General features: G+C 26.3%; 8 protein-coding genes across 8 annotated transcripts; 5 read left to right on the plus strand and 3 right to left on the minus strand.

Moving 5' to 3' along the window:
- Positions 1-17,965: 17,965 nt before the first annotated feature.
- On the plus strand, positions 17,966-22,199 carry LOC105365331 (transmembrane protein 115). The gene is made up of 4 exons (XM_011503465.1): positions 17,966-18,796; positions 19,201-19,456; positions 19,671-19,847; positions 21,827-22,199. Exons 1-4 carry the CDS (start codon positions 18,346-18,348, stop codon positions 22,035-22,037), a joined length of 1,095 nt encoding a protein of 364 aa, XP_011501767.1. The 5' UTR covers positions 17,966-18,345; the 3' UTR covers positions 22,038-22,199.
- Positions 22,200-27,074: 4,875 nt separating this feature from the next.
- Hakai (E3 ubiquitin-protein ligase Hakai) lies at positions 27,075-29,973 on the minus strand. The gene is made up of 5 exons (XM_011503466.1): positions 29,803-29,973; positions 29,203-29,583; positions 28,540-28,728; positions 27,819-28,303; positions 27,075-27,458 (listed from the first exon to the last, which is right to left on the minus strand). The coding sequence occupies exons 1-5, from the start codon at positions 29,908-29,910 to the stop codon at positions 27,122-27,124; spliced, it is 1,500 nt and encodes a 499-aa protein (XP_011501768.1). The 5' UTR covers positions 29,911-29,973; the 3' UTR covers positions 27,075-27,121.
- Positions 29,974-32,256: 2,283 nt separating this feature from the next.
- Positions 32,257-37,494, plus strand: Ctl1 (choline transporter-like protein 1). Its single transcript, XM_011503467.1, has 12 exons — positions 32,257-32,556; positions 33,934-34,079; positions 34,293-34,687; positions 34,758-34,847; positions 34,929-35,068; positions 35,337-35,523; positions 35,609-35,728; positions 35,811-35,955; positions 36,060-36,200; positions 36,379-36,538; positions 36,638-36,859; positions 37,221-37,494. The coding sequence occupies exons 1-12, from the start codon at positions 32,440-32,442 to the stop codon at positions 37,371-37,373; spliced, it is 2,016 nt and encodes a 671-aa protein (XP_011501769.1). The 5' UTR covers positions 32,257-32,439; the 3' UTR covers positions 37,374-37,494.
- A 1,650-nt stretch (positions 37,495-39,144) lies between these two features.
- On the minus strand, positions 39,145-40,817 carry LOC105365393 (ribosome biogenesis protein BRX1 homolog; the record flags this gene model as incomplete). Its single annotated transcript, XM_011503535.1, has 4 exons — positions 40,700-40,817; positions 40,060-40,336; positions 39,639-39,994; positions 39,145-39,498 (listed from the first exon to the last, which is right to left on the minus strand). Coding segments are annotated over exons 1-4 (1,101 nt in total), but the record flags the coding sequence as incomplete, so codon positions are not given.
- An 845-nt stretch (positions 40,818-41,662) lies between these two features.
- Positions 41,663-43,217, plus strand: RpL28 (ribosomal protein L28). The gene is made up of 4 exons (XM_011503469.1): positions 41,663-41,760; positions 42,112-42,207; positions 42,358-42,600; positions 43,082-43,217. Exons 2-4 carry the CDS (start codon positions 42,121-42,123, stop codon positions 43,166-43,168), a joined length of 417 nt encoding a protein of 138 aa, XP_011501771.1. The 5' UTR covers positions 41,663-41,760; positions 42,112-42,120; the 3' UTR covers positions 43,169-43,217.
- Positions 43,218-45,683: 2,466 nt separating this feature from the next.
- Positions 45,684-47,559, plus strand: LOC105365394 (uncharacterized). The gene is made up of 3 exons (XM_011503536.1): positions 45,684-45,774; positions 46,167-46,666; positions 47,391-47,559. The coding sequence occupies exons 1-3, from the start codon at positions 45,684-45,686 to the stop codon at positions 47,547-47,549; spliced, it is 750 nt and encodes a 249-aa protein (XP_011501838.1). The 3' UTR covers positions 47,550-47,559.
- A 1,779-nt stretch (positions 47,560-49,338) lies between these two features.
- LOC105365335 (uncharacterized) lies at positions 49,339-55,307 on the minus strand. Its single transcript, XM_011503470.1, has 10 exons — positions 55,224-55,307; positions 53,648-55,133; positions 53,175-53,480; positions 52,538-52,953; positions 52,279-52,441; positions 52,040-52,200; positions 51,758-51,965; positions 51,010-51,341; positions 49,994-50,540; positions 49,339-49,741 (listed from the first exon to the last, which is right to left on the minus strand). The coding sequence occupies exons 1-10, from the start codon at positions 55,305-55,307 to the stop codon at positions 49,365-49,367; spliced, it is 4,080 nt and encodes a 1,359-aa protein (XP_011501772.1). The 3' UTR covers positions 49,339-49,364.
- A 3,784-nt stretch (positions 55,308-59,091) lies between these two features.
- On the plus strand, positions 59,092-60,738 carry LOC105365336 (adenomatous polyposis coli protein-like). The gene is made up of 2 exons (XM_011503471.1): positions 59,092-60,170; positions 60,309-60,738. Exons 1-2 carry the CDS (start codon positions 59,144-59,146, stop codon positions 60,719-60,721), a joined length of 1,440 nt encoding a protein of 479 aa, XP_011501773.1. The 5' UTR covers positions 59,092-59,143; the 3' UTR covers positions 60,722-60,738.
- The last annotated feature ends 3,874 nt before the right edge of the window (positions 60,739-64,612 follow it).

The raw sequence follows: 64,612 nt of genomic DNA on the forward strand, positions 1-64,612 counted from the left end.
ATATCTGTATTAATGCAGTTGTAGGATGCATTTCTACTTTGGTTTTTGCTTAGTTTCTTTAATATGGTATTTTTCAATCGTACACTTGTACTCGCAATTATACCTTTTTTTTTTTTTTTTTTTTTTTTTTTTAAACAGACTTTTTCAAGTAAATCGGTAAATAGTCACCCGTTTACCTAAAATGCAATTTTTTTTCTTCAATACATACTTAGACGTGTCGTCAAATTTTATACTGAATTTGATTATTTATATTTTTGTTTCTATAATATGAAGCGTATATTAGCAATTATAATCTATAATAATACACAAAAGCAACAATAATATTTCGAATTTCTGTGTTTATTTTCAATTTAATTATTATCATCTGAATGAGTTTTAATATTAAAATACATTGTTTAATATTATAATAGTTAATATTATAAATAGAGTACGGCATTTCGTCTGTTACATTCGAAGTACTACAAATTTTTCAATGATAACATAAATTTACAAACTCCATTAGCCTAAAATATTAAATCAATTTTATATTGCAATACGTCTCTATGAGACGTATATAATGTTAAAGATAAATTTTTTCAATCTTCTAAGTGGTAACATTAATAATTTTGTTCAAATTTATTATTTACATTATAAAATTACATTATACATAGTGTACTTACTTTTAACAAAAAACCAAAAATTTTCCATATCCTCGGTTATTAATATAACAAAAAAGAAAAAATTAAAATTATAGTAATTCCGTGATTGTTTCAAAGTCAAATGAACATCAATAATTGGGACAACTCACTTATGATAATAATTCTTTTTCCTGCTAATTGTAATAGCGTACGACGTATAATACATTTATTACGATAAAATAAGTATTGAAAGAGTTACAAAGTATAATGTAAATATTATTTAATTAATCTAATGCGTGCAAAAATTTTATTTTAGTAACATTTTCATAAAAAAAAAAAAAAATAATAAATAAATAAATAAATAAACAAATAAAAAGATAATCATAATTGGAGGGAAATAAAAATCAATCCTAAATTGATATTAAGTTTAATCATTTTTTTTAATAATAAATTCATATTCCATAATATTAAATATATTTATTTTTATGCCCTATGCAAAAATTCAACTAATAAAATACGAAACCAACGAACCAGTTTATAAACCAGCGTGTAAAATTACACAAAATATTGTATTACAAAATATTTCAGCAAAACAACCCTGTCTTTATACTTTATTTTTAGTTAATACAGGTATTAAAGACTTTCTTCATTAATGAGAACTGCTGTACCAAATGGATACGGAATCATAGTCGCTAAGAGAATATATAATTCAGGTGCTAAAGAACGGCAGAGAAAAAGAGAAAAGACTCCCGAAGGAGAACAGAACTTGTATTAGATTTTAATAATATTTTTAAATATAATATTGCACTTATTATTTGCCAAATAAGTTACAAGTAAATAACATAAATTTAATAGTACTATATAATAATAAAAATGTTAACGTGAATTTGAGAAAGTATTAATACATTTATTAATACAATTACAACATCACGAACTATATTGTAATAGAAAAATTTATTAACACAACTATTGTACATTGGTACTCTATAATGAATTAATTATTGCTAAATAACAGTTATATAAATTTGTAAATTAATGTCGTTAACGCGCCCAAAAATCTATATTAAACAATACTATTATTATAATATTGTTTTTTATAGTTATGACACTTAAATTAAATTCACAGTGTACATTTTACATTTTCTGATTATAACTATTATACATAAAATAATTTCATCAATTTAATACAGTGAATTATAAAAATCGAAATTTCTGTCAATAATAATTACATCGATAATAATAATTGTACAATATTTTTAAATGTAAACATAACGATTTAATTGATTTAAGTGATTATAATTTTTCATTTTCAATTTTCACCAGCACGTACATATTAGCTAAACTTTGCTTACAATTTTACTTTCTGTTGAAAAGTGTTAAGCTCACGTTCTTCGTAAAAGATTCGAAAAATCCAACTGAAAGATATAACGTCATGCATTACCTGAGATGTCCTCACTCAACTTTTGAGAAATGCAGGTGTAGGCAGAACGAAGTAATTTGCAAAGTGCCACTTCTTGCAATTTTATTCACATATTTTAGATCTGCTTTTAGTATAAATCTATAATTAAATACATTTATCACTTACAAAAAACATACGGGAATAAATAGAATTTTAATACAAAATTTACAGTTTAAAAAAAAAAAAGGATGTAAACGAATTAAATAAATAATGTTTAAATTTTCATTGAAATTATAATACTGTTGATAAATACAATAAAATTTATTATAATAAATAACAACAATATAGTAAAATTAACAAATAAGGATTTTTAATTTTAATTTAATATATGCAAAATATCACATATTTTGTCATATCTATCTATATTTATTAATTAATTATAGCAATAAAATGTAATCATACTTAACGCTAAACAATGTATATAAAAATAATCATTCTTTAAATTTTATGTAAACTATGACATAATACAAATCAAATTTTTTTTCTTCATCTGTTCGTTATAAAGGATAATGAAACTAAACTTGAATTCATTAATAATTCAATTATTCATGATTATCTAATTGACAATGTAGTAGTCTAATGTAATAAAATTATGACTTAACTTTTCTTCTTGTTTATTCTTCAAATTAGAATATTTAATAAATAAAAACTTGTGTATGGATATCATGATTATAAAAGTAAAAAAAGCTTTTTAATTCATAATAAGAACATGATTTGTATAATCAAATAATAATTTCAATAAAATAGCATATGCTGTATTTTATATAAATATTGACAATTGTAAAACGTGAACGTTAGATGATGTATTTGCTTACAATCGCTTTATTATGAAAAAAGAAAAAGAAAAAAAAAAAACGTTTGTACGAACCATTTGAGACTGTTTCAATGAAATCAAGAGAAATTTTTACTTCGTAACGATCGATAAAAGTTGGGTGCGTTACTACCAACGTGAAAGCAAGGTACAATCAAAACAGTGGATTGCAGTCATAGAATTTGCCTCAAAGAAGGCGAAAACCATTTCATCAGCAGAAAAGGCAATAGTCGTTGTCTTTTGATGTATTCACGTCATATATTCTATTGATTTTCTGAAGAACACTAAAACAGTAGCTGAGTAATGTATATTTACGGAACCATATAAATGAGAATATAAAAATGACCAGATATCATAAAAAGACTTCTTTCACTATAATAATAAACGTTATATATAAATATATTACTCGTATATTAAAAACAAAATTTGTCAATTGCATTTGAAGGTTTTGCGCGCATACTTTGCTTAGAAAATTTATTGCTATTGATCTATTATTCATTTAAGAACACAAAGAGATAAACTTCCAAACAAGAGAATAATATATTTTAAAATTTTATTTTTGAATATTATATGCATAGTAATGTAAAACTTGAGAATAATGAACTTGAGTATAATGAAATGATAAAACTTTTTAATAAATAATAACGATAAATAAGGAACTACCTTTGGATTTTACTGTGAATGAATGTAACTGTGAAATATTGCATTTGTGAATATAATACGAATAGTATAACATCTATATACATTATGTATAATAGTTTTATGTATAACTATTGATTTGAAATCAATTATGGGAATAGATAAATGCACCAGATGGAATATTACATAAGTAATGCACGTTTTTATCAATATGCAGTCTATAACCATAGATTAAAATAATTATCATATTCTCTTGCGAAATTGTTTGTAATCGCTTTCATGTAATATTGTGAGATATTTAATTGATTATTAATTTTCAAACTTAAATAATTATTAATTTTCAAATAATATACTTAATTCTTTTAAATAATTTGATAAATAATCTCAATTAAGAAGAACAAGCGCAAAAGTAAAGTCTAGGCTAATTAAATATTTAATATCTAGCAATTTTAAAAAGTTCAAGTAAAAAACATTTTATATTCCATTATGTTCAAAAGTTACATTGTAAATTAAAAAATTAAATATATAATTACTATAATATGGCTAAAATTTATATATATATATATATATATATATATCATTTCCTTATAAACTTTAAGATTTTGAATTACATAATTTAATCTTAATATTTTATATATTTATTGAAATTTACGTAAATATACATTCAATGTATATAATCATAAATAAACTACTGTATCTTTATAATTTTTCATTTTAAAAATAAATTTTAAAACATTAGATAATTCAATATAAATTCACCTTTAAATTATTTTAAGCTTCATATCAGTTTTCCCTTCGAGTCATAAAAGACTCGCTGTGTCTCTCAGTGTTCATAAAATAAAACATTGCACATATTACATTTTTCCCTATAATACTCTTTAGTTAATAATTATTTGATATTATATAATCTCACTATCGCTAGTTTTATAACAGGTTTTTTTTTTTTTTTTTTTTTTTTTTTTTTACTTCAAATAATAGAATAAAGAAGCGGAAACTGAAAAGAATTCCGTAAAAGGATAGTAAGCACGTAATAAATAGCCAAATCCAAAGTAAAATCTTAATAAACTTTCTATAATAGAACAGTAAAGATAAAATAAAAAGAAATGGGTATTAATATCGAAGTATTTCATGTAAAACTTTAAATAAAATGATAAGCGCGCAATGTAAAACATTCGCTATGTAAGAGAAAAATTAAATTTTCTTATTGACGAGTTTCCATAAATATGAAGCATTTCGCCTCTAAATTAATGATAAAATTTCTACATTAGAATGTGGAAATTCTTATGTAAACTTTCAATTTTCAATATTAACTTGAGTATAGAAATTTCCACGTATAGAAATTTAAATTAAAATATCGATCAAAGATAATATTGATAAATACATATTGAGATATACTATGGTAGTAAATTAAATTATTATGTTGCTTTTATTAATTGAATCCGAAGATTTAATTTATATACCATAAAGTTGTACCCATATTACCAATTATTTCCTGAGCCGCAAATTATTCGTTACTTTGAATTGTAAATTATTTGAAATAATAGAACCTCTTCTATAAATATATAAGTTTTTATCTACATATTTAGTTTAAAAAATTGAGTAATACGTAAATTTATGGCTCTTTATTATGCATTATGAAATAGGGCAAAGCTTGATTACAAGTACGGTTTGAAATTTATAAGACTGTTGTTAAAATATTTATTCAAAATAAATAAATATAGTTATCTATAATTAACTGCCATTTAGTTATTACGTACAATAGATTAATTACAGCTGTGCATGGTAAGTCATTAATCACTGTACAGCTAATTAACCGAGTAAAATAATTGCACATAATTGTGAGCTATGATTATGGTGATTGTTTATATTTCCGCTAAGAAAAAGTAGTTGAAAAAAATGTTTAATGCTATGCTTCGAATTTTTTAAAGATAAATTATTATATATATATATATATATATATATATATATATACACGTAGCGTGTGTGCGCGTGCATGTTTGTATGAAGAACCGTGTAATATATTCGTATGAAAATATAAGTGTAAAATATTCAAAGTACAGGTAATATTGCATCCACTCGTTCCATACTCATCGTAAACAAACGAAAAATATTGTAAATTCAGTGATTAAAAAGGCTAGTCTCCAAAATAAATATCATTAAACTCAAGGCAACAATAATATCAACAATAAATAATTGCTCATGTACATCTCGTACTTGACAATATAACTAAGTTGCTCGATTTAAAGAGTCGTAAAGGCAAGAAAAAGTTGCAAATCAACTTTGTCGACTCGATGCGATTGCGAGTAGTGCAGGCAATTGTGCACGTAAAAGCTTAAACTAGGCCTTAAGTTGAAAATAAAGTTTGACATGAGCTTGGGCGGAGAGATAGAGAAAAAGTGATAAGGAGGGGGGAAGAAAGGCGGATAAATGTGATATCTCAAATTCTCGAATGGAGCAGCCCATGGAATTCCAATGAAGCGACTGATATTCGCGCGTGTGCAGAAGCAGACATTCGCTTCTTGTCACTGACAACATGTGAGCCGAACGTGTCAGAGACATGCCAGCACGCCCCCGCCTGAAATTCTATCATCTAGCTAAAGCCTCGGCATTTTCCCGCGAGGGCGTTGTACATACGGTGCGCGCGAATATATAATGCCTAGAGGGAGATATGGAGAAGAAAAAAGAGATAAAAAAGAATTACATTTTCAAGCGGGACGATCACTCGTCTCCTCGCGTATTCCAACTGAGCTATCAATTCGGACATGTCATTGACAGTGACGGAACCCCTAACCCTCATTTTTGTTTGCCTAACATTTTGGAAAATTTGGTTTTTGAGAATGGTGGATGAATGGCACACAGGCGATCGCTTTTGTCACGCGCTACGTGTAATTGGAAAATGACGCGTGGCCCAGATTTCATTTACACAAGTTTTCCCGAGGACATTCGAACGTTATAAATCAATTGACTTTTTTTCTTTTTTTTTTTTACAATGGACTTTCCATTAAATTGTATACATTTGCGTCGACCAATATACTTACTGCGACACATTTTAGTAATAGATTTGATAAATACCAACACGCAAGACGCGCTTATTGGAGAAAAACAAATATCTTAATGAAAGGAACACTCAAAATGGGGGCAGTAATGTCTAAGTGACAACTTATTGGCCAGTGTCAAATATTTTTCGACTTTATAGTTTAATTTGAATAGTAATTTTGTTTTTCAGTTGCACATAATGAACAACTTTTTAAATATTTCACTTAATTGCTAATAAAATACCATACGCAATTTTAACTCGATAAAGAGAAATAAGCAAACATTACGAAACATTATAATATACTTATTTCCGTAATTATACTATGACTGATTAACCGGACGGTTTTCATGAAATTAATGCTTCGCGTGAATTTGTGAAAAATATAATATTAAATCTACGCTTATTTTAAATTACGTTCAAAGCGCAAAGTATTCTAAGGCTACATATACCCGAGTAGAGTGAAATTAAAATGAAAATCGAATTGGGTTCAATATTTCTATGCTTTTATTTACTAGAACATTAAGACAAAATGGAGGACTGTAATTGTTTCTGACTACGGGAGTAATTGCTACCCGTTTTCCGAAAAAATATTTTCAACGCTAAACTCTAATTTCACAGTACTCTGCGCTAAAATACTTTAGCAAATGTATTATTTCACGAAAAATACAATTAATAATACGTATTGGATGAAAAGAATTATAATACTTCGTTTACAATTATAAAACAATTAATAGAAATTTCTAGGTAAGAAATAATCTGTTTTATATAGCAAATAATTCTTATAAATTAAATTACGCATTTTTAAAAGCATAAATCTCATGAATCGTGTATGGAAAAATATGCATCTTATCATTATATTCACATTAAAAAAAAAAAAAAAAAAAAAAAAAAAAAAAAAAATTTACGATTTATAAGTCAAGAAAATGATGAAATAAAAAAATCAATTTATGAGTTTAATGAGCATTCGATAGAGAAATCAATACATATTAGTATATAAAAAATATGTAAAAAATAGTAATAATACATAAGAAATTAGTTTATACAAAAAACAATAACATTCTTATGTATATAAGATTTTATATAATATTCCGTTAATAATTTTTATAAAATTTTTGACAAATATTTAACATTAATGTTAGTAGTAATAATGTCAAAAAAGTATTAAAATTCTATAGAAAGTATAAATAATTATCAATAGATTTTTATTATATATTATAGAACAATATTAAAATTATAATTTATAAAGCATTAGTAAAATGTTTGCATACCGTTTACCTTATAATAAAAATTTTTTTTTATATTTCTATAAAAAATCTTATACAAAATCTTTTGTCTTTTGTATATGCGCTCGATATAAGCACCCAACTGTAGTGAAATAATATGAAAAATTGACATAAATTTTATTTAATTTTAAATAATTGCAATAATTGAATCATCGTATATAGTATTTGTTAAAAATCTTATGTTATAAATCTTTGTTAAAATCTCAAAAGTTACAATAATATAAATAGAATAAATTGGTCTTTCTACTTATAGCAATCGTAGATAAAATGTATAATTAAAAACGCTTAATGCATATGTATTAACACCAAGACAATGGCAATTTTTATTAGCTGAAAGAAAATATTTAAAACGAATTTATTCAATTATTCCTCCACGAGTAAAGTATATTAGATTAATGAAATAAGCATTATTTTACAACTATTAATGTACAATAATGCTCTATTATTAAAGAATAATATCGAGTGAAAGAAACATTTTAAATATAATTGTGTAAAACTAATGGATTAATACAAAAACTTAACATTCTATCGTTATGGTTTTGTAATAAAGATGCGATTACTATTATTACATTTATTATCGCCATAAAGTATAATGCGAATACATCTGTAGCTGTAATCTGTAGAAGCAATAGTTCTTGAAAATGTTATTCTAGGTAACATTAAATGTATCATTTATATTCGTGGATTGTATATAACTAATAATTTATAAAAAAAAAAAAAAAAAAAAAAAAAAAAAAAAAAAAAAAAAAAAAAAAAAAAAAAAAAAAAAAAAAAAAAAAACTGATATTTGTTTAATTACAAAAATTAATTTTTTTTTTCCACATTAATAACATGTCCAACTATTGTTGAAAAATTTCGATTCTTTGAAATTTACAAAGTACCACGGACGAATGAAAGTCTATAAACTTAAATCAAAGAACATATCAACACAACATATAATATAAAATACTTTAATCATAAAATTTTCAATCAATATGATATTATGATGGTTTCTATTGATATTGTAGATAGCTCTTACGATTATATAAAAGCAACGAAGCTCAATAATGGTCGAGTAACAACAAAAATATTATTATACACACACACACACCCACACACACACACACACACACCCACACACCCACCCACACACACACACACACACATATAAATTATATTTATGCATTTACGGTCAGCGAGTATTCGCTAATATAAAAATAAATGTATAAAAAAAAGACCAAAAAAACCAGTGGACTTAGCGTTGTTAATACATAGTGATAAGGTAGAGGAATTGAACAAATTAATGTATACGTATTATTGCGAAAGTATCATTTAACTCGGCGAACAATTATTGCAAGAGTACAAGAGTACAAAAACCGAAAAAGATACTTGCATTTGCGGGTAGAATGAGGTCGCCTACGTACACCGGACCGGAGCTTCAACGCTCTCCTCTCCACTCAAGTACCTTGTACTTGCACGTGCGATTTTCCACGCGAGCGGAAGTGTACATGGCGCCAAGCCTATTGAGATCCCGTTCATTTATCGCCTTTCAATAACAGAATTCACTCGTGCATACGTTTAAATATGCACTCGCTGCGTCTGTAATTGAACTCAATTTATAATATCGCTTACAGACGATTATCTAATTAATAATTAATGCAATTGATCGAGCAATCCTATGTATTTCAATATTTTTCAATATTGTTACTTTGGATTTGCGTTTTTCAATAATTATTTTAATCGGAGCAGACGGTTGATGATCGGTTGATGTAATTTTTAATTATTTATATATTTTTTTTTTTTTTTTTTTTTTTTTTTTTTTTTTTTTTTTTTTGCTATTGACAGAAATTATTTTTAGCATTTGAATTTCACGAATCTCTGAACATAAATCAATTTATTATTAAATATAAAAAAAAAAAAAATGTATCTACAATTTTAATGTTAATTTTTTAATTAAAATTCAAACGAGCATTTTAAATATTTGCATATTATTATATTAAGTATATACGGTAATTAAATAAAACATTAATTAAAAGGTTCAACGTTTACTTTCATTTATAAATAAGTAATGAATCTCGGTTATCTCGTAGAAAGCTTAAAGAAAGTTCAAAAATGCAACTAAAATTGAAGCCACGTTAAATGGTCTGTAAAATAATGTTTAATAAATAATTTCGTAAGTTCCGATAAATATAAAAGTTCAATATTTACAATTAAATATTAATTACATCATACATATAATAATTTGAACAAAAAACCAAAGAAAAAAAAACAAAAAATCGTCTTAATTGAGTGAATATATACTCTGATAAGTAAAAGAAATCATCATTTTAAGCATTGAATTTAATTGAAAAAGATAAGAAAAAAAAAAACCTATTCACATAAAAAAATATTTACTCTATGTAAGTATATACTACGACTCTTTAACGATTATTTGCTGGTGCTTGGTACTTCAACGTCCAAACGCACACTAGAACATACACACAGAACTTCCAAGTTTTATTTTATGATTCCAGGAATGGCAATCGTGCGCTCGATCCTTTCCTCGTGGCAAGAAACACTTAAAGAGAAGTGAAAAAAGAAAATAAAGAAAGAATTTTAAAGAATTACATTGCTCTTAAAAATGTGAAGTGAAATAATTTGTAAATAACTCAGACAGTCAAGTAAAACATTTTTCAACAGTTACGTAAATAAATATAAAACTTATAATAGTATTTTATATTGTCGGTGATATTGTCGCAAATATATAACAAAATTCTTTTATGTGTTCGAATTACATAAAATATGTGAAAGAAATTCCTACATGCATACTCAACTTGATAACTGATACTAAGAAGCGTACAGTTTTCATTGTAATGCGAATACTGTTTAACACTTTGTTTTACCATAATCGTTCGATAAAATATCGAATAACGATATGTTCTTTCAATTAGCTTTGTTAAAAATTATAATTGAAAATTCAATAATTTTACAATGAGACTTAAAATTCAAGGAGATTCGAGGCTTGCACAATCAAATTACAAAATATCACTGCATAATTCTAAAACAAATTTCGAATACAAATACCAAATGTATTTGGCAAGTTGTATCGACATAAGTGCTTAAGAAATGCATTATTTATATTAATAATCATTATTATGTTTAATTAACACACTAACAAGACGAGACGACGGAGCATTATTATCGTGTTAAAGATAAAGTATTTACAATTATCGATAACATTAAAGGATCCATTCGTTTATGATTTCGACTAATATTGTAAATATCAATATCAAAAGTACTAAAGGAGCAATTATAATAATTACTGTAATAATAATTAAACAACAATTATTATCATTATCTGGTTATATGCGAAGAATATTATAGTTTTCAAGGAAAAGACATTTTTATTTGATGCACAGGGGAGCCAATTTCCGATAAAGAAGGATTCCGCTCAAGCAGTCCATCAGTCCATCGAAGTTCTCGGCAATTCTCACAACACTGCTCGTCAGTGCCTACAAAGCTTACTGAAGCGATTCTCAAGAGATGGAAATTATCGTCAACACATGACGAGAGCTTCTCCAGTGTCCCAAAATAAATCTCAATATTATCTGCCTTATCATGGCGTACTGAAAACCAGATTTGTTAAATATTGAATCAATACGCTAACCGTTTCACTTGCATAATGCACTCGTGATCCTTTAGTTAATTCAAAACAATTTGCTCCTTCGATCCGGATTGTCAGATTTTGGTGAAAAAAAAAAAAAGAAAAAGAAAAAAAAGAAAAAAAAAATTTAACAACTCTGAATTATAAATTTAGATTTGTTTGGCATCCGCCAACAACAATCTTAAATTAAAATATAACAAAAAGAGTAGTAACTATATGTGCAGCGCGTCTCAATCTATTCATCCCAGCCATACACTCTATTCGATTAACTTGCCTGCCAATCTATTTGTTAATAGAATGAAAAGAGAGAAGAAAAAAATGAGGCAGCTCGGTGCAACAAAAATCGTACGTCCATTTCCATCACCGACCAAAAGAGGCAGCGATACAGCCGATAGCCACTGACCGATCAAAACGAGTTTGTTACTCCAATGCAAAGCACCTTGACATGTATGTAATTGCACTGATCGGTACACTACTAAACAAACCACTGCTGCCGTACTCCAGCACATCAACTACGCACTACCAACGCAACCTAATGGCTCCCACTAGTTTTACTCCTCTGTCTGTTCATCGCCTTTGTCAACCATTACGAGGTTTTCGTCCACTCCTCTGATTGTCCTCCGAGTGGCTTTTCAGCGATAGCTACCCACCATCCACAATCGCCGCCTCATCAGCATAAGACCACTGAACTTTGTGTGGACACCAACAATTATAAATATGATCTTTTAGCTCGAGTTCCTTTGAGATGTTCAATTAAAAAAAAAAAAAAAAAAAGCGTTTATTATTATTATTTTATTTATTTATTTATTTATTTATTTATTTATTTATTTATTTATTTATTTATTTATTTATTTATTTATTTATTTATTTATTTATTTATTTATTTATTTATTTATTTATTTATTTATTTATTTATTTATTTATTTATTTATTTATTTATTTATTTATTTATTTATTTATTTATTTATTTATTTATTTATTTATTTATTTATTTATTTATTTATTTATTTATTTATTTATTTATTTATTTATTTATTTATTTATTTATTTATTTATTTATTTATTTATTTATTTATTTATTTATTTATTTATTTATTTATTTATTTATTTATTTATTTATTTATTTATTTATTTATTTATTTATTTATTTATTTATTTATTTATTTATTTATTTATTTATTTATTTATTTATTTATTTATTTATTTATTTATTTATTTATTTATTTATTTATTTATTTATTTATTTATTTATTTATTTATTTATTTATTTATTTATTTATTTATTTATTTATTTATTTATTTATTTATTTATTTATTTATTTATTTATTTATTTATTTATTTATTTATTTATTTATTTATTTATTTATTTATTTATTTATTTATTTATTTATTTATTTATTTATTTATTTATTTATTTATTTATTTATTTATTTATTTATTTATTTTGTCCAAATAAAAGAATACTCGTGCGATATAAAAATCATGTACACAAATTGCATATGTATTAAAGGCTATATAATTATAAAATAATCAATATACTTCATACGCTAGGAATTACAATCGTAATATCTAAATCGATACATGTAAGAGTATGTAATATTTAACAATAAAATAATAAATCTAATTAACCCATCTCAATTATAAAATAATAATGGTGGAAAAGTGCGAGTTATTTACAAAATTTCGAAATAACCTTTGAAGATAATAAATAGATCAATATCAAGTTAGAATTGTACAACTTTATAATAATGAAAGATAATAAAAGGGAGAGATAAACTTTTTAAAAATATAATTTTAATAAAAATTTCCCAATACTCGTGTAGTCAACGTATTATTTTGCAAAATTAAAATTATATAATATTATATGTAATTCATAATATAAAATTGCTTAACGCTAAAACGATATATCGAATGTTTATTGGATTCTACGTAGTTAAAACAATCTAATGATATTATATACTTGATTTATCTAATGAGCAATTGACAATCTAAGAATAATTATCATTTATAAATAACATTTTATCATAATCTTCAATCTAATTATTCGATCCATACCAAAGAAATATCGAAACAATAAAATAGATTTATTAAAATTGTAGTAAAAATATAATCAGAAATGATTGAAAAAGTACTTTTCTTCCTTTGGAACGATAATGCAAACGCGCGCGCGCAAACACGCAAACACACGCGCACGCACACGCACTCTCTCTCTCTCTCTCTCTCTCTCTCCCTCTCTCCCTCTCTCCCTCTCTCCCTCTCTCATTTAATATTGATTATACAGCGTTGGTGTTTGCGATTCGCTCCAACCGGTGAGTTGGACAATTGTACTCCTACTCGTCGTTAGACGGAATACCGTAAAGCTGCTGACAATCTTGAAGGTTAGCCTCAACAGATATAACTACAAAACTTCTCCGATGCTCAAATAATGGACAGGAACTGTGTAGCTTGTCGCTGCTTTATCTACTTTGGGCCGAGCTTGTCTTGCGGCTTATGCAATAGAATGCATATATCTGCTGGTACTCTCGGGAGTTCTCTGAAACAGCGTCACCCTATAGTTGTCTGCAAAAGCATTCGAAGACGACTCTGCCTCTTGACGATGGTCATAAATTTGCAATACTCGTCTTCGGGTTAGCACTTTCTTCAGGCTGTTAAATGCTTAGGGCCGCTCCTGGCCGAGCTCGCTTACTGCATCTTTCTTGAGGAACGAAAGCCACTTAGGACCTACGCAAACAAGACATAATTTCGGATAAATCCCTTAAAATTATGAAAGCATAAAAACTATTACGCATGCGTCGTAAATAACCAACGATTCATGGACAACAAATTACCATAGCTGTTTCTTAAAAATGGAACGATTCTTACAGTGACGGCAATGTCAACCAGAAACTCTCCGTATTAATCGACGTCAGTTGAAAGTTTTTTCAACTACATAGTCTCAGAATTATTTTAATTTATTGACAGGTTATTCTCACCTGCTGCTTCTCGTCCCTTAAACATTCCCTTATTCTTCTTCGTAATTTCATTACCAAATATACGTATAATGTAACGAGTAAACACAATCGATGGCGTCGACAGGTCTATCCGAACATCGCTTAACTCTATCGCCCTATATTCGCGACTCTTTAAAGTCACCTTCATTTTCATTTTTCATTCTCGCCTTTTACACTTGAAGCAAACAACATTCTAAGCTCTGATAAAGCAATCGTTACTCACTTACCATATCGCATAATTCGTCATTGTGCATCGCTTTCATCACCTCATACACGACGATCTATCTTTTAATCTCATCAGATTTCCGTATAGATCGACTTTGCCGTTTATGCCGATGCAAGTATCCCGGAAATGCTTCGTTGAAAATCGAAACAGTTCCTCCGAAAAATGTATGATCGTCACAATAACGAATCAATCATTGACGTTTACATTTATCACAAATCCCTCTACTCTGATGTTTCGATGTCCGAGTGAGATCACCTCTTGTCTGGAAAGCCATTTAAACATTTTCGTTTTCTCGTGGACGGAAATACTTCATGGTCATTCCTTAATCTTAAATTAATCATGCCCCTATCAATTTAATGTATTAAATATTTATTTAAATATACATTAAGCATGTGAATAGAATTCGAAATATCTTATCAATTATTAAATTAACAGTAATGCCTAATAATTACAATTGTTTAATTCAACGGTTGCTTTATATTTTCCAAAGAATGATTTGAAAGATATCTTTGATAAACTGAAATTAAGTTTAATTTATATAAATAACATAATAAATCAGTTAGAAATTTAATATACACTTATCCTTATAATGCTTTTAACTGTTTAACCGCCACTTGTTAAATATATCGGTTTTTTTTTTTTTTTTTTTTTTTTTTTTTTTTTTTTTTGTTCTAAAATACAATATTATAACGAGCATACGTAACGGCAACGATCAATATTTTTGTCAAATATTTGATATCTTTATTCGATTAATTTTTATGAAATGACTAAAATATGAAAAATTAGTATTTAATAATAATGGGAGCTTCCAACGATTTCTTACAGATTCAACTTTTAAAAAATTCTTAAAAATATTATAATTACAAGTGTGTATTATATTTTCAAGGACAATAATACTCTCGGCAAGAATCATTTAATTTTAATTTAATTTGCAGACTTGTCACTTAAATCTATACATACATGTATATCTATCTAAATCTATCATTCTGACTATAAAAATTGATTATGTTTTTAAAATTGCTTTTTATCCTCGACACATATAAGTAAATAATAAATTATTTCGTTGCTTTGGTCGATATATTAAATTTATGTAATTTATACTTTTACGACAATAAAAATAATAAAAGTAATTAATTACATCATATCCTTCTAGACCAAGCTATTCTAGCCCAATTGTAAAAATAAATTTAGTTTTAGCACTGAAACAATTTGTCGATGAGTAAAAATATTAAGCAATACAAAATATTAATTTGTGTGTGTGTGTGTGTGTGTGCGTGTGTGTGTGTGTGTGAATTATATAATTCAATTTAATTTTTTAAATTAGCAACGTTTAAATTTAATGAGACATAAACAATATCTCCTTTAAAATCATAACTAATGTATATGTATATAGGATTTTTACACAAATTGATAAAAATTTCAATTTTAAAGATAGAGATTCTTCGTTGATTAGATAAGACGGTAAGACAGCCAAGCTTATGCTTCACTGATATACAAGACTTATACCCTGCGGCATTTCATTATCCTAATAAATAAGATAAAAAGAACCGGCAAGTTAATACTAAATAGTTAGACGGATATCTCTGATAAGTCTCATGATAAAGAACCATTAGATTTTAACGTTTCGCGAAATAAAATTTATCCTCGACAATTGAAATTATGAACACAATGATATCATTCACAAAACAATAAATATTAACGATTTATTTAGAATTATGGTCCTTAATTTACAATTTTTAATATTACAATCCTTAGCACACGTACTCATCTATCTATATTTTAGTTATCAATAATTTTATCAAAATTTAACGTTCTACTGGTGGTCGGTTTATTGATTTAATCTAAACAAAACAAAAACAAAAAACAAAAACAAAAAACAAAAAAAAAACAACAACAACAACAAAAATCTTAAAAAAGCACGACAAAGCTTGTATTTAATATTTGTTTGAATAATTGCAGTTAAGCAAGCAATATCTGGCAAAGAAACATTTTCATATAATGTAAGTTATAGATACATTGGTCTATTGTTCGACATATTTGGTTGACGTACATGTTAGACAGGTTTATGCGTGTCAGTATCGAACTGTTTACGCGTGTCAATTTTGAATAGATTTACGTCTATCAGAAATATGCAAGTTTACGCGTGCAGAAATATACAAATGTATGCATTTCACAGTTGATGGTCTATTGGAGCATTTGCGTATGCTAATCGATCTGTTTTAATTGATAAATGATAAATCTGAGAATCGTTAGAAGTATATGTTTTACGCCTGATAAACTGCGGAGATAAGGGAGTAACGAACTAACGTATTGTTTATAAGAAAAATTATAAAAATTTAATGACTAATTATTCAAAGTACCTAAATATGCTAATTTACAATATGGATTTGAAATATAATAATATAAGACAGATATTATCTGTTGTGAAAGACCTTAGATAAGATGTAAATTTAGATAAGCTACCTCAAATTATTTTATTACATTAAATTTTAAACGGTCGATCTTATAAATTATATTTATAAGGATTTTAAGTGTCATTACACTTTTAAGGAGGTACTTTGATTTTTAAATGATATAAGAATTATGGGACAATGTTAAGCATTTAGACTATCCTTAAATGATTTATAGAATATGAAAAATGTTCCTTTACCAAATGAATACTATTCGGAACTTTTATTTACCGAAAGTAATCTATAAAGTAATATTTAAATGGAATTTTTGATTTGAAGAATAGGTAGGTTGTATATTTTTAGCAAAGAATCTGCATATGTGAAGCCCGAATAAATGTAGAGTATATTATACACGATATTATTCAATCACTCGTAAAAGAATTTTTATAGCTTGCACTCTCTCTCTTTCTCTCTTTCTCTCTCTCTCTCTCGCTCTCTCTCTCTCTCTCTATATATATATATATATATATATATATATATGTATCGGAGAAGCATTTTCTTTTGTAGTCAATATTTTCTTATTTGAATATCCTTGTTGAAATATATGCCATTGTTCGGTCAATTCAAATGATCTCAAAAGTTCAAACATCTACGCTTTCCAATGCATAATATTAAACAGATTTATTCCCTATATATATATATATATATATATATATATATATATATACATACACAAAGCTAACTTGCCTTTATTATTACGTATATTGACAAATTAGTATTAATAGTCGAATATTATGATAAAATTTTAAATACTCCCGTCAGGACAGGTCGTGTGTGCATGTAGTAGTAGTTGAGAATGCAATGTCAATGGCTAGTGAATGGCTAGTAAGTCTAATCAGTCGAAGCTCAAACGTTAGATGACAGCACAGAAGTTAGAGTTTCAGAAAAATAGAGAATAAGATAATTTCTCTGGAGCTTTGGCGAATAGAAGATATCACGGACTATAATTTACACACTTGCAATTGGCAATTAGCATTCGGTGCAGTTAATACATGCGATCGAATGATACCGCCGTAATGTTAGGTTAGAAAAAGAACTCACACGTATGCACGTCCGTTTCTCTTCTGCGCTAAAAACAAACGAAGGAGAGAGAGCGAGAGAAAGTGCGCCCGTGCGTGCGTACGCGGGCGAGTAAGAGAGATAGAGTGACAGACGGAATAAGGAGCGAAACAGCATCGTCGTGTACCTCGTCGCGTTGTGCTAGAAAGCCATGGCCGCGATCAAGAATTTCGGCAGAGATATCCCTTATCTACGCCAACAATTCGCCGCTCTTCTTGGTAACACAAGTACTAGTGTAAAATTTATCTGCATCGTTGTTCTCTTTTCCTATTGCTTATCCTTCTCCGAAAATGCTGTGCTTGTACTCAGCGTCACTCCAGGATATTTAATACCACCCGCCTTCTGGATCTGGACAGCATTCACCTTCTGCTTCTTAGAGATACATTTTTGGGAAGTGTGCGTTGATGTGATTACTGTAGGATTGTGTGGGAAGCTCATCGAACCACTGTGGGGTGCTATGGAGATGATGATATTCTTTGCTATTGTTAACTTTGGAGTTGCCGTCCTATCAACTATGTTCTATTTAATACTTTACATGTGCGCTGGAGATACGGATTTACTATTTGGCATTCATATACATGGTCTAACTGGATATATAGCAGGTTTGAATTATAATTTTAATATAGTATTTAATTCAGAATATTGAGCTATCGTTGTAAATCAGAAAAAACCATTTATCAATGTACAATTATTAGTTTTCATATTTTATACTAAAATTTTTAGAACGACGTATCTAGTCAATGATATATAATCGTACCATTTATAAATTCATTCCTTTACACGATGCGGTATAATATATATATATATATATATATATATATATATATATACCAATCTGTAATTAGTCTATACAATAATAGAAATAATGTATTATTATAAAGTAATAGCGTACAATATTGATTGGAATAATAATTATAATAAGCGTATAGTTGTTATTAATTATCATCGATGAATGAAGGACTTTCCTAATTATACTTTTCACTGATAAAACCAATTTTTTCCTTAGGCGTCAGTGTTGCAGTTAAACAAATAATGCCAGATCATATCTTAATTAAAACTCCAATTGGAAAAATAACAAATAGAAACATACCTCTAATGGTATGGATTGTATATTTACTCTTATGGCTTCTTGGATTATTAGAAGGTACACATCCGACAATGTTTCTTAGTGGATTATTAATATCCTGGATGTACTTAAGATTTTATCAGAGGCATAACAATGGTTCAAGGGGAGATATGGCGGATAATTTTACATTTGCTAGGTAATAAGAAAAATTCGCAGTATTATACACATATATATTTTTTATAGATTTTTTTCAATTCGTTAAAATTCAGAGAAATTTATGGAAAACCAATTGAACATTACGTGTCATCCATCTCTAAATATAATTGGACGATAAATATTTTAAGATAGAACATTATTTTTAAAAATTTGTTAAAAAAACATTACATAATAATTTATATTTTATGTTACAGTTTCTTTCCAAATGTATTGCAACCACCTATTGCGGTAGTTAGTAATACAATTCATGGATTTTTTGTTAGGATCGGTCTTTGTAGAAAAGTTGTTCGTAGATTCGACATGTCCAATGCACCACCGGGGCTTGTCATTAATTTACCTGGAATCGATCCTCATGATAGCGAAAGACGAAGGTATGTGTATTTATTAGCGAAGTCGATTTGTATTTTTTTTTTTATCAATTCGAACTCATTACCAATTATCTTTATTTGAAGTTCTTAAAATGTAATTATGAAAATTTTAGTTAATGTATGAACATATAAGAAATAGATCATTCATTCTAACTGAAAATATCATAAATACTGTACATCTAACAAACATTATTAAAAATATTGAGAATGTGTCTTTAACATATAATTAAGCATCATGTTACATGTGTTTGCGTGAATCTATAATTGATACATCTTTATATTTTAATATTCACGTTTTTTGTAACATTAAATAATATAATATGCAGGATTTTTATAAATATATAGTCGCCAATAATATCTATCTCAAAATCATTAAAGCTTCCTAGATAATATTCTTAAAAATGGAAAAACAATATTAAAACAATATTCTCGAAAAAAAAAAATTGGCATAGTTCCAAAAAGTTATTTTTGTCAAGTATTAAACTTTTGTCGACATTATACGTACAATTATTAAAAATAAAATGCAGATCCAGTGATCGCCTAAGCTTTGTTAGATACATTAAAAATAGTTAACAATATTCTCATTGTTTATATTTATTTTTGCGCGCATGTGTAATAAGATTTTCAAATCTTCATTGGACAAGATGAATAAATTTACGGAAGCGTAGAAATTTTCCTGAATAATTCAATCTGTTATTACTTTTATTATTAAAAATAACGAAAACATTTCTTATAGATTACTAATAATAAATGATATATTTTTCTGAGTCATTACTTATACAAAAGTAACTGAAAGCAACTAATAAATATAATTAACCATAACTTTTTTTTTAATTGAAATAATACGTCAACGATATTATTTCGTAAATATATATGTTCTTAATTTGTATAATAATATTGATTTTATAATATTCAGAGGCCAAGATTTTTACTAAGAAATGAAAAGAAGCGTGTCATTTAGTAGTATTTTGTTCTTATAAATATCACGCTATAAACAAGAATTTTAGATAATAAAGTTATGTGAAAATTTTTTAAAAATAATACTTGCTAGATGATTAGATTCATATAAAGCGAATACTTTTAAATTCAAATACAATATTGAATATTTTTGAAAGTTAAACTAAACTATTTTAATAAATATAGAATAAATGATCATTTATAAATATTATTATTATATTGTTATATTAATGAAATATAAATAATTAATTGAAGTTAAATTAAAGAGCTTTTATTTTTTAATAGCTTAGCGATTCAACTTATTTTATCGATTTATATATTAATTTAAACCATAAAAATGATTAATTTTATGCATTTTAATTTATAATAAAAAACCAATAATATGTAAAAGCTTTTAAGATAGAAAGGCATATAAAAATTAATTGTTAGATGAAATAAATGAGATTTTAGGCCTTGTGCAAATCATTTTTAAATAAAATTTTTAAATAAAATCACATTTTGTTAAAAAATATTTATATAGTCATATTTATGTCGTGATATTTTTGGTATCAATTTCATAGTCTTTCAATGAGATTATAAAATAGAATTTTACATTACTTTTTGTTGGTTCGATATTAATTGAATTATGAAAATAAAATTTGATAAATTAAATATATCACGTTTTATTACTTTTGCTCATTCTGACGACTTCTATCATCATTTTTATATTTACGTCAATTTATATTTATCTTATTATCCGAAAAAAAAAAGATAAATAAAAAAAAAAAAAAAAATAATTGAAATCGTAAAATGTTTGCGCTGATAAATTCAAACTTTAATTGTATTGAGGTAAAGCGTGAAAAAAAATTAAGCACTTGATAGTATATAATAATAATAATAATAATAATAATAATAATGCAAAAGCTTTTCTTTAACAAAAAAAAAAAAAATAAATAAATATAAAAATAATAATAATAAAAAATGACAAATCATCGAAAATATCGAATTATCGAAGGACTAAAAATGGTATGATTGTTCTTTTATAGACAAATAGCACTCAAAGCTCTGAGCGAGAGACTAAGTAAGGATCACTCAAAGCCTTGGCAGCAAGACAGAAGCAAAAAGCACTCGCCAGCACCATCCGCTGTATCGGTTCAAATACCCGAATCTACGATATCGAAATCTTTGCCCCCGCCTCTCATTCCGCAAATCAACGTCAACATTCACAACAACCCATCAACAAGTAGCAGCACGTGATCCTCAGCCAAAGACTCGTTGGAAAATCCTGACGAGTCTTCCGTCAAAAAATGAAAGTCCAAAAGTGTGAGAATAAACGAAAGAGACAGTTTAGAAAGATTAATAAGAAATATACGTTCCTAAGCGAGCAGTCTATAATTATGGCAATATTTGATAAATTGACTGAGCTTTGAAATTTTGTATATATCTATATATTTATAAAAAGTAAATATATATATAATTTGTGTGTTTGCGTGCGTGCGTGCGCGCGCGCGCGCATGTATGCATGTATGTATGTGTGTATGCCATGCATGTGTTTATGTATGTTTATGTGTATGCATTGTGCGTATGTATATATGTATTCACTTTTTATATTTATTTACAAATTCTTCACGCGAAATATTTTGTTTGGATCTTGTATCTTAAAACTTGAAACATGCATCGTTAACTTCATTAGTGTGCGTAGCAAATTTCAAGTGGTCATTTATTAAATAGGCCATATCATATTAAAACTTTAAAGTTTATAAGAAAAAAACGAAGCAAAGCAAAAACAAAAAAAAAAAAAGACAAAAAAAAAATTTTAAAAGGAGAGAAACATACACTTTGTTATATTTATGATCAGTAGTTATTATGTCGAATTTAAACTGAAATTTAATTAAATGTCAGATTAGCTTTTTCTTTGTTTTTATACTTAAAAGGCAGTGCGCGTTCTTTTGTTTGGTAAGCATTTAGAAGTCACTTGATTCAGGGGCTGTGCATTAGTCTCACTTTTATAGAAGCAAAAGTAAAACTATACAAACTCTTGTAATATAGGTGTTGAAAAAATTTGATAAATGTATGAAAAAATTAGAATTATTGTCGTCATAATACATTTTCTCCAAGTACAAGATTATCCGCCAAATAATTATTTTGTGAAATATGTTTTTAACATTGATATTTTACTAATTATAATTTCGATATATAATTTAAAGTGAAATCAAAGCATCGATAAAACTTATTTTCGTAAAATTTACTTAAACCCGTCGAGATGGATTGTATCAATGCAAACGAAGTCGTTTACGATTTCCAACTCATACATACATGACATGATACATACATTTATGACAAGTTGTACAAAGCCGTTTAAATTATATATGTACATATATAAAGGGTAGATTATAAATATTAAGGGTTTGTGTATATTTTGAGCAGATATTTTACTTACAATTTAAAAATTATAATAGATGATTAAAAGGCTTCTAGAAATAATTGAAGTATTTATGAAAATCAGCTCTTATGACGTGAGAGTATATAGTTTTTTTATAAATTATACAAATTCCCTTAATTAAAATCGTTGTACATACTTTTCAGATTGGATTATTGGTCTTCCTCGATATATTTTGTACATACGCAACATACGCATTTTTAACAATTAAATTCATATACTTTCAATTTGCAGCTTCATATGTGATTTAAATGAAACTCGCGTACTATACAAACATAAAAATAAAAAATGATTTATTAAATAAAAGATTTTAAGGATAGTATCTGCTTTTAAAATATTAAAAATGAAGAATTGAAGTAACGGACTTGTGATTTTCTTGATTGTTAATGTAATAACTAAGATTTATAAATATAAATTTTTATATTTACACAATATAGTGCGTTTAATAATGTTTAAATAGCAATAACCCAATGAACGATTAAACATTAAACAATTTTTTTTTCTTTTTCTTTTAATTATTGCATATCTATTTTAGTTATTAATTAAAAAGCGAGTGTGTTTGTATTCAAACAAATTTCTTATTTTCTTTTCTCTCTCTCTTCTTCTCTTTTTATTTACAATTCAATAATCATGAAATAAAAAATTTATGAATTAATGAGAAAGTGTTCACATTGAAATTCTTCAAAAATACACGTTAGATATCTTACAATGTAAGAATTTTTTAATTAAAATAAAATGAGTACTAGTTAATACTACAGACTTTTTGTTTGTTAAGACAAACAAGTTCATTATAAATAATAGATCCTTATGTAGGGTTGGATAATTTGAAAAGTATTGTTTGCGTTAGTGATAGCAAAATTTTTCTGTTAAATTAAAAAGTTGGAATTATATAAGAACATCATTGATTTATTACCACATTTGGTAAATAATTCATTAGAGCTACCTCAAGACTTCGGTCTACAAATGAGTTGCAGATATATTTAGGCGCATTGTCCTGGGATCAATTGATGTGTAAGGGTAGCCAACAGGATATATGAAGCTCACGTACATTCGGAATAAAATACGAAATTGTACATTATTTAAAAGGCAAGACATTATTATCGACGAAATAACTATTTTTATGTGCACTATATATGGAAGAAAAAAAAATATTCTGTGGATATTTGAATTTATTGGGACTGCCGATTGCCTTGACTAAGTACGTAAACAGCGCTAATATTATCAGTTAAAAAATATAATAAATTTTATTAATGTTTGAATAATTGCCAAAAAAAAAAAAAAAAAAAAAAAAAAAAAAAAAAATAATATGATTAAACCTTCTTAAGTGATTTCATCACTTTTCTCAAGTTTTCTGACAAAAAGCATTGGATTAAAATTTTCGAAGTCAAAAATGATGTGCGGATAAGAAATGACTTTGTCAAATAAATACGCGTTAACAAACATAGATATTAGCTTCTACTATTATTGTATTAATGACTCTAATAATACTTTTGTACATACGCGATGGTTAATGACTTTTTGAATTATATAAAATCTTATTTATAAAAATGTTGTCATTTCACTTATTTTTGTTAATGAATAAAATGCTTAAAATTACTATATAATTTTTATTCCAGACGAATGTAACCATTTATGTTAAAACGAAAGAAAGAAAAGAAAAGACTTATTTATAAGGTAAGATTACCTTATTTGGAATATTGTTAATTCACTGTGAAATGTAATATTATAATATCTAGTTTCAATTTATATTCATTTTTATAAATTCAAACGTCGAAGAATTAATCTTGAAATTTTAATTAAATTATTAATTAAGTTATATTTTTAACATAGAAAACAAATTGTTTTATTACAGATATATTATACAATCGATATTAAATACAATTTCCATTGACAAAGTGCCAGTTTAAATTAATATAAAATATTAAGTATCAAATTAATTAATACAACTTACAATTACGTAAGAAACCATAAACCATAATGTGTATAAATGAATTATTATGCTTTATGATTGAAGAGGTAATCAATAAGATAGCACACCAACAAAATTTAAAAAATTCTATTTATTGCTGTACAAGCAGAAAGCAGCTTGGCCACCGTCGTTCGATGAAAAATATAAAATATGTCAACGTCACTTTGTTCACCTTAAAATCCTTTTACAACGATACAGTGTTTTCGTGGCATTATCCTTTTACTTTTAATAGACTCTTCACACACACACACACACACACACACACACACACACACACACACACACACACACACACACGAGAACATAAGATAATTATTATAAATTTTATTTTTATTAATTTTTTTATTATTTTAATTTTCGAAATTCACTTAATTAATTCATATTTTTGCAACGGAACGATATTATTTGATTTTATGAATAACAATGATTGAACTTTTAATCAAATAATTCAGTAGTACATTTAAATAAAATTTTATTGAAAAATTGGTAGAAAATTAAAGAATCTTTTTTTGCAAAAAAATGTTTGCTATTACAATAATGATTAATCAAATAAATTTCCAAGATTAACGAACGATAACGATTAATTACGAACAAAATCATATTAATATTCTCGTAAAATATGAATTTGCGAATGAAGCTTTAATGGAAGAAAAAATATAATTTTTTTAAATTTAATCGCATAAATTATAGAATTTGGAACATTTTCTTTTATCGTCTAATACTTTTCGAGAAAGTGGAAAAATTGTTTAAATTATTTAAATTACAGTCACATTGCTAAATCTTTAAATTTCTAATATTAAATGAGTAAAAAAAACAAAGAAAACGTTAAAATCGATGTTTCTTTATTATTCAGCAGCACATGTTAATTAATTTTAAAACGAAGTTACTTCCATTATATGAAAACATTTTTTACAGAATTAAAGTGTAATTTAATCGTATTTAGTTAATCTTCTTGTATCTAAAAATTAAATTCATATAAAATAAAAAAATCTTCCCTTACGAGAATAACTATCAATTTAAATGTGACAAATTAAATGTTATATAACATTATTTAATTTTTGAAAAATAGTATCAATAACTTGAATATATATATATATATATATATATATATATATATATATATATATGTATATATGTATATATATATATATTTGTATTTCAAAATATGAGGCATCCACTTCAAATCCCCACAAATTATAATTTTTTAAAATTATTTCTAATTATATATATATATATATCTATTTTTTTGTTGTTGTTGTCTGTATTATTTTAATATTTCAATTTAAAAATTAGCGCTTTTATTTGCAATTTTTGACAAGGCTATCTTTAATTATCAAATTAAATGATGACAAAAGGTAGTTAGTTATATATTTGAAAGTGACTAACACTATCTTTGAAAAATAAATAGTATAGTGAATGGTAATATCAATACTTATTTACAATTAATTAACTACATCACATTCAATTTGAGTTCCAATAAAAAATATCTATAAAGAAATTTTGTCAGAAATAGTTATACTAAAATCAAGTTGAAAAATTAATATTTTGAATTTTCAGTACGTGCCTTTAAATAAATACTTTAAATGCATCGGTATGCGCCTTTTAAAAAGTATCGTCTATAAAATTATATTAACAGGTACCAACTTTATACACACTGGGTGACCAAAACTCTTCAGCTGAAAGTCCACACTTTCGTTACAACATTTCGATTTTCGTACGACAATTTTCGACAAAATCTAAAGGAAATGCTGCACTTCAAATCCCAATAGGCGTATCGTTACTCAACGGGGAAGTCGAGCCCGTGAAAGTTCAGTCAAAAAAATCTAATGAACGATCTTTACATTCCCATGGTCGCGACTCCCCGACTTCACGTACCAATCGACGAGGTAATAAATATAAGACGCTCTAGCGTATTTCCTCGATCGCTGGATCTTATCTGTAAAACTGCTGTTGGTGTTGACTCCACTGCTGTTGCTGGGAGGCTTGTGGGGGCGGCTGCTGCTGCTGTTGTTGTTGCTGTTGCTGTTGCTGCTGCTGTTGCTGCTGAGGCCCGTATTGCGAATCCTGCACGTAAGCGGACCTTGACGCCTGACTTACCCCGTATTGTTGCTGCTGAGGCACATACGTCATTTGTGCCGCGTGCGCGTGCTGTGGATTGTAGTACTGCTGGGTCTGCGTCGGGGGCGGAGCCACCACATTCACACCGTACCCACCGTAATTCACCTGGGGTGGCGGTGGCGGGGGAGGCTGGCCAGACAGCACAACGTGTCTGTAATACGAGGGCTCATTCAATCTTATGCGGTAAATTTCAATTGCGAGTCCTTAGATATTAGCCCACCGACAAATGTCTATTTTCAGCGGATTTTGTGTGTGTGTGTGTGTGTGTGTGTGTGTGCACGTGTGTGTGTGCGTGCGCGCGCGTCTAAGAGGCATAAAAGATTAACCGAATAATTTGACAAGACTTAAGTTTTTTAAAGGTGCACGCGCGAGGAATGGGTGCGTTTAAATTTCATTTGATTTTATAAGTTTTCAGCGTCCTGTTTACGAGACGATTTCGATAATTCGCAATTGCTCGAAGCGATCCGTAACGACGTTCCCGAACATTATCACGTCACAAATGTATGCACACCTTGCTGCAAGACTCGCGTTCACATGGTTATCAGAATGATAATAGTGATGGCTCTGCTGTTGTTGCTGCTGCTGTTGCTGTTGTTGCTGCTGAAGTTCGTGCGACCCCATAACGCTCGTATCCTGTATGGGCACTGTTATAAGATTCGAGCGCATCTGTGAGTTACTGGACTGCTGCTGCTGCGAGGGCACTGAGTTTTGGGAATAGTGTCGGTGCTGTTGGGATTGTCGATGGTCCAGAGACGAGGATTGCTGTCCGACGACGGAATTGACACGAGGGTCACTGCCCATCACATTTGGCGGCACCATGTGACCGGACACCATGGATTTCATGCGGTTATTTGGTACGCCCTTGGCCATTAGCTGCGAGTCCATAAGCATGTCCGAACTTTTGGAGTGCTGAATGTAGGCTGGCGGACCGTCCAACTGCATACTTTGCACTGGCTGCGGCGGCGGTGCTGACACATGCCGATGGTTTATGTGAGCCTAAACAGCCAAGATGAGCATTGCTTTTATACGCGAGACTTTATACGAGACGTGAAACGTTTGAATACATTTGGTGATAATTTTTGTGAATTATAAAATCTGTAAATATTTTAAGATACATCATGTATTTTCTTATAAAATAGCAAATGACGCATATATCACGTAAAAGCTACTTCAGATTATTATTGCAAGTAAAAATTTATATTATTTGAGCTATAGAATATTTATCAATTTACCTGTAGATCTCTCTGACTAAGATATGTTCTTCGACAACCAGCATTACCATATCTGGTTCCACCATGTGTACACATGAAGACAGTTCCCAGACCCGTTTGTTCTACTCTAGATACTTTTTCAATACATCTAGGACATACTTTATCTTCTCTTTTAGCACATGACAAACAGAAAACATGTTTACATGGTATCTGTAAATTATGTTAGTTATAGTTATTTTACTTGTTCAATTTAATAAACATTATATTCAACGTATAAGAACACATATCAAAATTTATAACTTATTAAATGAATATTGCATTAGTGTGTAAAGTAAACTTATTGAAAATAACTGACGATAAATATAATCGATAATTTTATTATAATATAATGTAATGTCAATTTAACATATATATATGATAAATACATGAAATTGCAAAAATTGTAATTTTACAGTAAAATCAATCTAACAGTATTTAATCATTCATTACGTATATTTATTTTTAAATAAGTATAGTAGTATTTACTTCTTTTTGTATGTCACATTTTATGTTGCATATTTCTTATATTTTAAAATTTACGAAATAAATTTACGATTTAAAATATTAATTTAATTATTATTCTTTATTATACTCCATTTTATTTACGTTTTGCAACATTAAAATAACTAAAAAATTACTTCTTACCATTCGACCATATATTAAAATTGGCTTTAAGCACTTATCACAGCAATGTATCATTGGATTTAAAACTTTTTCGCCAATTAAATTAACTCGATGGTCCCATCGTAACCTTAGCATCGGCTCGGGTGGCCCTCTATTAATTGTTGTGAATGTCGGTGCTTCCAGCTGTGAAATATCGGCTTCTAAATCAAACTGTTGTTCAACCGTTGGTTGATGAACTTGTATCTGTTGTGCTGGCTGGACTTGTTGAGCGTGTAATAATGGTTGTGCTTGTACTGGCTGAATTTGTGGTATTTCTTCTTGCAGATCTGGTTCAAGAACACTGGTATCCATGGCATTTTCCTCAGCAGTTTGAGAAATATCTTCCTCATCGCTTTCAATAACCTTTATTTTAATAACATACTTTGTTAAAATTTATATAAATATGCACTCACTGCATAAATTATCATAATTGAATTGAATTAATGTAATTGAACTTAAATACAAAACTTGATTACACAAAATTTGTGTTCTTTAAATAATTATTATATATTTAAAAGCTTTTACATCAAGTAATAAGGAATTGCTACGATACAAAAGAAAATTCACAATAAAAGCAATTACCTTAACTGCCTTTTTAGTACGTCCTCTGGTTCTTCCTCGACCTCTCCCTCTTGTACGTCCACGAGACCTGCCCCTGTTTCTTTTTCCATTATCATCCTCCATTTCCATTTACTAATAAAAATTTTATAATAAAATCGAGTCTTTCTAATTTCACAAATTTTTTAGTTAATAGAATTTCATATTACATTAAGATTCTACTGTAATAATGTAAAATCTCAAACTTAAACTAATTCATGTATGAAAAAGGTAAACATTGAAAATGCAATAATTATGTTATAATAAACTTGCTTGAAATTCGTAAAATATATCCAAAAGTAAATCAATATCTACGAAATCATATTTAAGTCGAATAACAACGTCTAAGTACTTAAAGTATATGAATCAAATATATTCATTAAGGCAACTGCAACTATTGATAATAGGTTATGTCATACTAAGGACTCCATTTTTAAAATTCTGAAACTGGTAAACAAATTCCATCACCTTAAATTTCTCATAAATAATTAAAATCATTTATTTTATTAAACTCACAATCGGAATTTTTCGTAAAATTGAAATACTAAAGAGTATTAAAATGTTAATATACAATCTTGGAACATTTGTTAATGAGCACACAAAAATATTAAGGCGGAAACTGTCTCGCCGACTGCATTTCTCTCTCACTCTCTCTCTCTCTCTCTCTCTCTCTTTCTCTCTCTATTTCTCTGACCATGCCACACGACAATCATCTACATTCATGTACACGCGCGCATACTTTCACCCTCTTTTCTTAATATTATGTACTCACAGCCGTAGTACATTCGCCGGTTTCTTTTATATACATTTTGAGCGAAAGAATCAATGAAAATAATTGAAATAAAATTTTCGAATTTTCTAATTTCATTGGTCGAGTGTTATCAAACTAAAACTATGAAAATACAAATTGTTCTTTAAATTCACTAAATTCGATTTATTTATAAATAGTTTTGAAATGTAGAACATGCAAATGCCATAATCCATTCTACATTTCATAAAATTAAAAATATTCCAATCTCTTCGAAATGATTTTTAGAATTAGATAAAACATATATATATATATATATATATATATATATTCCTCATATTAATCTTGATATTTACATTATTTTACTTACGTAATATAATAATAATAAATTGAGTTGAATTTGTGAAATTGTTATGGTTGCATTGTTAAAATGAATCAAAAGCATGAATATTATAGAGCATGATTAATCAGTCGTCAGGGTAACTGTCGAAACATCGGCCAAATATATTTATGCATCCATAAATGAAATGCCCTACCCCTCGTGAAAAATATTCTTTATTCACTTATAATTTTCGTTCCATTAAAATTTATCTATTAAATCATTGATCGCGTAATCTGCATGCAAATATTACACGCTACTATTCGAGAGTAATTCATTTTTGTTTTTTGTTTAGTTTTTTTGTCTTTGTTTAACCAACGAAAAAAGGGTGTATACAAGCTATCGTATTGCAAAATCTCTTGGGAATATTATGTAAAATGTTACGGATGAATCATAAAGACGGGCTCAATGTCTATTTCTATTTTGGCGATTGGTCATCGGAGTAAATTGGAAAGCAACAACTTAGTCGCACTATTGCACAATATGACTTATTAAATATAAATAGTAGGATTAACATTTTGGCATTTCGTATACAAGTACCGATGACTATTCGATATTATTTTATTACTTCTGTTCGGTCTATCTTATCACGTTAATTATCTTAATATAGTTATTATGCAATCCTCAAACGACGAATTACTTAATTATATGTCCGCAACTCCTATGTAATTATGTGATTCGCCCTTTTCTATTTACTTCCCTTCTTTCTTATATACTTATACGAAGCCGCTACAACTCCTTAAAAATAATTAATTATCTTTTGCTTTTTTATTTTCGATTGTAAGTCATCAATTAATGCCCGAAGAATGATTATTATAAAGGCATTAATTATTGACAGTATTTTTCGAATTCCATTATTGTATTTCCATACTTCTTAGCCAGTATTATTTAATATAAATAATAACCTAATATCGACAATTGAATACGTTAGAGTAATTCAATTTGTTGTTGTTGTTGTTGTTGTTGTTGTTGTCGTAGCTGCGGTTGCTGTTGTTGCTGTTGCTGTTGTTGCTGTTGTTGCTGTCGTTGCTGTTGCTGTTGCTGTTGTTGTTGCTGTTGTTGCTGTTGTTTTATATAATAAGAAGAAAATTCGCTGATTAATAATGATTTGGTCCAGATCTAGGCGAATTAAAAAGTTCATCTTCACCTCGTTTTCCTAATCGCAGTATAGAATCATCTTTGCACGCGCTTCAACTCCAAAATTGTTCCGAATAACTGACGTCATTTCAATTCGTGCGCAAGCAGTCGAACGCGCATCCCTTCTTTCTTAGATTAGGATTGCGAGGTTCAATGTACAAAGTAACCAATGGTTAATGTAGAAAGAGATAGTCGGTGGCTGTTGTTGGTGCGTGCGTTTATGCTTCCCTTCAGCATCACTTTCAGCGCCTTTTTTCATTTCTACGTTCCGCACAATACGAATCATCCATAATTTACATATAATTAAGACGGAACTTGGCATTTATATCGTCGAGGGTAATACAAAGCTCGTAAAAAAATGTCTTGTTGCGGTGCCGACGACGACGAAGAACAACAACGCACAGAGACGCCACGGATACGAGGATGTACCGACATTTTCTGGCTTTGTCTCTTCATAGCGTTCTGGTTCTTAATGGTGTGTTTATTATAACCTAATGATCTATAATATACAAATATCCATAAGATTAAATCGATCGAAGTGATGTAAAATTATTAGTTTTTCTCTCTTATTCTTCAAATTTTCTTCACTTTAGTTTAATAAAGTTCGTGGGACAAAAAAAAAAGAAAGCCTTCTCCTATACTTGCTGCATACAATCGTTTTAAATATTATTTTTAAACTGGATTGTTTACTATATGTTGTTTAAGCATCAAATTCTCATCATTGTTGCGCATACTATTATGCATAATCGTAATTTACATTGTGAGATCTTTTATTAATTTTTAAATCTTTTGCAGATGACCCATATATGTATATATATATATATATATATATATATATATGTTTTGTTTTGTTTTTGTTTTTGTTTTTGTTTTTGTTTTTGTTTTTGTTTTTGTTTTTGTTTTTGTTTTTGTTTTTGTTTTTGTTTTTGTTTTTGTTTTTGTTTTTGTTTTTGTTTTTGTTTTTGTTTTTGTTTTTGTTTTTGTTTTTGTTTTTGTTTTTGTTTTTGTTTTTGTTTTTGTTTTTGTTTTTTTTAATTATATTCGTTATTTTCCTATATTATCATTGTATTAAATATCTTTGCTCAGATTAACTTTTCAAAATGCATGTAAATTGTAAAAAAAAAAAATTAATCCAAAAGTAATCTTAATTTGATATCTTTTGAATTATTATCTAAATATGACCAATTAAAATTGAAAAAATAAATATTATACTTTTGTTTAAACTAATGCCTACTATACAGTAATTTATAATATATTTATTGATTAATATTAATTAATCCTTTCATTATAAAATTATTCCCAACTAATTAAAGAAAGTTTTATTTATTGATATACAATTTTAAAATCACTTTATACAAAGTTCATATCTATCTATAAATTTATATCTATTATATTTTATTTTACTATATTTAATAATTGTACTAAATTTTTATTTTATATACGATTATATAAAATAAATATAATTATATTTTACTTTGCAAGTTAACATAAGTCTCAATCTTAATGTAATTAATGGATAAAATTAATTGGCAAGTTTGTTTGACGAAGCTAATTGGAAATACATACTTATTTCAAAAGAATAAACAATGTTAAATAAGAAAATTTTTAATATTATAATATGTATTTATAATAAATAATTCAATCGTATTAAACATTGATTGAAATTTATTATGATTGTTAAAACGATATTGCTATATGGATTATTAGGAAAATGTATAAATAGAAATATTGGGAGTAATAAATTTAGGCTTTTAGTGTTTTCTATCAATTTTATATAAAATTAGCGCACTTTATAAATAACAATTTGAAAATAATGCTTTAAAAATTCAATCAAAATTATTATTCTTTACAGATATTAATCGCAGCTTTTTCATTTGTATATGGTGATCCTATAAGGCTTGTAAATGGATATGATAGTTTTGGTAACACTTGTGGTGTAAAAAATAATCAAAAATTTGGAAGTATGGAACTATCTGGTCAAGATACTAATGACAAACCGTAAGTAATAATCTCAACAAAAAAAAAAGAAAAAGAAAAAAAAAAAAATGTACACACGAATACTTGTTTATGTCGTGAATAATGTAGTATATAATTTTTTTGAGAAATCCTGACGTTATGCATAATTGCCATTGGCTAGAAATTTATGTATCAATTTTTAAAAACAGGAAATTCCAAGGTGCCTAATGTAATTTTTTTTGTATTCAATTGCAGTTACTTATTTTTCATGGATGTTGCCAACATTATGCAATCCTTAAAAATATGCGTTAAAAAATGTCCCCATCGTTCTTTATTCAACATGCACGACGTGTGTAATTTTTACGAAGAGACTGGGTCGCAATTGTGCCACGATAAACCTGGTAGTGGATTTAGCGCTTGTAAAGGCAATGGCAATACGAAAAATATTACTGGCTCGTGTCCAGTATTTCCAGTTCATGAGAGCAAACCTATACTTAATCGTTGCATTCCTAAGGCAGTGACGAGTGCTACAAAGTCAGTAGCTTCTAACGTGTATGGTTTAATTAATTCTTGGGATATATTTGAACAAATCTTAGGAGATCTGTATAAGACATGGAGAGAAATTTTAGCTCTATCATTTTTATCTTTTGGTAAAAATCTAGCTTTCATAACATTTTCTATCTTTCGATTCATAATACCATACAATATCTTATTTTTCAGTCCTGTCTCTTTTTATGATTGCTATTTTCCACTTATTAGCAAGCGTTGTGACTGTGATAGTAGTGTTATTAGTGGCTATAGCTAGTATAGGTAAGTTAAAATTGTAAAATAAAAATTTTTTTATTCCCCATTGCATGAAATGCTATAATTAAAGAAAAAATAAATTTGTAGCTGGGACTGGTTTATTGTGGCGGACATTCTACGATATTGATCATCAATTGGTCGATAAGCTTCCCTATGAATTTTTAGAAGAATCTCTAAAAAATAAAAATGTATTCTTAGCTCTCGCTATTATTGCATCTGTGATAACGGTAAGATACTATTATTTTGAAAATTTTTTTCATAATAATTGTTTTAACGAAATGTGGCATGAATGTGTGTGTAAAAGGGATTATCTTTTAGAATTATTCTATAATAAATTTAGTAATTATTCAATAATGTTTAAAAATATATAGGCGTGGCCATGAGTTTAATTTCTCCATATAAGGAAATATTATTTGAATACATTGGGTTATATGCAATTGCTAAACTAAAATTAATATTTCAATTTCGTTTTAAAATAATTATTATATTTTTCAGATATGCTTGCTTGTTCTTATGGTTTTCGTGAAGAAGCAAATTAATTTTATGAGAGATTTATTTAAAGAGAGTGCGAAATGTTTATCAGAATTACCAGGACTCTTTTTCCAACCTTTACTAACTTTCGTTGCACTACTTATATTTTTTGCATTTTGGATTTTAGTTATTCTTTGTCTTGCTACTGCAAGTAAGTTAAATCGTTCTTCCTATATAAAACATTACACACAAAAATATTTTAATTTCTAAAATATCGAATGTTAATTGTCTTGTAGATTATCCAGATACAAAAGCAATGAATCCCATTGACACGTTAAGCTTAAATCCAACTATCAGTGGCAAACCTTTGGATGACAATCAAAAACCACTGGATATTCCACTAAATGATTATAAAAGTAAGTTTGAAATTGTGTATGAAAGTAGTCTTACGAGGCCAGTGTAACGTAATGGAAAGTAATAATATATTATTTCTCTTAGCGTTTACTCTCGTTGAATATGCTGACTCAACATGGGTAAAGTATATGTGGTGGGTTTATATTATTGGATTGATTTGGGTTTCTGAATTTATCACTGCCTGCCAAAATATGGTAATATCTGGCGCCGTTGCTCGTTGGTATTTTCGGTAAGTGGCATTTAAACGTTTGCATTATTTTTTCATATTTGAAAGTATTCTTTCTTATACGTCTGTTCCATATAATAAGACATCAAAATCTTTACTTTTATTAGGGGTAAAAATGCAAATGCATCGCCAATTTGTTCATCGATGAGTATGTTGGTTACTTACCATCTGGGCTCGGTAGCGTGTGGCTCATTATTAATAACAATCTTCAAATTACCACGATTGATTTTGACTTATTTACATACGAAGTAAGCTTTTATACTAGTCGATTGAGATATTATTATATATTAAAAATATCAAACAACACAGTTAACGCTTAAATTCATTCAATGAAATTCCTTTCACCTGTTAGCAATTTGCATTTTTCTTTATATTCGCTGAAAATCATCGTTCGCTTACGGTACTAATTTTGTCTAATATTTTTAGATTTCAAAAAAATAAAGAAGCCTCGGCTCCCGTGCAATGTAGCTTAAGATGTTGCGGCTGTTGTTTTTATTGCCTAGAAAGGTTTATTCGTTACATGAATCATAATGCTTATACTGTGGTAGCAATTGAAGGGACGCATTTTTGTAATGCAGCACGAATTGTAAGTTTCGTAAATTGTAATCAAATATAATTAAGGAGATGAGCATTTTATATTAAATGTAATTAGAATTTTAATTGTATTTACTGAAATCTTCTATAGGCATTTAATACGATTGTAAGCAACGCTCTTCAAGTAGCAATAATCAACGGAGTAGGTGATTTTGTGCTCTTTCTGGGAAAATGTTTTGTAACTGCGGCAACTGGAAGCATTGGTCTACTTTTCTTGCGACAAGATCCTAAATTACATTTCTACGCAGTTCCAATATTTATTACTTGTATTTTTGCATTCTTCATATCTCACTGCGTGATTTCACTTTATGAGGTAACACATAATAAAAATGCATATCCATAGATTGTTCAATAGTTACAAGGAATATCGATAGAGCTTATAAATAGCTTAAATTGAAAGTTGTATCAAATAAATTTAAGCTGTTAATTAATTAAATTTATGAAACCAATCAGAACGCAGAATTAATACTTACAATGTTCATTTTGAACTTAGTTTAAAACTTTTCAAAACTTTAAATGCCAATGATTTTTATAATTTTCAATAATTGCTTCCGCTTCTTTTAAAGTAAGGAAATAATAACTCTTCTAACTATCGACTAATAAGAATAATATTGATTTTACCGAAAATTCATCGACATGTATTTTTTTATGCGTATGTAATTATTTTCTTGCAGACTGTGTTGGACACGCTGTTCTTATGCGTTTGCGAAGACAAAAACCTAAATGGGGACAACGGAAAATGGCGTCAATCCGCATTAGCCCAGCTACTTTCTAATTCCAACGCTAATGGACAACAATCTCACGAGCTTGCCCCTATGAACAGTTAAGATAATTGTATACTCTGCAATAAGTATTGTAAGGCTGTTCCGTTTTAGAATAACTGCATCTTCTCTATGTAAACATATTATGACTTATTGTTGTAAGAAAATGCAATGCACAAATTTTGCGACGAAAATGTTGATAATTAAAATGTTGTTAAAGTATAATTAAGAGAAAAAGAATTAATTAATTAATGCAAGTTTTAAAATTAATTTTTGAATTTTAAGCTTGCTATATCGATGTTTCATGAGATGTTCATTATTTTTAAAAATATGTGTGTTACACTTGAGAAAAATGCATAATTGTAAAGAATAGATTTTTATCCGAGTGTCTCAAAAACATTCAGATCTTAATTATTGCATATGCATTATTGAAATGCTTCTCGCGGTGTACTTTTCAATTAAGCGTTTACTCGATAAAAAAAAAAAAAAAAAAAAAAAAGAAAGAAAGAAAAAACAAAAAAATCTTCTCCTGTTCTATTCTAAATATTATTATAAATATTATTTTTAAATGTACTAAAGACTTAATTTAGTTTTAGAAAAGTTAAACAGATTTTTTAATTATATTTACACAAGTATAATTTAATATTTCATAAGTCCTTGGTGCTCAAAAACAACAGTAAATTTGTACAATTTAATGTTTATAATTATAGAAAAAATTTGCTTCTATATTGTTTCACAATAATATATTTTCAATCTTGAAGTACTGAGTTTATCCGTTGCGCGCATTCGATAACACTCAAACATTAAGATACTTACAGCAATGAATAATTTTTATATTTTACATTGGTATTATATTGGATTATATAAATTGTTTGATTTCCTGCTTTCACCAAAAGATTTTTGAACAGAAATGATAACATTTATGATAATCTGAATCATATTAACTTAAGTAAGAGGCTTACTACCCAAAAAATTATATTTATATATATATATATATATATATATATATATATATATGTCAATATCCAATTATCCATCCGATATCCATAAAAATAAGAATATTTTCCTTGGATATAAAAAAAAGTACAAAATATTCTAAGAAACAAACAAATTTAATTATCTATTATGGCCTTTTAAAAAGATTATGTATTTACAAAATGAGAACAAAAAATATATTATTATAAAAGATGAGATTTAGTTATATTTTATAAATTTTGTAGCGTAGGGGAAACCCATTAGTGACTATGCATTTATTCTAATGATTGCGTATCTTTATAAGAATATTTTAAAGGACTGATGATTATATTCTTCATAATTTAAAATAACATTTAATTTGAGTAGAGAAGAAAAACTCTATTTAAACGTTCTATAATTAGAAAATAGTTATATGGTTGCATTTGATGTTTCACTCACCGCATCCGCGCGCGCGCACACAACATGCATATGTATATATAGTCACGTATGCTAGACACAACAATTTTATTAAACTAATATTTAGCTTTATTGCATAATTAATTGAATCACCTAAACTTCATCGATATCAATAATTTACATTTACATTAATTATGTAATAAACAATATTCGCAAAATAAAATAAATATGTGTAGTTTTGTTGAAAAGGAAAAATGCCTTAATAACTTTAAACAAATTTAAATAAATTTTAAAACACATAACAATCAAATTGCAAATGTCAAAAGTATTTACAAAATGAAAAAATAATTAATGTCTATATTTTATTATAAAATACCATGTACTGTGAAGTATAAATATATATAAAATAAAGAAATTCCAATAAAATGGCTTTATTTATTTAACCTTTAAATTTTTTATTTACAGGAGATTTCTTTTTAATTTTCAGGCCAGGCTTCTTTTTTATACTTTTCTTAATCTTAACGACGTTTGAAACTGAGAAATTTGCATTTTTCGTCTGTAAATTCGATTTTTTTTTCATAATTTTACCAAGTTTTTTCTTTTTGGTAAGCGAAACTTTTTCTTTAGTTGGTGTAGTGGAAGTATTTTGATTTTCCTTTTCCTCCAACTCTTTAGCTACTTGCAAAATATCTCCTTTAAATATGTCATCCATTGGATCGAGAGCATACGATTCCTTTGGTTTATTAAGTTGAGCCGACACTTTTTGTTCGATTCTATTTAAATATTTTCCACCGGCCATTTTAGCAAGTGACTGACGATACTAAACAGAAGGACAAATATTTTTAATGGCAATGTAATTTAAATTAACGAACTACTTTTCTCTTGTAATTAAACGTATTTTAAGCAATAATTCAAAAAAACTTAACTATCGATATTTTATTAATTTTATTTATTATGTACCTTAGCTGGTGAAATATAATGAGGATTATCCCAAAGAATTTCTCCACCAAAACTACCGTTAAAGATTTTTACTGGATTTAATACAAATCTTGGTCCTATTTCCGTAAGTTGGCCTTCTTCTGTAATGATTTGATAATTTCTAAACCATATTCTATTATCCAGAATGCTAAAAGTATATACGTGATCAAAGAATGGTTGACTCTTTGGATGATGATTGGGAACACCAAATATTTGCGTGAGCAATTCTTTTAACAGTAAGAAATGTGGTAAAGAGTTAAAATTTTCATCAAACGACAGTAGTGGTCGAGAGCCTCGTAAACAGTTTCCAGTCATTTTCAACTCTTTCATAGTGTAAACTGGCAGAAAGTAGAAAATTTTATAATAACTTATACATTTGTATATGTAATATAAAGAAACTTACTATTTTCAACAAGAAATTTAATACAAGGACCTTCAGGAACATTTGATAACCACATATAAAGATCCCTCTTTCTACGCCCTTCAAAAAGTATAACTTTGTTACAATTCTTCATTTCGCATATTTCATTAACAATTTGAAGGTTTTTTGCACGTTCCATTTTGGAATCCGATCGATGATGTGGCATGAGCATTTTTATATCATCCATGAGATGACGATCCCTATGATTTATTCCTCTCGATGCAAAGACTAATACACGTTGTCTGTTTATCCATTTAACCTATAAAAGACATAGCGCATGAAGTAGAACCGGCATACTGGCACACTGGCCTTATAATAAATTACTTCAATTATATTGCTACTAAGAAAAAGTAAAAATAATGCAGCATGTTGAATTAAAATCTAAATAAATTCAACAAACAGTACATCTTTATTTAAGATAATTTAATCTAGGCTAAACAACATTACAATTATTTATATATTATTATATTATACCTCTATATATATATATATATATATATATATATATATATATATATACAATTTATAACATATTTAATTAATAGGATGCATAATAACTTTTTAGTAACAAATAAACATATTACATGCGATATAAACTACTTGTCTCTATATCATTGCTAACCTTTTTTGGAATCGGCTCATCGGATAATCTTTTTGCCGGAGGTAACTCTATTTTCTCTTCTTCCTTACTCTTTTCTAGTTCTTTCCTTTTTCTTTTCAATACTTTTTTTGCCATTTTTCTTTTATTAATTATCTTAAATTTATATTATTCAACATGTGTCGCTGTTTGACAATGTAGCAAATACTTCTGCACGTGTTGCGATTATCACGTACCTTATACTTCTTATATTTGAGAATACAAATATTGTTAGAACATTCGAAAATGACAGCCAATCGCTTGTTAATGTTTCGTTTCACGTTCGCCGCCTATAATATTAAATGGAGTAGCGGCAGGGCGGTAATTAAAAATCATACGTATGCAATGCTGAAGCGATTGTTTCTTCTTTAATCTAGATTCGTCCCGTTGGTTGGTGTTACATTTCACATCATTTTTATATTTGAAGAATATTAATTTTATATATTAATTCTGTGTCAATTCCTTGATTCACGTTTTGCATATCGAATTATAAACAATGCATTACGGACATTACGGACTCTCCACTTAAGATCTTAAAGACCTACACGAGATAGATTTTTAATTTATGAATTGAAAAACACACTAAATGCAATATTTAAAAGTAAAAAGATTATTATTCCCAAAATTGGCTGAAGCTGGTGAAGCAGAGAAAAAAAAACTGTCCATGCATAACTTAAACGAGATCACTAATTTACATTTATAAAATAGACGAGTCTACTCCAAAAATTGCAACAACTGGCTATTTAATATAGACTTTAAGAAATCTTTATTAATAGAACTAATATATATATATATATATATATATATATATATATATATATATATACGTATATATGTGTAGATATATTAGTGTTTTCATCAAAATCAAAATTGAAGATTCAAATTCAAAATAATTGATGCTAATCTAATTGTTCCAAGCTCCGAAATTCTTGTCGATCAAAGAGCTGAGACCTAACCTCAAATAACTAAATCAAAGAAACTAATCGAAATAACCTCGTTCTCTTTTATTCTATTTGCATTGGCTTCTACGTTAAGCAGTAGAGAAGGTAAATTTAATGTATTATGATTAATATCAAACTATTATTTATTGTAATATTTAATTGAAAGACTAGTTATTAATGAGTTAATATCTTAATTTCACAATAATAAATATGATTCTAATGTAATTAAATATTAAAACACGTGGCAAATGCAAGAGGATGAGGTTACGTTTCCTTCTCCGCACGCCTCTCATATTAAAATTAATTTAATTAGTCTTAATAAATTAAAATATAATTTATTTCATCGACACTTCTTTGTTTTTTTTTTTATTTTTTTTTTTTTAACCAATTGGCAAAAAGATGAAAATACGTTAAAGTATCCAATGATTTTTCATGATTGTAATAAACTGATTGCAGCATCACAAAATGTCGTCCCATTTAAATTGGATGATTGTCCGCAATAACAACGCATTTCTTCTTAAGAAACGTAACATTAGCAAGCCATTTTCAACGGTAAGATTCACTTATATATAAAGACATTGATTATAAATTCGTTAAATATATTTTGAATGTCTATTTTAATAATATGACATGCGTTACCTGCACTTATTTTAATATACTAATATCTTGTACGCTACATTATTCTCCTTCACTGTGCTTTAGGAAACAAATAATTTAACAAATCTGAGCAGTTTTCGATACTCTGGGCTTGTTCATCGCAAAAGTATCGGTGTAGTTGATACACCCGATAGGAAAGGTTTCACCGTTGTATATAAGAAAACGAAAAATATAAATAAACTTGCAAAGGCAACCGTTAAGAGCACAATGAAGGCTGGTCCACGCAGATCCTTATACAAATTAAAAAATCTATTAAAGAAAAATAAATACCGTCTTGATCTTACAAAGGTAAAGTATTTCGTGTCATAGCATATTTAATAATAATATTAACATAGTGTTGTAAAATTTGGTCGATATATTTTATTTAAATGCAATATCACGATTGCTTCTTTTTCTCCAAATATAGGTGAAATATTGAAGTGATACGATCTATTTCATCATTTTCCTTATTTTTACGTATAAATTTCTATACAAACAAATTCTTTATTGATTAAATACGCATTCAAATATGGTTTTAATTTATATCTTTAATTCTTGTAAATATTGACATTCATATGGAAATTAAAAGTAAAAAGCTTACATTATAAAACATGTTTTATATTATTTTGACAGAAATTTGTAAAAATCAAAATGATATTTATTAACAAACGATGATATATTTTTTAATAAATCATCGTTTTCATTCTAACGAAGCTTTAAAGCTTAGCCATTTCTATAATGATAAGTGTTTAAAATTCATATGATAAGTTAACTTTTTTTTTTTTTTCAGGTGGCATTGCGTCGAGCTAGTGCGATATTGCGCTCGCAAAAACCATTACCTACAAAAAAAACAAGAGTTACTAAAAAAGCTGAATAATGCCCTACTTAAAATAAAATGTTCACGGAATAAACAATTATTCTCTTTATTTTAATTAATTCATTACTACTTTAAAATTATTACCTTTTAAATCTTCTGGGAATTTGTTTCATTTACTTATAAATTTGGCCAACATAATTCACATCCTTATAAATAATGTTTATTTATAATATTTATTACCTAAATATATAAATATATTTTGATGCTTGATTAATAATTTTAATTGAGATTCCCCTTAAATATTAAATAAATGTTTTCAAATTTAGAAAAACGAAATGCAAAGTGAATTTATAATATAATTTAGGAAATTAGATTATATTATTATATATTGTTAAATATAATAATTTGACAAATAGTTAATTTATAGTTTAACGATTTTCTTTATGTTTAATACACATTCCCAAAGAAACAATAATTTATTAATTAAATTAACATACAATTTACCAATGCTTGAAGAAATATAGACATTATAATACAAAAACATTACGAGCAAGTAAGTATTAAATAACAATTTAAACATGTAACTAGTTAAATGAAAGGAGATTACACATTTTATCACTAACATAAAATATAAAGAAAATAAGTGAAATACAAATAATTTGTATAACATAATAATAAATGTAAATTTGGATTATGCACTAAAAAAACAAAGACTGGTTCTTATAAGTATTTTTATGGGAAAAAAATTTCTATATAATTTTTAATTTCAATTTTATTGAAATTTTTATTGTATAGAATTTCTCTAAAACTTGTGCGCAATAAAAAATATCTAAAATAATTAATAGAATTATGATCAACAGAAAGACTATATAATGATGTATTGTATTCTTACAATAGAGATAACCGATAATCAATAAATCTATAAATCAATAAATTAAAATGAAAAACAAATAATGTTAGTATAAGATTAAATTAAATAAACTAGACGGAAAAACTTTTACATAAGATAGAAAGAAAATATACGTAATATAATCATTGTCATTTTCGTATGTTAATAAGTATTTTAAAATGTAGAACATTAGATTTTCCAATTTACGTTATTTTCATACTATACCATTTTTTGTTAAAAAAATTATCGTCAAATCCGAGTCTTTATATATTCGTTCGATAGGCATCGATGTCATTCAATTATAAGATTAAAAGGATTAAATTAAAAAATTATTTTCTTCGTAATCCTTTCATTTCTCATGCCATTTTTCATGGTATTTTTTGCATCCTTCGTTTCATTATTTTACTTTTTAAGAAAATTATAAAACTTATGTTGGCGATTCTACGCTATTTTTTTGTAAAATCTTTGATTTTAAATTAAACAATTTTTACAATGTTGATTTGAAAATGTTTAAAAACTAGTGCATCTGGCATAAGTAATTATAAAACAAATGAAATATTTTACAGTACTTTTGGTGGGTATTTGTTCTTAAAATATGTAATCATCTAGTTAATGTTGAAGTTTTACGTATGGTTTTATTAACTAAATTATTTAAAATGTAGTAACATAGATTTTGGTTTTTTTTTTTTTAAATTAAAATTCATATAAAATGTTTATTAATTGGAAATATAATAATTGCACGTCAAAACTTAATTAATAAATAAGAATTTATTAATATAAACGATTTAATTATATATTCACTGGAATGAAATATTTTTATCCGTAAAAATAATAATTATAGCTTAAAAAATGCAACGATCCGTAATAAGAAATGTACGTATTTAATTTTGAAATCAGTGCAAATCGATATAATTATGCATTTATTTATTATTTATCACTCCTATTTTAAAGGAATAAAGAATATATAACTATTTTCCTAAATAAAATATTTTATTTTCCAATTATTTAATTCATTCTCTTTATTGCCCTACACTTTTCATTTGTTTTATATTTAATAAAGTTTCTTTATTAAAATGTTTTCATTATTTAATTCTTTGATCCCAATAGAATCTGTTGATTTATAGTATTGTATTTCAAGGAATTTATTATCTAATTTATTATAAAAGAATTTTTTTTTTTTTTTTTTTTTTTTTTTTTATAATTTTATTGTCTATTTGTATTGAGGTTGATGATTTTGTACCATAGAATGCAAATAATTGGAACTAATTAATCCGAATGTTTGAAAGTTTGCTTTTCAATACACAATTAAAATATTTGAAAATAAAAATATTACTTTTGTTAAGTAGTTAATAATGTCGCTTACTATAATGTCGTCAATTTTCATACGATATATCATATTTATTTCCTATATAACGATTGATAAACTTAATATTATTTATATAAATGAAAAACCTTGAATTTAGTTTTCGTTTCTTATTCGCTCTATCTCGTTTATATACCATGTGGTAATGTTTTAAATCTATGTCAAATAAATGTTATTGTCTTTAAATTTGAAATTTTTATAAACAAACTACTGGCGATCGAGTTGAATTGTGAATTAATCATTGCACGATTTCGTTGCGCGAGTATTCAAAACACCTTCTATGACATTTATGTAAAAGTTTAAATTTTATCATATTTTTAATAATGCAGATTGCTTCAACTTGCAAAGGATGCAGTTGCGATAAATGTGAAACTTTAAAAGACAAAAATCCTACAGATGCAAAATTAAACAATGGTTTGTGCTATTTAACCTAATTAACTATTAACCATATATTTATTTTTATTGAAAATACGAAATATTTATGTAAATATTAATTTAATCTTAAAAATTTATTAAATTTTTCATAAATTATTAAATCAAAAGTAGTATTAAAAAAAAAAAAGCATCCCCTATTATTTTAAATATTAATAAGCATTAGGAACGTGACTTTAAATACGCAACTTTAAATTATAATACAATGAAAGCTCACTAGTAAGACATAAGACAAGCTTATACGTTAATATAGTAGTAATAAGAAAATTTTTGAATTTTTATGTTAAAATTTGCATGGATCGTAACACTTTTTCTAACAAAGCTTAAAATCGCTAATGTTTGAATGTAAATATTTACACGAGAATATTTTGCAGAAAAATGTCAAAACGGACAATTCAATCGTCACAGAGCTTTAGCAAGATCTCGTCCAACAAAAATGAAAATACGCTATACTTATGGAAATCATCATCGCTTGGATCATACTTATGCTGCTGTTGCAAACGTGAATGACGTTTTGTATCTGAAACCCATAAAAAATTCGAATTTAGAGCCGACGAATCAATGGTTTAAAAAGCACAATAGTCTTTTTAATGCAGAGGAGAAGCAAATTTTGACAGTAGAAACGAATCATCATCTTAAGTCAAATTTTAATGAAAGTAAAGAATGTCAAGTTGATGAAAGTGGTGACGAACTTTTCTTTGGTTCTATAAAAAATGAGACCGACGAGATTAATTTAAAAAGCACGTGGCTACGTAATCTCTGCTTAGAATATCAGCCATCAAAGAATTTTCCAAACTCGCAGGTCCAGGAAATTATTCATTTAGATGAGACTATGAGAGAGAAACACACGCAATTCCACTTTTCGAGAATCAATGTAAGTTGCATATAATTTACTTTGAAATTATTTACGATTCAGAAAAATAATGTAGTTTTTAAAAATGTATACGTAATATAAAATTTATTAACATTCCGAAGAACTTTTCAAACAATTATCTCCTCACAATAGCATATATTCCTTTTCTATATTAATATTAATAATAATGACGACGACGACGACGACGACGACGACGACGACGACGATGATGATGATGATGATGGTGATGATAATGATACTACTACTACTAATCTTGCTAATACTAATATCTATAATAATAATAATAATAATAATAATAATAATATGAATACTAGCTGTAGAATTAAAGTACTATTATAACAAATTTAAATATAAATAGCTATTTTGTACGTTATAAAATAATTTGTAATTTATTATTGATTGTATATATATATATATATATATATATATATATATACGCATATACGTATGTATATTTTAACGTATTAGTATTTATATATTTCAATTTGTTGAAGTTTTGTTATACGTATGTAAATAGTTAATTTAACGGGAAGAAACGAGTAACGGCTAATGAAATCCTTTTGAAAAAATTTACCGCCATTGGCATAAAATTTCGATCCAATTTATTGAATTCACAATAAAATGGGGGTGGATGTCTTCAAAAGGATAATAATTAATAAAGATTTATTGTCTTTTTATATTTATAATAATCATAAAAAGTGGTTTATTAAAATATTTGTATTAGGGTACATTGAAGCAGTATCAAAAAAATAAAAAAGTAAATAAAAGCAAAACAGAAGTGTCATCATTTGTTGGAAACGGTAAAGTTACTAAATCGGTTCAAGAGGATAAGAAAAGATGGATTGCAGCTCTTGCATTGATAGAACTTGCCCAGTCAAAATGAAAACAATTAAGAATTGCATTTAAATATTGATTATATCCTTCAATTTGACTTAGGAACAAAAATTGAACTAGGAAATCAAAAATCGTAAAGCATTCTTCTGTGATATTTTTTTTTTTTTATAAATCAATTAATATATTTCGGACATAAATGTTTTTTACAAAGACGTTATTATAATTTCACATATCATAGTAATATTTTAAAAAATTTTAATGTTTATATTAGCATTATTATAATTTATTTTGAACTTTTATATTTAGTTTAAATAATAAATTTAAATATAATGATTAAGTGTAAAAAATTTAGAAATAATTTATTCTAAAATAATAATAGCACAAGTTCAATTTAAAGTATTATAACAAATTTGTGTAATCGAACGATTAAACGTAAACAACAAATTTATTATAATATAAATGGTCAAAATTCTTAAAGTTTTAATATTACTTAAATTAATATAAATTATTACAAATAAATTCAACTTTTATACAAAAATATTTTACAGCAATTTCGTACAGCTAAAATAAAAAGTTACTTTATTACATAATTCGTTAGGTGTGTGCAAATGTGATTTTTCTACATTTAAATCACTTTTATAATTAAATTTACGAAATACGAAAGAAATCAATAGTAAAATACAATTTTATTTTTGTTTATCTAAATAAAAATCTTATTGAAAATAATAAACAAATTGAAACCTCGATGGAATAATTAAGTATCTTCTAGCATAAAAATTCTTTAAAAAAAAAAAAAAAAAAAAAAAAAAAAAATACTAATTTTGATTGAAAATGATTCTTTGTAACAACAAATTTTATTTTTTAATCAAATTTATTTCTTAATATTATAAAGAATAAAGCAAAATATATTGTTCAAATGTCCGAGATCAGTAAGTAGCATGAGTAAGAGAATATTTACAAATAGAAAGTTTCGAATAATACAAAACTAAGAAACCAAATTTTTATTTAAATATATATATATATATATATATATATATTTTTTTTTTTACACTATATTTCTTATTTACATATTAAAAAAAATTTTATAGTTATTGATAATGTTTAAAAAAAAATATTTACCTTTTTAAGACTGAAAGAGATATAGTTTTTTTTTCAAAGATACCAATTTTCTTTAAGGGATCCTCACTGCTACTAAAGTTACAGAATTAATGATTATTAAGAATATTTTATATACTTTATTTTTTCAGTATTACTATTAATACCTCATATTAATTTCAATAAAAGCTTTAACAAATATCAAATATCGGAAATTATTAAAATAAATAAAATTAATAAAAAATATCATTAATGGAATATATTAATTGCATTCCTAAGAAATGGGAGACTAATTGGAAAAATGTTAAACAGAATGCAAAATTTTAATACAATGATCTGCATATAACATTAGATACCTTCTCTAAATAGCTAGATATTATTTTCTTAAAAAACTTACATAAAATATTATAAAAAATATAATTGTTTTCAGCTTTAAACGGCTTTAATAACAATTTATTACAATAAATTTTTAATGAAATGTAAAATTAAAATTCATAAAAGGATGTATTTGTATTGAGTACTTTCTAATTTCTTACTTCATTAGAAAATGAAAAGAATGCTAGTACTTTTAATAGATCTAATGGTGAATAATAAAATTAGATACAGATATAAAATATTATAAAACGATAATTACCCTTTGATGAAACATAAAAGTAGATAGAAGGAAAAGATAACGAATTCATAAGTATTAAGTTAACTATTTATATACAAGTGGATTACAAACATACGAATGGTAATATCGCAATGAATTTGTGATGATTCAACGTCGTTAGCTCGTTGATGAAAAATCAATTGGCTTTTTCATCGATTTCACATTTCTTTTCCTAGTTGACTTTTGCTCTTCCTTTACGGTCGAACTCGTAATTTCTTCTGTCTCATCCAAGAGAATTTTTCTGCGTACGTTTCGGGTAGTCGACCTCTTGCTGGTAGACCGCTCCTTAGTGCTGGGTTTGGCTATTAATGAATTACCACAATCATTCGCATTGTTCGTGTCAACAATCGTGATAACTGGAATGTCTATTGTCGGTGAAGATTTGCGCTGACGTCGAGTGCGCATTGTTTTTTCAATATTGTGCATAGGTGTTGCACAATTATTAATCGGTTGGTTTGTTATGTCAATTGCTATATTTTGAGGTACGGTGATAGCTAAATATGAAATAGCGTTAATATTATTGCGAGTACTCTATTGTATGTGAGCTGATCATTGAAATTATAAATGCATATTCAAGTGTCTATTTATTATTATTAGTAAACTAAATTATAATGCTATATATCTTAATAATTAATACTATTAAATTTGTTAATATTTTAATATCACAATTTAACATGAAATAAAGATAAAAAATTTGTTTTTTAACGAAGCAACATTAATATTAAAAATCTATATTCTAAACTTACATAATTGCTCTTTGAAAACATCGTAAACATAATGTTGAAAGTAGAGTTCGGTCGCATATACACAAGTATAATGTTTATTTAAATCATTTTGCGATGCGATCTCCATAGTTTCCTCGATTAAAGCCAAAGCATCCTCTTTTTGCTTTGGCTTAAAATCAATAATAAACATACTTAAATCCAACATGTATAGTAAAGCATCGATTGTGAAATTTTGATTCCTTTTCCATTTGTAATCTTTGTAGAGTCGAGTTTCATCTTTATCTCTCTGGTCTACTGTCAGTTTTATCTTATAAGCTCCGTGAAAGTATTGCTCGGCTTCTTTTGCATAATTTAGAAGACTATAGAGATGCGCTCTAATATAAGTACATGAAAATGTTAGATATTGATAATAGAGATTTGTGCAAATAAAACACTGACAGTATAACGAGTGCGTAAGGAAATTTGGCGTTGAAAAAATTTTTTTCTTCAACTCTGGCGAAGCATTGTGCTTCCCTAGATTAATAGGTATTATTGCTGGATCATTGAGATCTGTACGAGTCATTGCTAACTGCAAAGTTAAAATGTATATTAATTTAATAATATCGAAACATTAATTATCAGCAGTTTTTTTTTTTTTTTTTTTTTTTATTTTTATTGAAATGAGAATTTTTTAATTTTATTATAATAATAATAAGGGGCAATAGTTTTTTTATTTCTATTATTTTTTTTTTTTTTTATAAATTCTACTTTTATAATTAATTCACATTAAAAAAACATTTAATAATCAAAATCCAAAAGAAAAAAAAAGAAAAAAAAGAAGAAAAAAAAACAACTCGATATAACTCTTAATATTACATTGTTTTTATATATTTATATAGTACATTGTATGATATTGTTATATTATTAAATGAATTGCACTAATAGTTCAATTGATATATTACAAAATTTTGAAGCAATTGTGCGCAGTTTAATTTAATTTAATAATAGCAAATAATACGTGTAGTAAAATTTTTATAATTATCTATAAAGATCATTACCCTGTTTACACTGTTTGTTTTATCTTGAACCTTGGCTTTCATGGATTCGTTAAATTGTTCAAGACATAAAATGTGTTCGAGATCTTGAAGCCGCACTTCACAATTTTCCGTTTGTATGCGCAATAGATCGATATAACACAAATATTTTAGGTACTGTGCTATCCTAAGTGTCATTCCAAAACTTTGAGCAACTTTTAGTCCATAAGAAAGATGAGCCGATACATCACGAAATGATAAGAGACTATTCATTGGAATAATTATACTATACATAACTTCGAACATTTGTTCACATGCAAAAAGATGAAATCTTACATTCCAAAATCTGCGGTCATCTAAAATCAATATATTCTTTAAGTTATGATTTTTCTAATCATTGTAATTTGTACTTTTTTTTTTATAAAGCAATGGTATAAAGCAAAGTTAGTATAATAATTTTTATTATTACTATATTATTATAATAAATTATAATATTTTATAATAAATTATATATAATATATAATAAATAATTATAATAAATTATTATAATATATTATTATAATATAATATATTAAAATTAATGGCCTTTAACAAGCTAAATATTTAAAATAATAATCACTTATGTATTTAAAAAAAATCATTTTCAAAATTTACAAAATTACAAAATCATATTAACTATATTCTATATCCGTAAATAAGAATTTACATTAAAAATATTGTTTCAAATTGGACAATTGGCAATATCATAGATTTATTACGAAATTCTACTTACCCTCGATTATAATATCATGTAAATTTATCATTAAGTAATGAATTTCAACCAACAATTTACAATAATCTTCTTGACTAGTATTTGAATTAATTAGATAGTAATTGCGAAATTGTATATCAGTAGAGTAAATATATATTTTTGGGTTTGTAAGCATATAATAATTTGACATCATTTTTACCTTTTCTAATAATATCCTACCCTCTTCAATCTGAAACACATGAAAATTATATTTATTACCAATGTTTTTTTTAAGCATGTGAAATAAAACTATTTTTACAATACCTTTTTACAATCAAAATAAAAATCTGCTAAGCTTAACCAAAATATAGCAACGACATCCGTTTCAGCGGTTTTATTAGAGGACTTGATACTTTCAACATGTTTTTCAGCACAATTAATCCATTCATCATCGATGTGCCTTAAAGATACACTTCGACTAGTAACTGAAAAATATAAAATTTTAAAAATTATTTTGAAACATTAATATTAAAGCAAATATAAATAAAGAAAATAATATTTACTGTATACGCATGTTGTAAGATCTTGTAAAGCTGTGGATAATTTGTAAGCTAAATTCCAAGATTTCCGTTCATTATTAACAAATTTATATAATCGACAGTATTCTCCACATATAATAATTGTTTCCAGAGTTAATTTAGGCTCCCAATCATTAACAATTGATATCTAAAAGTAATTAAATATAACATAAATAACAAATGAAATTGTTTTTAAACTACATTGAACTGTATTAAAAAAAACTCGGTTATCAATAAAATTTACCACATTTTTAAATAAGCAATTTTCCCATGCAGACAGTACATTTTGTAATTCTTTAGCACATTTACCATCTTCTTCAATATTAATTCCGCCATATGTAGGTACAACTTCATCTTGATTTTCTAATTCATCATCCGCTGGTTTGGCTTTTAATTTTTTAAAAGCTTTTATAGTGAAACTAGCATCGTCTATTTGCTTAGTAATAGCTTGACTTCTAGCACATAGTTTTTCAATAATATTGAAGAAATTGAGATTTGCTAATAAACACTGACTACCTGGTGTTTTGGGCTGATAATTTATTAATTTCTGAATGGCTTTTGAAATGTAATCAGAAATACATTCTCTTTTGCTAAATTGTAAAGCATGACAGCAAAGCAGAAATACACCTTGTGCATAATACAAGCCATTATTCGTAGATTCTAATTAGAAATAAGGAAATAGAAATTATTCATTTTAACTAGAGAATTTTCTACAATTGTAATGTACTTCTTTGTATTTTTATAAAAAAAAAAAAAAAAAAAAATTAAAAAAAAAATATATATATAACGATTAAAATATAAATTACTGAAATATGCAATTTCAATATTTTATGTACAAACTTTACAATCTACAAATAAAATTAAGTAAAAGCAATTCTCACCCAGATCGATTAAAGTATGTTTCATTGCAACAATCAAATTATTTTTAACTTGATATAAAGATTTCAGCTCTCTCAAACATAAATCATTTAAATTATAATTATCAAGATTCACAACGATGCCAAATTTTTTTACTACGTTCATATCTACTTTCAAACACTTTAGCATTGTAAGTTCTTGAGTTTCTTGAGAGTCTATGAGTTTTAGTTTGATGGTGGCCCACATATCAAATGCCTTTTTTTTTCTGTTTTCATAATTGCTCAAAAGTGCATTGTAAGCTGTATAACTCATAGCCTTCCTATACTTTTCTAAAACAAAGAAAAGATCAATAATTTAATTAAATTTACAATTCCTTCAATTACTACTACATTTGATTTTAGCAATTCAATTTTATTAATACCTAACAAAAAATAGCATGTACTAGATTAAAAAAATTTTCAATTTACTTTCAAAGAGCAAGAATAAAAAAACTTACCTTGATTAAAATTTGAATTGCATAAACGATGTAACGTCGTACCAACTGGATTTTCTAATCCAAAACTACTAACTTTACTATTTAGGCCATCACGATGAACAATTTGAGTGCACAATACTTCATAAAGTCCTTCAACTTCTGCGGGATACTTTGTTTCACTTATTAATCCAATATTAAAAATTGTCCTTCCACACAAATCCCACATAGGAGATGAATATTTACAGCCTGACTTATCAAATTCATTAAATACTAACACTAGCTCTTCTATTAATTCTTTTGCTAATGTAAAAATATTTTCATTAAGTGCCTCCAAGTTCATTTTCGCAATAATTTTCAAATACGTTGAAGTAGCTATTGAGGCATTGTATATATCTTTTTTCATCAAACACTTAACTGATTCTGGACATTTTTTACATACATGATTCGCAGATAGCGAACGATTTTTTAAAATATTATGAATTCGTTTTACAAAGTTGCTGCCCATATATAAAATGTCATCGTACGTTACATTTGTATTTAGCAACTGTTTGGAAACTAAATTTTCCCAGTTCGTGAAAAGAGTATCGAAACTATAAGTTATTGCAAATACAGTCTCTATAATTGAATTATTTTTCATTCCATATTTTTGCGTAAGAATATCTAAGATTTCAATACTTTTTTTAAATCTATTTTTACCAATTTCATTTGACATAAAATTCGTTTCAAATAAATTTAAAACATATTCTCTAAAAAGCTTATAAGAATTAAGGCATTGGGAGGAAGTCTTTAGAGACTCAAGAAAATATGAATCACACTGTCGAAAATAAGTTGTGATATTCAAATTATTAATCGTATCATTTCTTTTTAAGAATGCTAAGCCTATTATAGGTATCATGAGATTATAAGCTTCCACCAGTGGAAGTACTTTTAAATTTATAATATAGTTTGACAAAAATTGAAACAACTCTAATAGAAATGAAAAGGCTGTATCTAATGGAATATGAGACAATTTTTTTATGTAGATTTCTATAGTTTTAAATATGTAGCACGAATTTTCATCACAAAATTGTAAAATTTGTAAATGAAATTTTATATAACTACACAGTTTATTAATAATCGTCCTTTCTGTCTTTAAATTCACCGTTAGCGTATCTAATTTTTTAAATATTTCGGTTTGCCATAAAGACGCTATTTGATAGTAGTTTGAAGATTTATAATCATCAATATTTACAAATTTTCCAGGAAATAAATATTTGCATATAATTTCAGCTTCCATAAAAACATTTCTTTTCAATAAGTAGGAAAGAATATAATATATAGCACTGAATAATTTATTTTTATCTGGTATACTTGCTAACTTCTCACAGGTCATAGTAGCAATATTAAATATCTCAATTTCTTTCGATAGATTTTCTCTAAAGCATCGATCTGCACAATGTGATAAGAGCAACAAAAGTTTAAATAGATATCTGTTGGTTTCAGCATCTTGTTCTATATTTTCCGTATTCTGAAAAAATATATATATATATACACAAATTATTTCATTATGAAATATATATATATAAATTTATAATAAAATATATGACAAAAATTGTACCTTTAAACTATTTAAAATATTCTCTAAATTTTGTTTATGAATCCAACTAATCCATTTCTTACATTCTTCGTACGATCCAGACATATTTCTAAAAAATATATAAAACCATATCAAGTAATTTTATTGTAATTCTTACGTTCTCAATTTTTTTTATACAGCAAATAGATTATTATTAATTTTGAAAATTTAAGTATTAAAAAAAAATGTGCGAGAAAAATTGTTTGAATAGAATAATGTCATTAAAGTTCTTTATTAATTCTATGTACGTTTAATATGTAATACATTCTTAATAAGTATATTTGTTTAAAATAATATATATTACCTTTTGGTAAATATCAATATATAAAAAAGAAAATTATCAGTCATTTTTTATTTAAAAATAATAATTAAACATAAAAACAAAAATACACTAACAATAAAATTTAAACATATTTAAAGATATATATATATATATATATATATATATATATATCACTTAAAATACTGTATATTCATAAATACAAATTATACAATAATTATATATTTATATAAACAGTTATAATTATATCAAATAGTCATTATAATTACCTCATTCTTTTTATTAACATTAATTTCAACGTTTCATTCCAATCTCACATATTTATAAATTCTCAAATTATTTTTAATAATGTATTTATATTCCTTATTAAAAATGTAATTATATTCCTTATTAAAAAATGAAACATATATTTATTATAAATTAACAATATATTTCAATACCTACTCTAGCTTAGGGAGAGAGTTGATCAATTAATTATCTTTCAATTCTCCCTTTTTAAGTATATAAATTTGTTTATTTGAGCAACCGTCAATTATCATCACTATTGCGAATTTTTCCATTAAGAATCTTGAATCTTGATTATTTTAAACATAACAGAAAAATTATATATTTACATCTTGATCGTATGATCGTATATATTTATTGACATTTTTTGGTAATATTAACTTAAAATTGTCAAAAATCCTTGAATACAATTAAACAGTATTAAAAACTAAATATCGTATAAAAAAAAAAAAAAAAAAACCTGTTTCTGCCTATAGTGCCGACTGAAACTTGGAATCCTAACGTTTAAAATTTTTAAATATTTTGTAATGATATGATGCCAAATTTATTACATGTGGCCCTGCGAACGTGGGTGCGCCATCTGTCAGAAAAATTATGAATCACACTTTGGGAAAATTAAAATTAATTATGGAATAATTTTTTTAAGTACATATATTACCAAATATTAAAAAAATATGTATAAATAATGGATATAGTAATTAAACAACATTCTCTATTAATTTTTAATCGGATAAAGATAACTTTGTTATTATATAAAGAATGTTAAATTACATTTTTTTTATGGAAAATATTTATAAACATTCTAAGGCCAATAATCAATAAAATTAAAATTAATAATACAAACGGAACAATAAGTAATGCATTACAGCTTATTTTAAATAAACCATAGAGACACTGTATATCTCCCATGATTTTTAAAATGCCACAGCTGCATATTCTGGAACATGAACGCGCGACATTAAATTATTAAAAAATCATGCTTTCAATTAGCATGTTAAATGATCCGATGCAAATATAAAATTTTGTATTGCAATTTCATAAGTGTTGTTACATAGTTAATAAATTATATGGTAATGCATATTATAGTATTTATTACTTAAATTAATGATACTACATACAACTTTTTATAAGTAATTTGCAAAATACTTACGCGGATTTAAATGGCTCGGTAAAGTGGTAAAGTGGCATTATTCATATTATTAAAAATAATTCGTCATAAAGACGATAATAAATGTCTATATATTTAAAAGCATATAACGATATTTCAAAATATCGAGGTATTCGAGTACATTTTCCCGAAACATTTAAAATCATGAAGATAAAATTATTCATCACGTTCATTTAAGCATAATAATTTTACTAATAGCAAATCAATCCTATTAATACGTTCGTTCATAATAATTAACATCTAACATTTACTTTATAATAATATTAAAAAATGATCGTTAATTTTTATTCGAATGTTATACATCACTATTTGCAATTATGAAAGCTAAACAATTAATAAAAATATTGAAGCTCCAACAGCAACAGCTCTAACCACTAGAATTAAATTTATTATAAATTCGACACCTCCACATCTTCGAGCCCTTATAGGTATTATACTCAGCATTAGACATTTTTTTTTTTTTTTATTATTACCTTGGTTTTTTACTGGCTCCGTACTGATCTTGTATTAAAATCTGTTTTATCAGTCCAATCGATTCTATATGTTTTAATACTATTTGCCAGTACTATTTATTTATAATTATTATTCCTACAGGGATTATCTGTAGTTACATTAAAGAAATAAGACAGCGCGATACTTTTAGATCAAATTTTCCGAAGAAAAGAAGATTCCTTGTCAAAATCCATTATTTATTGTGGTAACTAAATTTAAAATGGATTTTCAATGGATGTTTTTGCAAGTAGTGCTTTTACATTGTTTGAGGTTAGTCCTTCCTTTACAGTCGGGATTATGGAATTTTAAATTAATCTTAATTGTTTAAATTGTTAATTAGTTAACAATTATAATTATTTAATCATAAAATTTTTTAGTTTCTATTTTATGTTGCAATTAAACGTGGATCGCAAATATACGCTTTTTATATCAATCATTCATATTATATCAAATGTTTACCATTTAAATTTGTTGTTATAAATATTACATTTTTTATTTTGCAAACGCGTATTTTAAATAAACTTATGTAATTATATTAATATATCTATCGATACCAATGAGTTTCTTTTTAATTTACTAATATAAATATGAAAATTAAAAGATAAATATAAAATTGATTACCAGTCAAATTGTACGATAAGTACTTGTTATATAATTATTTTCAAAGTAATTTTAATTTTTATGTTAAAAAGTTAACCTCTGTGTATAATAGATAGTAATATATTATATTTATGATATTTCAAAAAATATTGTATTTATAGGTGATTTAAAATTATTTAATTAACTATTTTTCAGAAAGAATTTAATCGTCAACAATGTAGTAGCAGGAAATTACTAACAACTTACGTGAACAACTTTTTATTCAAAGCAAAGTTAAATGAAGAAGTAGTACAACAAAAATACCATAAAACAGACATGGAATCTAATTATTTTAAGAAGACAAAAGCTAAAAATAATAAAGTTGTTTTAGGAAACTTTATTATAAAAATTAAATATCAAATCTTATCAGATCTTTTAAGACTTGAAAAGGTATAAATATATTTAATTTTATTTAATTAATAATTGTTTTGTCGCATGATTTGTTTTACCACTGTTTTCATATTAAACGTCGAATGGAATAATATTTTATGTCAATAAATTAATTACAATTGTAAGCAATGATAGTTTGAATTAATTGTATCCAATAATTTTGACAGAATAAGCTTTGGATCGAAACTTTATGGAAATACTGCTTAAAATCAAATAGATGTTAATATTTATCGCAAAATTTAAGGTAAAAAATCTAACTAAATATTTCTCTAATAATTAAAAATGACAACAAAAAAAATTTATACATAATATAATTTATATGAAATAATGGAATAGTATTCATAATTCATCATGATTTCACTTTATACCATTAATTAATCCATATTAAAAACATATTTATTAATATAATAAGTTAAATTTTAAATAAATTTTTAATAAATGTTAATTATAATGATAAGCATCATTTAATAATAAATATCATTTTTATTGAACAACGTTGATCAAAGTGTTTTTTATTTTAACTATCGATCTATTAATCTTTTAAAACATATATTTAATGTTAATAATATGATTATTATATTATTAAATGATTTCAGTTGATCGTTAATATTGCTACAGTATCAACAAGAGCACATTTAAAAGGAGCTGATGACGGCAAAAGTAGCAAGACATGCTTCTAAAAAGGCATCAACATCGGTCAATATTAACAATAAACTGTACTTTTTTAGTAATTTTATAGAAGCAGATTACGATCAACCAACAAATTACAGCCTACTTTATGCAGAGGAAAATTCTGTTATAGAGGAAGTCAGTCATATCGAGTGTCTCCCTGTAAATAGTGAACAAGAAAGTACAATTACAACATATACAAAAGAAACTTCACACAAAACATCTTTAAATTTTTCTACTTCCACATCTACAACAGATTTACCGAAGCTTGATAATATAAAATTATATAATATAGTTCAAATAGAACCCAAGGACTGCGCAATTGTTAATGAAACAACCAATTGTACTGAAGCAAAATCGGAGAAATTGAAAGAAATTAATCAATTGAAAAGCTACATGGAATTCGGAAATAAAGATAAAGAGTGTGGAGGCGCCGATGGAGAAATATATTTACCAGATGATGCAGAAGATTTTGATGATAAATGTAACGAGGAAAGATTAGAAAAAATCATAAATGTTACTCCATCGCAATCACCAGTAGAATTGTGTAAAGATAGAGATGGAAAGATAGTAACATTTGTTGAAGACCGTTTCTCAGAACAAACACCTTTGATGTTTTCTAGATGTAGTTCATTAGGCTCTCTTAGTGGTTGTGATCAGCAATCACTTCACGATGATCGTAGCTCTGTAGTAAGTGATTTTAGTCGAGGAGCTAGCGAAGTTGTTTCTCCAAGCGAACTTCCAGATTCACCGGCACAGCTAGTTTTTTCTAGTGTACAGCAGAAGGATAAAAAATTGGGACGAAAAAAAATACAACAACGTGATAAAATTCAATCTTCTGAAATGTGTTCATTTCAGCAAGAAATTTCAAAACGTAGCATCTTCGAAGATGATTTAGCAATTTTTAAAGAAGAATCTACTCCAGTCAAATTTCAATCTGTAACTGCGAGTAGCTTAAGTTCTTTGACAATAGACGACGATGAAGATGTAGATGAACGTGATCAAGGTAATGTAAAAAATAAAGCAGCTGTAATTAAAACATTAAAAGTAGCTTCAAACAATGAACGGTCAAATACTGAGGTGGATGAAAAAAAAAAATCTAATAACGATGGGATATTTGAAGAAAATTCTTATTTTTCTGTAGACGAAGAAAAAATTCTTGACGAGTACATTAGAAAAGGAATTGCAAAAGTAACTCGACAACACATAGACAACGTATCGTCATTTAATTTACCAACAAATGATACATATGATTCAAATATATCCGAGGGAGAAAGGCAATGTCAAAGTGATTGTAAATCTAATAATTCATTAGAATTGTTTGATGAAAATTCTGATTTAACTGCTGAAGAAGAAAAATTGCTCGATGAATGCATAAGAAGAGGAATTGCAAAAGTTACAAGACAAAATATAAATGATGTTACTTCTCTAAGCTTACGTTCCAATCTTCCTAGGATATCTACACTTTCTAATTGTGAAAAAAATGAGAAACTAGAAAAACAACAATTAAAGCATGAACAACCACAAAAGCGTACAGCTATTTGTCAAACAGAATAAAATATTATAAATATAATTTTTTTATAAATAATATTTACATCCAAATGTATTTTTAGTTTAGACTAAGAATATGAAATTTATTAGTAGTCAAACTACAATTTATTTATTTAGTTAGACATCAATCACATTGATTATAATAATGATTTTTTAATTTTATAAAATTTTATGTTTGAGAGAAGTATTTATTATAATTTATATGTATATGCACACACACACACACACACACACACACACACACACACACATATATATATATATATATTTATTTATTTAATTGTGTAAAATAATTTAGGATTGTCAATGACAATTAATGTGTCTCGTACTATAGTAATCTTAATAATATAATGGTAACAAAGACTTTTCATGATTGATAATAATTTTTAGCAAAAATTGTGATATACTATTTTCTATTAGAAAGAGAATTTGTAATTTTACTACTTTTAAGATTTAATTTAATTTAATAATAAAATTATGATTGTCAGGAATAGATTTAGTATTCTTTGTATTTATAATGTATTGAAGATTTGTTATTATGCCAAGAATGTAGATTATCATACATAAGTTTTAAAAATAAACTTTGTGACAATTCAATGGATATACGCAATTTTATTTCAATCCTTTTTTAATATTAAATGTAGAAAATATTATGATATATGACGATATTAATACTACAATTGTAATAACTAATATGCATAAAATTCTTTTAATAATGATTTATAAATTTTTATAATTTTTATTGTCATTAGCATATAATAACGTACAGTATAGTTATCAACTTTTAATTCCAAATTAGAATAGAACAATTTATTTTAAAATTATTTTCGTATTAAGAAGACCGATTATCGCAAATAAATACAATTACACTATTTATTAATGTAATATCGTCATTATACTATTGATATTTTATAAAATAATTTCCTTATTTATTACAAATCCTTAATTTTAATAAATCATTTCAGTTCAATTTTCTATCGAAATCCATAAAATTATATGACTTGATGTAAATTACATAATTGCCCGAGTGTAAAATGGAATATAAAAAAGCTCGAGATACATCTGCTTTTAAAAATTTCGTTCTGTTTCAAAACACTAACTAAGAATAAATTCTGATTATTTAATAAATCGATTATATAAATCAAGCGTCGATTAAATTATACAATTCAAATGTTTATTACTAATAATTTAGAGATGTTTGAATTGCAGTCATTTGTGTTTAAGCAATATTAAGTAATTTCCCTTAGTTAATTATAGATAATAAATGCACTTACATTCTACACAATATAAAATTGCTTATATTTCAAGATGTTCGCATTTTTCATATTCGGAATGTATTTTTATTGATACCTTTGAAAACGATCATGAAATAATATTTAAATATTAAGTTAAATATTAAAATTAATATATTATATATCTAAATAGTAGCAAAATTTCCTTCGCTCACACATACACTTTATTTAATTACTAAAATGATTTTGATAATATTATGTATGCATAGATGCTGCGAAAATTTTTTTTAAATTCTATGAATTGTGTTAAATAATATATAAATTATATTCAATTATTATGATAGCTATAACGTTTAGATAATACTTTTTATTATTACAATAATATATTAGCTAATTAATTGTTATGTTTGTTAACAATTTTACAAACAAAAGTAAAAATGACTTAGAAAAATATGTATTTTCAATGAAATATACACTAGGAAAATTACAAACTATTTTCTTTTATACATATTTTATAATAATAATACGACAATTTTTCCATGTAATCTACGTGATTGGAATATAGTACATTCATTTATGAATCTAAGCCGTGTTGAATTTATTGAAAAAAAAAAAAAAAAAAAAAGGTAGAAGTAGAGTATTCTATCCAATGTCTTTGAACATAATTTTATAATTTTTATTAAACACTCATAATTAATCCTCAATGAAGTTTAAAATATTAAATGGATTTTCAAATGCAATTTAAACGATTTTATAATGAATTGGCTCTTTAACATTTATTAATATATGAGTATTAAAGCGCATACGTACATTAATAAACTAATGTAAATGTAAACCTTAAGTAGTCAATCGCGTATAAGTGATTAGCAGTATACGTGTCCGTGCGCGCGCGCGCGCGTTAGCGTAAATAAAAAATTATTAACAAAATATATCAGTTTAATGACTTATTCGTATTTTTTGCCCATAGGTATTTATAATTTATTTGTAAAGGATTATGAAATATCGAAATAATGAATTAATGAAAAATATGTAAATTATTGTACATAGTTTATCCAATAGAGTATCGGCCATTTTATCCAAGTATTTTATAATATTTAAATTTTGAAAAACTATGCTGAAAAAAAAAAACTATAGAAAGGATGAATAAACATAACTGATATTTAACTATGGCTTATAAATAAAGAAATTTGCCGATTTAAAGACTTCCCATTACTTCATATACTGCCGACCCACCTATAAGCGAAAAAGTCCATTTCGTAAAATTACTAGGATCGCTATAACGATTGCTTAATTACAATTCACGGTTTCCCATTTCATTCGCGTAGCCATTAGAATTACATAAATTATGATAAAATTATGATGAAAAAATTGCAAATGCTTTAATTGGTACAAGCATCAACAAAGACTTTAGTCGAGCTTCAAATAACCTCAGCTACTAATTACTTAAACTTGTTTTCCAACACTTTTTCACCTTCTTTCTAATTGCTGGAGTATTACAGGATTATCATGCAAAGGTAAGCGAAATGCCGGATGTGCGAAAATGAAGCCTTTCGCGCGGTGCCATGTGAAGGTACTGGGAGTCCACGAGTGGCAACGACCGGATTTTACTGGATCTAACCGGATAGTGATTATTGAAACAGCATCATCGGGGCCACTAATGCGGTCCTCTTCGTTCATGTGTAAAGGCAACGAAACGCGTTGTATCACGAATCCGCTCTTCTTCCACCACTTTATTTACTTCTTTCGCCGTATTTCGTTATTCATTGTGCGCACCCAGCAAGATCTCTCTCTCTCTCTCTCTCTCTCTCTCTCTCTCATCTCATCTCATCTCATCTTTATTCACGCGAGGATGCTGCCTTCGTAATCCTTTTGCTCTACCTCGTATTTTTTGCAATTATCGCGACCTCTTTTATTTTCATGGACATGCTTAAAGTCTTCGGAATTCCGGTGACTTTTCATTATTTTTTGGTCAAGGGCGGCCTTCTGATATTTTTCCTTTTTCTTTGTTTTTATTTATAGGATAAAAATGACGATTTTTATCCAGTATGAAATCTTCTGAATTAAATTATTATATCGAGTCTATTGACCTCGATAAAACCTCATATTAGTATTTGATTGCTTTGAAAAAAATTGAATTGAATTGGTAGTCCCATTAACAAAATAAGTTCATATATTTCATTCTATTTAAGGTATAATTATTATAATCTTATTTTAAATAACTGTTTAACGTTTAATGTATATGTATTGTTAAATACAACAAGAAAAATACTTTTCTTTGTTAAATTTTCGAATATAAAAAATCAATGTCTTTTATTTATTAGCAATGATTTGACCAAATTATGAAACAAAATGAAATGACTATATTTTGACAAATGTTAAACGTCAGTATGTAATACATTATTTTTTTGAATATTATTATTTTAAATAGAAAATCGTTCCATTTAATTATAATTCCTTAATTATCTAGTCCCTGTTTGTATCTAATCTACATTAACATTTAAGCATTCAATTATAATATACGTGTTAATAAAAGAATGAAATTTAATTTAATTTATTCATATATTAAACTTAATTTAATAATCAATATAATTTCGTAATATATGATAAAGTATTTATTATAAAAATTTGAAACATTTCGCAATTGCGATTGGATAAATTATTTAAT

Source organism: Ceratosolen solmsi, unplaced genomic scaffold, assembly GCF_000503995.2.
Source record: "Ceratosolen solmsi marchali unplaced genomic scaffold, CerSol_1.0 scaffold33, whole genome shotgun sequence".
NCBI lineage: Eukaryota > Metazoa > Arthropoda > Insecta > Hymenoptera > Agaonidae > Ceratosolen > Ceratosolen solmsi.

Excerpts from the sequence above, each read along its gene's own strand:
- LOC105365331 (XM_011503465.1), top strand. The coding sequence starts at position 18,346 with ATGGCCGCGATCAAGAATTTCGGCAGAGATATCCCTTATCTACGCCAA. Across the intron at positions 19,457-19,670 it reads GATAATTTTACATTTGCTAG|TTTCTTTCCAAATGTATTGC; the intron begins GTAATAAGAAAA and ends TTTATGTTACAG. Across the intron at positions 19,848-21,826 it reads CATGATAGCGAAAGACGAAG|ACAAATAGCACTCAAAGCTC; the intron begins GTATGTGTATTT and ends GTTCTTTTATAG.
- Hakai (XM_011503466.1), bottom strand. The coding sequence starts at position 29,910 with ATGGAAATGGAGGATGATAATGGAAAAAGAAACAGGGGCAGGTCTCGT. Across the intron at positions 28,729-29,202 it reads TTTTAATATATGGTCGAATG|ATACCATGTAAACATGTTTT; the intron begins GTAAGAAGTAAT and ends CATAATTTACAG. Across the intron at positions 28,304-28,539 it reads TTAGTCAGAGAGATCTACAG|GCTCACATAAACCATCGGCA; the intron begins GTAAATTGATAA and ends TTGGCTGTTTAG.
- Ctl1 (XM_011503467.1), top strand. The coding sequence starts at position 32,440 with ATGTCTTGTTGCGGTGCCGACGACGACGAAGAACAACAACGCACAGAG. Across the intron at positions 35,069-35,336 it reads TTATTGCATCTGTGATAACG|ATATGCTTGCTTGTTCTTAT; the intron begins GTAAGATACTAT and ends TATATTTTTCAG. Across the intron at positions 36,539-36,637 it reads TTTGTAATGCAGCACGAATT|GCATTTAATACGATTGTAAG; the intron begins GTAAGTTTCGTA and ends AATCTTCTATAG.
- RpL28 (XM_011503469.1), top strand. The coding sequence starts at position 42,121 with ATGTCGTCCCATTTAAATTGGATGATTGTCCGCAATAACAACGCATTT. Across the intron at positions 42,208-42,357 it reads TTAGCAAGCCATTTTCAACG|GAAACAAATAATTTAACAAA; the intron begins GTAAGATTCACT and ends ACTGTGCTTTAG. Across the intron at positions 42,601-43,081 it reads ACCGTCTTGATCTTACAAAG|GTGGCATTGCGTCGAGCTAG; the intron begins GTAAAGTATTTC and ends TTTTTTTTTCAG.
- LOC105365394 (XM_011503536.1), top strand. The coding sequence starts at position 45,684 with ATGCAGATTGCTTCAACTTGCAAAGGATGCAGTTGCGATAAATGTGAA. Across the intron at positions 45,775-46,166 it reads AGATGCAAAATTAAACAATG|AAAAATGTCAAAACGGACAA; the intron begins GTTTGTGCTATT and ends AATATTTTGCAG. Across the intron at positions 46,667-47,390 it reads TCCACTTTTCGAGAATCAAT|GGTACATTGAAGCAGTATCA; the intron begins GTAAGTTGCATA and ends TATTTGTATTAG.
- LOC105365335 (XM_011503470.1), bottom strand. The coding sequence starts at position 55,307 with ATGTCTGGATCGTACGAAGAATGTAAGAAATGGATTAGTTGGATTCAT. Across the intron at positions 52,954-53,174 it reads ACATACTTTAATCGATCTGG|AATCTACGAATAATGGCTTG; the intron begins GTGAGAATTGCT and ends ATTTCTAATTAG. Across the intron at positions 50,541-51,009 it reads AAACAAACAGTGTAAACAGG|TTAGCAATGACTCGTACAGA; the intron begins GTAATGATCTTT and ends TTAACTTTGCAG.
- LOC105365336 (XM_011503471.1), top strand. The coding sequence starts at position 59,144 with ATGACGGCAAAAGTAGCAAGACATGCTTCTAAAAAGGCATCAACATCG. Across the intron at positions 60,171-60,308 it reads TGTAGATGAACGTGATCAAG|ACGAAGAAAAAATTCTTGAC; the intron begins GTAATGTAAAAA and ends ATTTTTCTGTAG.